Genomic DNA, 72089 nt, shown 5'->3' on the forward strand with positions numbered 1-72089 from the left:
AAACAGCACGGCGTCAAAACAGCACGGCGTCAAAACAGCACAACGACAAAACAGAACGCATGTAAAAAGGCTGTAATAGGTAGCGTTTTATGAAGACAAAACAGAACGTAAAGAAAAAGGGTTGGACATTGCATGGCATTATTTAACAGCTAGTGGAAAAACTATAAAAAAAAAGTACGCTGGCGGCGACGTGATCGCACTCAAGTCAGTGTCCCGAGTGCTGCTGCTGTGTGATTGCTAAAAACAAATAAAGTTAGCAGTAGTTACTACTACTTAACTGCGCTGATTCCTGAAGAGATTGGGTAGTTAGAGGGGGTACTTTCGCGCCGATGTTGGCTGCGTTGTCTGGTCTTTTTTGAAGTATCAGGGAAAGAGGAAAAGTTATTTGGAAAAAGATATCCATAAGTTCAAGGTATGAAATGCCTGGTTTGTGGCGGTCCGTTGAGGTTCCGTAGTACTCCTCGTTTCGTAACTACCACCTAAATGTAAAACGTCCCCTTCTTCCCCCTCAAAAAAAAAAAAAAAAAAAAAAAAAATTGGGAGACGCGTCGATTATACAGATGCATTGATAGAACCGGTAAGATAAGGTGACTTTAATGTGGAGCGTATTCAAGGTGTACCATGGGCACCGATTCTGCTGGGTATATTCGCCGTGAATAAAATCTCCAAACACGCGGCTGGAGCTTGCAGGCGTGAAGTTGTACGTTTTGAGTTAAATTCACAGATTATTGCCGGCGAAGGCCTTGATCGTTTGGTAACCGGTAAAGCAGTAACATGCCTCGGCCTCAATGCTGTGGCCTTACACTCCAGCATGGGCTGAACACACCGTTGCCACACAAGCTTTCTGTTTGTTTTTTTTTGTTTTTTTTACAACCTAACGACAGCACATTGCCGTGCGATTGAATTATTTAACGTAGGCGATATCACCAGCAAACTTGAACGTCAAAATGAGCAAAACTCGTCGAAAAAATTGCGGTGGCTTAGCTTGGCTATGCCACGATATACGCAGCGTGAGCTTATGCGCACAAAATGAGAGGCGCTATCAAGCGGCTCCGGTGCAGCGTCAGACTTGGCTACTGCGCAACGGGCGCGCACAGCTGGGCACGCGGTGGCGCCAGTGCGTCTGCCGCGGCTATGACGTCACTCCTCTCGAATGCGCAGACCGGCGAGCCGGGCGCGGCCACCGTTACTAGATCAACTCAGTCATGGAACTTCCCATAGACGCTGTACATTGAAGGAAGTCCAAAACCGTGACCGATTTTTTTTTTTTTTTTTTGCCGGTAGGTGGCGCTGTTGGCGCATTATTTCACGCGTTTTCGACTGCTACTGCTCCGCGGCTGGTTGCGAGTCCCGACTCCTCTCGAGGTTCAGCATGGTTTTTGGTTAATTTTTGCCCTTTCGCCAGTAAGAATTACAATTTGAGCATGAAAAGCGCTACGACCATTTTGGCATACGCTTTGCATTATTGTAAAATGCTGCTGCCTCAGCTATGCTGACAGCGCGAAGCGTTTCGAACAACCCAAATTCGTCGGCGCCACAATCCGGTGGCTACAATCAGGGCAAGTTTTTACATACTGTAATAGTAGATGTGCCGATGACTACCAACTGCAGCAGAAACAATTTGAAAGTCGTCTGCTACTGTCAGTAAAAGCGCCACGAACGTCCGTAAGCTCAGAAGGCCAAATGCAACGGCCATGTACGATCTCTATGGCAACGGCCACAAGCGCGCCGTCAATGATGATGATAGCAAGTATTAATGCGGATCGCGCGCCCTCTAACAGACGCCACGCAAAGGGACCCCCCTTCGGAGCGGAGTTCCAGAACTGAGTTGGTTCTAATAACGTTGGGCGCGGCGGCTCCGGCGCACCAGCTGTGCGCCGTGTGACGTCACTGCTCCTTGCGGATGCGCAGCACGGAGCACGGATCATTATACGAGCCACGCGAAACTGCTCAACCTCGGCCCCAGTGTAGCTTACGCTACAAACTAGCCAGAATAAGCACCAGCGGGGGCTTCGCTACTGCCCAGGGAACCCTCATGCGCACATCGAGTATACTCCGCACTCCGAACTTGCTTCCAAAAGAACAGATTCGAAGAATTGGCCGTCGACGAGTTGGCTTTCGACGAATTGGCTTAGAACCTCAATTCCTTTACAGTGCATTATTTGAGACGTGCATTTTTTTTTTTTTTTTTTTTTAAATTTCAAACGCTATGTTTAGGGTTCAGCGTTTTGGGGTAAACCGAATAGAACCGGTAAATGTACGCCGAATTCATTTTTCGAAATTCGGTCTTAACTGAAAAGGTTCTGTATTTTCGAGGGCGTTTGGAGTAATGCGTGTGTGTGTGTGTGTGTGGGGGGGGGGGGAGGCAGGGGGGAGGGGGAGAATGTGACTCATAACCAGGGTTTCGTGTTACACGCCGGTAAAAGTTTCGTCTATTCGGATTTATCTGATAAACTCTAAATTTTGAAGTGCCAATCACCTCCCTCCCTCCCCCCCCCCCCCCCCCCCCCCCAGACACACATATATATTTTACAATTAATGGTTTAATCAGTGCGTAGAGTAAATGATCCTGGGAAAATGCCACCACACATATCTTTCAAATTTCGGTCAGGACAACAGGTCATTGTACTATCGGGTGAAGACAAAAGTCACTGTTTATGTTTCCGGTTTGGGTCATACTATTTGTGCCTGAGAGGAAGGAGAGGTTGTGTTTGTGTAACCGTGAAAGCTATGTACCATAGAAATTACATAGAGTGGGTAAGAGGACAGTTGAAACCTCCATTTCATCCTTTTCCAGTCTGTCTCTTGCGGCCGCGCGGTAGGTTGATGGAATAGAATGGAATCAATGCAGGCTTCCCAGCAACTACCTCCAGTAAGACATCGATTTCGAGGTATCGACATGTATCGAAATAACACTTGTGTGACACTTTTGCTCTAGGACAAATTATTATCGCCAGTAGAAATGGCACCAACATGAAATCCAACTGAAGAAAATATTAATTATTACAATATTTTTTTTTTGTCCAGCATACGTTTACATTTAGATATCATTTGTTTATTTTTAATAAGAAACACTGTGAAATTGAGCTCCGAAGTTCGGAGAATTCGGAATCAAACAAAAATAAACTCCGATAAACTACGAATTTTCGGCAAAAAAATAAACTGAGAAAGACACATTCCGAACTTGACGAAAACTAATCACCGAAAACACGGAACTCTCCTCATTACTGACTTTATGACCATTTTCTTTCGAAGTTTTCAGCTTGTCTGTGAGATCGGTTCAACTTTCAACAAACTCTCCGGGGGCGCAGGGGTCTTCTGGACGAAATCTGGGCTTTTCACCTGATAGGGATTTGCACCGAATTTTTTTTTAAGAGAAGAGAGTTTAATCATGAATTCAAAAACGGAAATTAAGAGCGTCCGTAATTGCCGCGTATTTTTTAACACCCCTAACTTCCGCCTACTAGAGGAGGGCATAAATACGAGTTTTATCTTCATTTCTGCCGTCGGCGCTAATTTATCACCTCTCGCAGTAGTGAAAATGGGGGAAAGCGCACCGAGTACAATGCTTGCTAATTTCTCCATTTTGATATTTGCCTCTCCGACGGAAATGGTACTGAAGCTCATGATCGTCTTGTGTACAAATGCGAGCACACGACGATAATGTCAGGTCACGATAAGGCCTCAGTGCGTCTTACAGAACAGGTCGCGTGGGCTGCCAAAGACGGCAACAAATAAGAAGACCAGTACCTGGTACTCACCATATATTTTACACAACCGCTTTTAATTATTGCATTTCGTTAGTGTACTGGTTTTCGTCAATAAACCTAATATAACAGAGAACTTTATGAGTCTTCTAAAATCCACCGCAATAAACCGAAAACGTTTGTTTGAATAAAAACCGAAAAAAGTGGGAGGACTTCAAATAATACAAACTGAGAACGCCGAACTCTACTTATATTGTCAATGTCATGTTTTGACGCTGTGCTATTTTGTCCCTGTGCTGTTTTGACGTCGTGCTGTTTTGACGCCGTGCTGTTTTGGCACGTGCTCTTCTGTCGCTGTGCCGTTTTGACGCTGTGCTGTTTTGTCGCGTGCTATTTTGACGCGTGCTGTTTTGTCGCCGTGCTGTTTTGACGCTGTGCTGTTTTTTCGCGTGCTGTTTTGACCGTGCTGTTTTGTCGCGTGCTGTTTTGTCGTGTGCTGTTCTGTCATGGTGCCCGTTCTGCCTGCTGTAAATTTAGTCGGGGCAGTATAATCGAAGCTGTCGTATGGATTTAACTCTATAGGCGAAATCGGTCAGGCGCTCTAACCAGGCAGACCGGTTAGCGAGTGCCATTGATCGTGACCATATATAGAGAAATTTCAAATATATATTCCAGCATATATCATTAAGGTTGTCAGAGTAGAAGTGAACGTGACATTGATGTAAAATTGAAATCAGTTGAATGCTCTACTGTCGCCAAACTGAATTTGTGGAAACAGGATAGTTTTGATTTGTGTTGGTTATGCTAGTCTCGCAGAATACACTGCTCAATAAAGGGAGAAATCGCTACCAAATCTTTAGCAATGAACGCGTTCGCAAAAAATAAATACAAATAACAGGAACACCCGATGTTCGTTGCACAAAATTTGGAACATGCGTTAATTGTTTACAAGCTGTGCCTGAAATGAGAGCGAAGGTCTTTGCTGAGCGAATATCGCAAAAAATATTGTATTAAAATCAATATTGCAGTTCATCTCCAAACAATATCTGCTCGTATTTTTTCTTTAATGGCTTGCTTTTCTTTGTGTGTGTGTGTGTTCTGAAATTTGTGCTATTTTAATTCGGCTTTTTTGATATTTGTTCTAGCCGCACGCTTTGAGTTTCACCGGTTCGAGTGAAAAAATCCAGGCCGAAATATTGAAGGACTAGAGAAAAATCCACCTCGTCACCCGCCAAAGCTGCTGACGTGGAGCTGGCGATAAAAAAAAAACAAAAAACTAAAAGGTTTATTAATTTGTTTTGTTATATTTTTTTTTACCGCGCAAATCCATTCGAACAAAACTGAAAGCACACATCTATCGCAATGTATCGCAATAGTTTTTTTGTTTTGTTTTAGTTGTGAAGCGGGAACCCGTGTTAGCGGCCCGCGGTGGCCTTGGCGGGTGACGAGCTGAATTTTATCAAGAGGCACGGCAAGTACATGTAAGCACGTGTCAGCATGCTGGGGGTGTTTTATCGGATTGATTGTTTTTTGTTCGTAAATTTACCGTTTCTTGTCTACTTGCTGTTTCATGCAAGAGAAAAAAACGTTTCATTTGCAAGTCAGCGCTGTGTTCGTGGGCTCCATTTTCTAATTTTTTTAATTTTTCCACTGTTTTTTTTTTTACTCACGCTATGCAAAAACAACTAGCCGGCTCCACGCCTTGTTGGAGTTACAAAACGTTACATTTACGTTCGTTTAGAAAGCAGAATGTTACTAGTGCCTACTGCAGCCAGCACAATAAACGACCTGCTTTCTAGAATGCCCAAAAGACCTACTTAGAGGGGGTGACATGTTGGACAATAATTCCCCGGAAGTGTTCCTGTGCTTTAAAAATGCTTGTACACTCTATTGCTCAATGCGAGCGCGCAGCTGGATATAGGATTATGAAGAACCCCCGACCATAATGAGAAGTGATTTCTGTCTGAGCATCGTAAATTTTAGGTTCAGTCGTTTACTTCATTCTATTACCCTTAAATTGCCAGTTTCTAGATTTTTTAAGAAAAAAGAGGAAAAAGAATGAAGGGGTAAAGGGGAGGGGGGGGGCTACAAAAAAGATTTTGGACTTTTCATTGAAAACGTGTTGACTTCTGTTGACTCTGATTACTTTCTTTTGACTTTGACTTTCTGTTGACATGGTCAACAGGAAGTTTGTTAACCTTGTATTGAAACTGTTCTGATCATTTTCTTCAGCCTGAGTCAAAAGAGAAGCTGTTGACTTTCTATTAACTTCATGTTTACTTTTCCTCTGCTGCCTTTCTGTTGACATGGTCAAAAGAAAGTTTGTTAAATTTCTGTTGAAACTTTTCTGATGACTTTCTTCAGCCTGAGTCAAAAGAAAAGCTGTTGACTTTCTATTAACTTTGTTTTTTTTTTTTTCTGCTGACTTTCTGTTGGGTGTCATCAAAGTGATTGCAGACGTTCTGTTTACTTTGTGTTGAACATTTTCAGTTGACTTTTGGTAGCCAATGTCAATAGAAAAGCTACAGACTTTTTGTGGACTTTTTATTGAACATAGTACACCCCGACTAGATCCCAAAAGTCGCTAAGTTTTTAATGGTGAATTCCACTCGTAGATCTGGAGCGCTTTCCAAAATCCGCGAGGGAGGCAAAATTCCGCTCCGTGGGACCCGCTCCGAATCGGCGAGGGGAAGATATACTTGCATTTTTGGAGCGACCTCCCCCACACCACTTCTCCCTCCGCCGTACAAAATGGCCGCTGCTTGAACTTGACCAGCCTACCAACGCCTCAGCCGGCTGATCTTTCCAACGACCAGTGACGACTGTCACTGCTTAGCTGCAGAAGTAACACGCGACACAGGCCGGGCGAAATTATACGTACCGCGGCACCCATGTCACAAATAACGAAGACGTCCGCGTTCGGCACCGTCACATACCTTTCGGCCGCCTCGAAGCGGCGGGGCACGGACAGGGATTGCCAGCGTGGAGTTCAGATTTGTGGTACGACTTCAATAAACACAGATGTAACAAACCATCACTTGCGCGGTCGTTGCCTAACCACTTCTTGCTTTATTTCACGGGAAAACGCCGACGGAATGCAGCGTAAAAAGGTAAACAATCACTGGCTGCAGAATGAATAGGCCTAACCTTGCGTCTGCCTCCGGCTTTTCTGTTGTTCTTTTTCTCGTTCTTCCTCTCACGATCACAGACGTCAGCGCTTACGATTTGCCACGCTCCACATTCCCGACTTTTTATCCCTGATCTACGCGAGGTAGAAGCGTTCGAGCCGTCACAATCCAGAGTAAACAACCGACGCACCCGAACAGATCCGACTCCACGGCCCGCCGATCTCTCCAACCTCGCCGCGCAGGCGCACCGCCGATTTAGACGGAAGTCACGTGGGCTGCTCTGTCAGCTTCCGGAGAGATCCGTGAAACCCCGCAGAGCAAGTTCGGCGGAGTTTGGGGCGCTCCGTGGAGCGGGCGCTGCCAGAGATCTACGAGCGGAAGATGACCAACTTGAGAGCCAGATCTGCGAGCGGAATATGCGCGCTCCAAATGGAGCGCTTTTGGAGCGCTCGAGATCTGCGAGCGGAATTCACCATTAGTAGTCTCTGACAAAGTGAGAACGGGAAGTAACTTCAGCTGGTCCCGCCTCGAGCGCGAGCATACTACCCTTGACAACGCTTCGGCGTTCGTGCACCTCGAGCGCGCGCGTGCAGTCAAAGCACGATGGAAGGCATGGGGCGCGTCCTGGAGGCCAGGCGTTCGAAAGGCACGCCCTGCAGTTCTGACGTTATATAGTGACTTTAATGACCACATTAAACGGTAAACTAGTAAAGAAAATTAAAATAACTATTTGAAAGTGAAGCTGCCTTGACTCGCTTCGTTCTAAGTCGTGCTATGCAGAGAAGCGATAATATTTCTTCTAGGAGCCGTTTTTGTGGATGTTGTTTTAGCACCTGCGCCAAATTATTATTAGGTGTACCGATGCGTTTTAGTAAGAGATCATCGTCCGCAAACTTCGAAACACTGTTTTCCCTTTAACAGACTCCCAAAGAGACGATCAAAGACTTGGAACCTTAATAAGTGCTAAGGTGGCCACCGGCCTTTCCGTCTACCTTCTTGTTCTTGTCCGTGTCCTTGCGCTGTTTTAATTTTTAATAATTTTTTTTCAATATGTAGGCTATATAAGTCTCTGGATCAGCCAATGAGTGTGTTATTCAGGTGTTCACTGATTCATGGTGTTTGTGTTCGTTTCTAATCTATAGTTGTGGATATATTTAGTTGTGCCTTCGAATACCACAGGGAATTTACTAACATTTACTGATTTAGTAACATACTAACAAAATATAAAAAAATGATAACGTTTGTTTTACGTCATTTTGCTGCAGTTAATTTGGAGGAGAGTGGAAAGCCCCAGTTAGGCTTCCGAAACTTTGTTGAATGAATACCTAAGCTGTAAATCATTTTTTCTTTTGGATCTTCATTTCAATTGAAAAGCTACAGAAAAAGCATTTTGGAGTCTACAGAAAGTCTGTTGACTTTCTTATTACAAAGCGGGCCAATATTCAAAAGAAAGTCACCAGAAAAGCTAGAGAGAGTTAGATGAAAAGCTATGGGCATTTTATGTCCTCTGATGACTTTTTTCAACAGCCTTTCAACAGAACAGCATCACAGTTTTTTGTAAGGGGGGTGAGACAAACTTAAGGGAGGCACTTACACAACAAATTAATAATTCAGAGCCTGGTGAGGGCTGATGTAATAAGCGCCCCTATGAAATTACCTGTGATGTATAATGCGATAATTGTATCCGGATAGTTTCCATAGTTGCAACGGTTAAGAAGGTTTAGGACTTGAGGCAAGATGGCAATTATTCATTATTTACGGGGATATGTGTTAAGCAGGTTCGTAATAAGCAGTGTTGCCAACTCAAAAATTAAAAACAAGCTATATGAGTAACAAAGAAAATTGTGAAAAACACGAAATTTTACGCGCAGGGTAAGAATGACTTTTTAACGCAATTTACTGTAAATTAGCCTAAAAAGAACATATTCAGTTACAATAATAGCTTAGAAGAGAGCTTTTTTGTTGAACTCAAAGCGCTTCCATGCACATAACGACATGACCATAGAGTTCCCAAGTGTAACCAGGTGTGTGGTCTACGTGCATCTTCATAGTTTTAATATTTTCTGCAATATTTTGTGGTAGTTTGAGTAACCAAATTACATGCTTTGCAAGAAGTCCTGCTTTCAAATAGAGCTTATCTGAATCTTCTGATGTCGCTTGAACGTTCAGTAACCAGTCTCAAAGTCTAAAATCCCTATGTTTTTTGTGTGTCTTTTTTTCCTCAATAGTTATGCTTAGTTCACTGGCTCATTTTTGTTTCTTTGACTAAACAGTTATTTATAGCTTACTGGGCTCATATCATCTGGCAACTTTGAAAAGATGAAAACGTAGATTGACGCCAAAATGTGTTCAAAACACGCTTCAATGTTCGCCAACTTAAAAATCTCAGTGACGCAGACAGCATCATTCTCACTGACAGCAAATTTGCTGAACACAGTAATGTACACGTGACGCTAAAAGAAAGAAAAGAGAAAGATGTAATCAAGTAAAACTACAAGTACTCTCGCTTAAAAAAAGTATTAAATTAAATTACTCGGTTACTGGAGACTAAAAGTATTTGACCGTTCCCTAAAAAAGTAACCGTTACTTCTCCGGCGACTTCGAATTTTCGAAACGGCAGAGTTTTCTGACGATTAGAAAACAAGCGTCTTTCGCACTGTTCACTTGTAGAATATAATCACCAAATTATAAGCGTACACTTACCTTCTTAATCCACTAATTTTGGTCCACCATTTTCCCGTCAGAGACTTGGTACGAGGATTCTTTGGTAGAAAGCATGTACGAACAAAGGGCGTCATTACACATGGGAGGGAAAAAATAACGGTTACAAGAAATTTCGGTACTTCCAAAAGTAATCGGATTACTCGTGTGATAACTTACTAGCGAAAGTCATCAGATGATTACAAAATTACTCCAAAAGTAACTGATTACAAGTAACAAGTTATTTTTAACGAGCACCCTACAAGTTTAGCTGAGAGTATGCAAAAATAACGACCCCATAACCTTGACTTACCACAGAAAGTAAGCTGTTGACAATTGCTAAATGTAAATTGAAAAAAAAAATTAAAACAGCTAGAAAAACAACAACAAAGACAAGAACAACAGCAACAACAACACGCTAGCATGACATAAAAACTGCCAAAAGTCTCACTCTAACCGCAAAACGGAAATTTATCCCTCTAAACAGATCAGAAAATCGCTAAATATAGCGGGGGGAAAAAAACCGCTAGATTGATTACACTAGTAATAAGAATGCATTGTCGATTATGAGGAATGTCATCAAGCCTGAATCAGTTATTGGATGCTGTAAAACGTGGATGGTAAGTGTTTCTAATCACAGTTATGACGCCGCTTTCTCGTCCGAAGTCTATAAAGCGCGCATATTTAAGGGGGGTTCGCCCGCGAAACAAACGAGTTGCTTTTTGCCGCTCATACTCATACAAGACAAATACTTGTCTTTTAATGGTGATTTATTTTTAAGGTGAGAATCCCGGGCTCGTAGCTTTATTTTTGCCAATTCCTCCTGCTGGTCGAGAGCTCCCGTAACCGGGATGCATTTCAACGAATGGCTCGCGCTTGCAGCCTAGTAGCGGAATTGTTGTACCTTACAAAAAGCTGGGAAACAAAACATAAAGCGAAACAGAGGGCAAATGAACACAACACAGATAAGTAGAAACTATGTGAATACATTAAAAGAGAGGAACAACTTTTCGAGCGAAAATGAATCGGCGAGATGAGAACACAATGGCGCATGCCATTTCTAGCGCTCGAGATATGGAAACCAGGGCTCGCAGCCGGTTTCCTGCGGGCTGCGTCCCATCGAGTCGCGGGCCGCATGCGGGCCGCGGGCCGCGTGTTTGAGAGCCCTGGTCTAGATAATGAGTCAGAAACGATGCGTGTATGACAGAGTGATGCGGTGGTAACTATACTCTGTTTCATACTTAGTGTGCAACGATGTCAAAGCTAGTGGCGCGAGCGCGTAGCTTCCGCTATGGTTTTGTTTGCGCGAGGACGCGTGCAAATGATCGCTCGTGCCAATAGCCCCACGCTCGTGCCAGTAGCTTTGACAGTGTTGCACGCTAAGTATGAAACAGAGTATAGCAATGTCTCGCTGCCGCGCGCCTTAATTTCACTCTCAAGAAGAGTGCGACTCTTCTAGCACAGTGTAGTGTGACCGCGGCCGATGCAGCGGGAACTCCCAAGGTAACTCTATCCCAGCCAATCCAGCACCGCGTGACCTCGAGCTCCGCGATTCGGAGGGCAAAACCGGAAAGTCACATCTCACTGATGAATGGACACTGATGGCTTGTAGAGTTCGCTTAATAACAACTCAGGTATCTGGACAATTCAGTGACCCATTTTTTCACGTGTTTGCAGATTGCCCAAGCTATTGCATCTCTCGGCACGAGTGCGCGTAGACGACATGTACTCAAGTTTATATTTGACTTCAAGTGCGAGCGATGCCGAAGACAAAAGCGCTGTGTTTCTATGACCTGCACTCACATTGCACCACCTGCCATTGTGGTGGGCTTGTTTTTGAGCATGTACCTCTTGCAGTCCATATTTTGTATGGTCGCATTTTGTTTTTCTTGTCAAGAAATAGCAGGATGCGCCCCGGCATGGAGCAATGACGTTACGTACACGCCCTGTAGAGCGCTAACTTAATGGAACTTGTGTGTTCTTACCTTTTGAGCTGCGGGACGCCAAACATTTAAAGGGCTGGATGGAATGACCAAAGCCGCGACTGTCACGAGACTATCATCAAGACTCTACTTGTTTCACGCCACGAATATAAACAACATGGTGTTTCGATACAGAAAGATGATGAAATGAAGAATAGCCGAGCTCTCACGCTGAGATACGTCACGGCGCGTATTTTTTTGCAAACATAAGATAGGAGAGAAAATTACCAGATATCAAGCGGGCGGTAAAAGCTACAAACCTGCGCTCTGAGCTGAAGTCCCTAGATAAAACTCACGCTTGGCGTTTCTTTCAAGTACCGATAACCACTGTCGGTGAATGCGCGGGACACGTACAACGAGCCTCCAGCGAGTGCCACACCGCGATTCGCTTTCAATCGCTTATTTCAGTGCTGCGCCGCCATTTTGCGTTCGAGGTTCTCATGATGTACGGACGTTGTGCATTGGCGTATTTGCTGATTTGATGTCACTTGCGAGAAAAACAGTCACGTCAAGGGGCTTTCCTGAGTGCCTGTGACTATTCGGTTCGACCTTGGGACAAGCGGAACCCGAGGTCACGTGGCACGTTCTTATCGCAGGACAGGTCGTGGCATCGGCCGCGGTCACTCTACGTCACTCTACACTCTGCTACCTAAGTGTCCGTCCGGCCTCTGCGACGGATGCTCTTCATCCGCTGTGGCTCCGCTCCGGGACAAGACCACTTTTGAGCAGATACTCAACGAGGCCCGACTAGGGGGCCATTCATACGACCACACCCAGTGGGTGAATCACGACAACTTTACAAGTCGCTCCTGCAGTTCCTGCACGACACAGAACTTCACGGTTCACTCTACGAGGGAAATGGATGCGGTTCCTTCCACGAGTGGTATGGATCTGGATCTTTCCACGAGTGAGATGGATGACCGTGTACAAGGACGTCGACGTACTCTGACAGGCAGCGTTCAGAAAACGGATGAAAAGAAAATTAGAGGAAGATTCATTGGTGGATTCTTGGGGAATCCGTTAGCATGACCGTTGGGAAACGCCACACGCGTCCCATTTTGGGAAGCGCTAATACTGACCTCGTAACGTGGCCAAAAAGAGGTCGCAAAATATAGAGGAAGCGAAAGAGAAAGCCACAAGAAAAAAATGAAGGGCGTTAGCGTTTTCCAAAGGGGAACGTGTGTGGCGTTTCCAAGGGTACTGCTAACGCATTCCCAAAGAACCAACCAGTGGATCTTCCCCTAATTTTTCGTATGACCAGTGTGACATAGACATACAAGAAAAAAAAAAAACACTGTTCAGACAGTGTCTGAAGACTGCCCTTTGTATAATGCATACGAGCAGTGTGTCGGCGGCTTAACAGAATTTGCAAACAGAGTTTGGTCATCGCACTGGGTGTGCTTTTAGTAACTGGTCAGCCAAAGTCCACGTTTAGCGTGGATGTTTCTTTATTGCGAAGTCAGTCTGCATCGAAGTGTGTCTAACGCTGTAGAGGCCACAATTTCCCAGGCCCAGCAGGATTCCAAACCTTAGAGTTTTAACCTACGTCATGCAGTATAGATAAGACTATTGTGTAATGCCGAACAGGAGAAAACTTCCAAGTAACATGGCCGTACGCGCATTTCTAAAGCCGGGGTCACACTACTCATACATCATACAAAAAAACACTCTGGAAACACGAGGCACTGCAATATTCATGGTTCGAATGCCGCATGCCAAGTTTCCTCCTTGATCTTATTGCCATGCGGCATTCGAAGCACGGATCTCGCAGTGACTCGCGTTCAAATCTGTATGCAGGGCGTCTTTTGTATGATATGCAAGCAGTGTGACCTTTTATTAAAGGGGCAGTGCACCGATTTTAAGGTTGAAAGAATTTACCATTAGCATTTTTTATGTTGCTTATCATTTCACAAGTAAACGAAAGCATTCATCCTTCCTCAAAACTACAGCAATTCCACTGCGGAATTTGAAAAGGAAAAAAAGAATTATTAGCCGATCTGCAGCCGCGTGTGGCGGATACAGGAACTGCTGTGTGTCGTACTCTGGGGGTCTTGCTTGTAAGTTAGCGATTTGTGCAATTTTGTGCTCTATTTAAGGTTATTTTTTTTATCTTGTCGTTGGAGCATAAAGCAATGCGTAAAGAGTCTAGTATCATCCCTAAAATGTATTAAATTGTCATGGCGCCACCTGCCGTAAATCAACAACCCCCCCCCCTCTCCCCCTGCGCAGCCACCCACTCCGTCGTTTCCGTGTTTTTTTTTTTTGGTTTTTTTTTTTTGGTTTTGTGCACCTCAGGCAGCTTTTTGTTTCCGCGTGCGTGGAAGCGCACTTTAACGATGACGAAAAAGAAGAAGAGTCTCGTGAGCCAACGCACGAAGGATGATCAAACTGTTTGGCTTACCATGGCTTCTGGACGGTGCCATTTTCAGAGCTCGTGCGTATGTCGCGTGATTTGCTCGCTTTCCGAAGCGACGAACGTACGCGTTCTGGACTGTGATTTAACACATGTGGACTGTGATTTTTGTAAACAGTGGAAACGTTTATAGGGTGGTTCAAGTAACCAGGCTCGATCTAAAATGACCGTAAAAATCGACGCCTGCACATAGCCATCTAAACTTTTGGTCAAAGGTGTATTTCACATGTCGTTTTTGCTTTCTTGTAAAATTAAAATGCGTAGTTCTCTTTTAGTAAAAAATAGGGCCAAGAAACTTGCCTGGGTCTACGGCGGGCGGCGACCCAGACAACCAAGTCCGGTAGTGGGGTGTGTTTGGCGTTCGTATTGATAGATGGCGTCGGGAGCAGCGCCTGAAGGTGCAGCCGACCAGCGCAAGAAAGCAGACGACACGCACGCGAAATCCGTTGGCACCAAAAGCGCCACCGTTATGCAGACGCGTTTTTTTTTACTTCTAATTTTTGTTTTTATTGTTCGCACTTATTTTTTAACCGAAGGTACATTTCAAAAATATTATATTTATTTTAATAAACCATGGTGGTCGCGAGCCGTCGCGATAAGGAGGTAGCGCCATCTATCAATACGAACGCCAAACACACCCTGCTACTGGACCCCTGTCGTCTTCGTTGCTGCCCGCCGTAGACCCTGGCAAGTTTCTTGTCCTATTTTTTACAGAGAGAGAGCTACGCTTTGTAGTTTTAAAATAAAAACCGACCTGTGAATTACGTCTTTGACGAAAAGTTTAGATGGCTACGTGCAGGCGTCGATTTTTACGGTCCATTTTAGATCGAGCCTGGTGACTTGAACCACCCTATATATTGACAAAGTCTAATAGATCGCCACGAGAAGCGGTCGCCAAAATTGAAAAGGTAGAGCTGGAGTGTACTAGAAGGACAGAGTGGGGCGACCGGAGCGCTATTTAGGTACCTCCGCATGTGGAAAAAACCGGGTAATGCAAGCCACTTCGCTCGTAGCGCCCTCTCGGGCACTACGAGCGAAGCGGTTCGAATTAGCCGGTTTTTATGAAAAACGCGTTGCCTTCCAACGCCAAAATCGACCGGCCCACTCTGGTCGAGGTGATGGAAACAATAGAACGCCGGGCTATATTTGTTATGCAACCTACGAAGGTGGCGCTGCGATCGAAGTGGCTTGGGTCCACCTGATCGCTTTCCACATTTTGAGGAGCAACTGAAAGCATGAGCGGAGCCTGTAGCTCCAACCCACTTGATCCTTCTAGTACACTCTAGTAGAGCGGTAGGCAACGGATGAGAGGGCGGATAAAGATGATGATGATGATGATGATGCGGCTTTTACCTTTATACCGGGCGAGCTCGAAGAGTCTTAGTTTCCTAGCCATAAAACCTCTAAGCTTCTGCTCTAAATTTTCTTCCACCAGTATTCCAGAGGCCCTTTCGTCCTTCGCACGCACTGCATGGTAGAAATGTCATGCCTGTCTTGTGGAGGGTCGCCTGCTCCATTCGAAGAGGGGTTGTCTGAATCAGCCGTCGTATTAAAACCCAGTGCGCATGCTAGCATCGTTTCTGAGTGAAGCCGGTGATCTACCAGTGGGGTTGGCAGCAGGCACTCACAATAGAGCACTAGGTGTTCAACTGTCTCAGGTACTTCTCTGCACGCGCGGCACTTCGTGGAAACCGCCTTGGGGTCAAACCGCTCCCGATATACCAGAATTCGTAGAACGCCCGCTCGCGCCTCAAACAGAAGGTGGCTGCCCAAGCTGGTGTCATACAGTAGGGTTTCAGCCGCGATCAGTTGCTTGTTTTTACTGTATAGACCAGCAGGGTTCACTTTGCTTGAGCGGCTTCAAACTACTGGAAAACCTCCCTCTCACGTACTCTGCTTCTCACTTTAGCCTCCAACCTCTCACCCGTCAGTACCTCTAGGGTTCTGCAAGGGGGCCATACTTTTTTTGAGTTGGTAGAAGCGCTTCTGCCACCTTTTTCGTGTCCCAGTCATGTGAGTGTGTACAAAAAGTTTTTTGGCCCATCGGTTTCCATCCATGTGGCGGAGTAGTGCATCATAGCTTATCTTGCTGGTGGCTTCCCTGGCTTCCAAGCTAAATCACCCCAGGTCTCCCTGGCCGGCTTCTTTAGCCACATTTCCGTGGCAGCCTCGAGCCTGATTCCCACTGCTCGTTGTCGTCGCTCCAGAACTTCTCGTTATTTACCAGGGACGCACACTACAGCATTAGCGAAAGTCAAGCCCGGAACCATTACTGCCTCCCACACTTCCCGTGTAACTAGGAACCTATTGCAGCTCCATGCAGAGACTTCTTTTTCAGAGGACGTTGGCCCATCGCCCCGCTGACTGGCGAAGATGAGCGTAAGCCACGTTATGGGCGACCCGCTGTGCGAGATGCACAAGCACACTTCTCCCGAACGATGGAATGTCCGCTCGTGCTCCTCGCTTTCCCGCGCTACCGCTTCTTTTCTCGACGGGTTTGAAAACCATGTTTCAAGTCCACGCCACTGCAAAAGCTGTGCGCTGGCGTCTAGGTTTCCCGAAAAATGCTCTGTGCTACCATATCCTCGCGCTCCAAATCTGCGACCGGGCACTCTGTGGCTCCGTCGTCAAACTGCCAGGCTTTGTGAGTATAGAGGAGGCTATGGGTTTACCCAACGGTCTGCCGATGTCCCGTTCTGTGCCAAGGGCACACCTTGTGTAAATAGTTGTACATAGATGAAAGAGCTTCAGCAACGTCTCGAGTAATGTCTAGCAGTTTGGTCTTTTCTAGGGGCAGATAGGAGTCTGAACTTTCGTTTTCTCGTGTTTCTCAATGTACGATCGTATCGGCCGCCGCGATCACGGGCGATGCCTAGCGGGTGCTGTATTTTGTTGTGCCCGAACCGGAGCTCCCTTTTCGTAAACCAAAATCTCCTCTATCATCGTCTATCGAACCCCTCAGGGGTACGTGGTGTCAGAGACCAACACGCCATGACGCCATGTTGGTCGAGAACACGGTTGACACGGTGTTCAGAATCACAGGAGTAGTCCTAGAGGACCAAAAGACGGAAGTGATATGATCCCCTTGAGATGTCACTGCGCACGTGACTCGGATGTACTCTGTCGCGATGCACGAGTTGAGAGCACCAGAAATTTCGATCTTTGTCATTTCTTTAAATAAAAACTAGCGCACTGAAGCGGATATGGTTTTCTCTTCTTGGATCTAGAAATGACTAAGACCAACTCCCACGATTATTTGGCTAAACTTGAAAAATCGTTGCACCGCCCCTTTGAAGAAACACGTTTCCAAGTGTGTATTAAGAGATCACAAATTCCGTTTACATTACATTTTAAACGTCTAAAATGTAAAAAAAGACGACTTTTAAATGATTTTGATACCAAATTAGAGAGTTGACGTTTCATCTCCATGCATGGAACATATCAGGCTCGCGGTTTCAACAACGTTACGGGTCCCCATGTTCAGTGTTCGTGTTAGTAGCGGAAGAAAATGTAGAGGCCGAAGTTAACTCTAATTTTCTTTCACGAAGGCCAGCCAAGTAGAATCCACCTTTTTCACGTCATGGTTCCGAAGGTTTTTATCAAGAAAAGTCCATGAATTCACGAGCGATTAAAAGAGGCTTTCGATCGAGAGGTACGTGCCAGCGCTCAAGGTGTGCGTGGCACGCGAGCGTCTCTCACCAGACGTCTCCAACCGGCGACCTCTAAGAAAAGTGGATTGTACTTCGACACGTTTCTTAGTTCAGCGGATCACTTTCAACATCTTAGCGTATTTTAGGATGCCCTACATCTAGAGACATGCAATCCTGCGCGCCAAAACAACAACAACAAAAAATATTGGTTATAGCAGTGGTCGTTTTTTTATATTACATTTACAAACCTCAGGATATTCCTTTCGCGTACATATCATCGAACCGTGTTCTCAATACGGCACCGCTAATACTCGGTAGAAAAATCTCTCTCTACGAAATGCAAGCCAAAAACAACAAGATAGATGGGAAAATACTCACGCGCAATGCGTGCATCCAGAAGCCAGGGCTTCCTACTGTTTCGCGTAAATACTTATCGCCATATATATATATATACCGGTACATTAAGACCTATCTCCGCGCTCATTTCTAGAGGTGCCGATCAGGGATAGCATTTTTTTTAAAATAAACGATCAAAAGTTGAAAAAAGAAGCAATAAAAATAAAACAATCTTACTCTTGATTTCGATTTTTTTCCTCTGTCTTTTTTAAAGGGCGAGATCCAGAAAGTTTCCTTTACCGCTAAAATTATCGCCATGGGTGTCCAAAAATAATTTCGAAAAGAAAACAAGTTTGAGGAGCCGAGCGAGAAAATGAGAAAAGGAGAAAGACAAAGAGAGAAAGAGAGAACGAAATAGGCGCCATCCACAGAATGCCAGGAAAGATGGAGTACTTGTCACCTCGTTACATCTCCTCGTAAGAGTTGTCACAGCAATCTGGCGACCGCGAAGTAAGATGTGATAATAACACGTGTTTGCATCGGCGTGTAAAAAATTGAAGACGACTGTTTCGAGATTATTTTTATTTTTTTGCCAAGCATAGTTCTTTTTATGACGACACTGGCTCTAATGCAATCCTTCTGGTTGTTTCATTGACATTTTGAACAAGCATTTGTGACGTGACTCAAGCACTCGCGGTCACAAAAACGAGAAAACTTGTCCTCATTATATACTACGCAGATTTTTTTTTTATAGATTTAGAATGAAAGAAATAGTGTAATAAAATTTAGGAGCTTAGTTTATTGTGCTAGTTTATTTATGCAACCGTAGAAATTCCAGTTTAAACCGAAAAACACCGATAAACGTCCGTCGGGGGCAAAAAAAAACAAATTCGGTATAAAAACACCTATAAGCATCCGTGTGTTGTCAAGCGGTACAAAATCGGTATGCACTCTATGCACTCTTGAACGCCATTGGTTGTCGCGTATTCTTTTGCTATGGAAAGTATACTCCTATATTGTTTTTCGTGCAACACGTTTGTACTCATCCCCAAAAATGCTTCTTAATGTAAGATAGGATAAGGAGGCACACATTGTGCAATAACCGACAAACACAAAAAAAAATATTTGTACTACACTAATTGATTTGAAAATGATCGAATTGCATTAACCCCCTTATAACCGACCTAGGCTTCCTTCTTAAGTTTTACAATATTAGCACGTCAGAAATTTGGAATGCTATCGAGTTGGATGGCACCAAGGGGGAGGGAGGGGAGGGGGGGGGGGGGTGGCGGGGGGTCTTCATTTTGAGTGCACTGTTCGTGAGTTCCTCGTAAACGGGAGTCGCCTGCTTCAAACCTGTCGTCTGGAGGGTCAGTCCGAACTTTGTAATCGGAAACTCACCGTTGTCGCATGAAGCCAACGCCTTGTCAGTATCGACTCGCTTCACTTGAGCCGGTTCCGTCGATGGCGGATGCGACGGAACGGAATTTTCACCCATGAATGGTCTCGAGTTCTTATCGAGGGGGCCCCTCCCGAGGCCCTCCTCCGGCGATGTCGGGAGAGATGCCCCAGTTTTGAGCAACTCTCGAGCTTAAACGAGCGATGCGTGAAATGGCGTCAGATCTATGTATTAGGCTTCGATATAATCTGCTGCTCAGACTACACAATGCTTCGCTTTTTTCATTTTTTTTTTCATGCGCGTACGTGAACATTTGAGAAGGACGCTAAAGTTCGTCCATCTTAGGCAACCAGAGATAATATATATATAATTCCGTTGTTGGGTCGTGGACGTAGAGTCGTTTTTTTAGTTGGTTCTGATTTTTCGACACATCCTGTTGTTTATAAAAGTAAAGGATAAATACAGTGAATGCCTTTTCCGTCAGCGAGGTTTCCATATCTAAGAAACGAAATGAGAATATTCGACATTGTTTTGGGCGGACCACCCACTGCGAAAACGAGCGATGAATGAAACAAAGTGACGAAGATTTTCCTTGGAATATAACCTGAGAACGCACAAACGCACGCAGCCCCGTGGTTGAATGCCCACTCGCGCTTGCATGCACACGGGAATAAAGCGACGCATTTCTCGAATGCGCCTTCCCTTTTGACGTCTAAAAGACCAAGTCCGAAGTCAAACTTCACCAGCGACCAGTGATTTCGCTACCCCCCCCCCCCCCCCCCCCCCTTGTTTCTCTGAAGGCACCCCCTTAATTCGCAACGACTCCTCTATTCTCAAGCCCCCCCCCTCTAATTTCAATTTCTGGAAAAAACCCTTGCCAGCGACTTCGTCCCATTTCGTGCAGAGCGCAAGTTCGTCTGCTTCTTGCGCAAGGATGCGATGATGCCAGAAAGCCGAGCTCTTATTGGTTGATTGAGAAAAATAGTGGGTAGGCCTCAGGGCATCTAGCATTGAGGTCTACCCACTATACTTTTAATCCAATCAGAACTCGGCGTCGTTCTGACGTGACCACAACCCCTGAGCAAGGAACAGACGACTCGCTCTCCGAATACTTTAACTTTAAGGCAAGTCGAGTAGTCGACCTCTAGCTACTCAGTATGCAGATCAGAAAAACTAGCGGCAATCTTACATTCAATAATTATAACACGCCACGATGGGGAACGCATTATTCGGCACTAATAATACCATGTAGGAGTACGTGACCAGAGCGGAACGTACGATAATCACACCAGTAAAGCGCTCTTCGCCATCTATCCTCCTAGCTTATTGATGGAATAGTGTCTGCAACCAAGAAAAACAAAAAAAAAAACGATGTTATCTTTAGAGAGTACCCACAAACACCCTGGGGTTGAATGGTGTTTTGGCGGGTGGGCAGGCGGATGGCAGATCGCGTTGATCTAGATAAGGATGTTGTTTAGTCAGGCGGTACACCACGACAGCAGAACACAAAGACCAGCGTGCTCATACGTTTCTCATTCCGCGACAACGTGAGGGAGTAGTGCTATGCCCCGGTTCACCTCACGATGGAGAGCATGCCAAGCCAGCTTCTCTGTGAACGTATCACGTTACTCGTAAACGCTCCTTGCACGTCGCTTTTCCGGTCCCAAAGATCACGTGACACTCACACGGCATCAGATTGGCTCCGATGGTTTCGTAGCGTCTTCCGAGGTCCGTCGTAAGGGGAAAGTTGAGCACGGCTTGTTCCGCGTCTAAATCGGGAGGGTCTCGCTCCGATGGGCGTTTTCGAAATTAGGTTCAGATTCGCACGAAATAACATTTGGCGCGCATATACGCCGGCTCCCGCTTTGCCGATACGTTTCTGAGGGGTCTTTGTAATGGTCTGGTTCCGCCGTCGCGACCAGCAGCTGTTTTCGGTCGCCGAGATGACAAAAATCAGCCTTTTGGCACCTTGACTGATTCGTTCCGGGGAGTCGTGTGTTCCCAGACATGTCGTCTTGGGGGCCAGTAGTCTACGTACAAAAGTCTACGAATATGGCTCTTAATAGTTTTCTTTTAAAGATACAGAAATGTGACGATGTGTTTTGGTTAAACATATTTTAACATTTTTTTTAACTTTTTAGGTGTGTATATTTAGTACGCACGAATGTGACAACTATTTTTTCGCTCTGTGTGAATGTTGTTGTTTTTCTCATTAATTGTGGGTACTTGCTGCGAACTACGGGGGGGGGGGGGGGGGGGGGGGGTAGAGGCGTCAGTCAGGCAGAAATGCCTTTTCTTTCTACGTCCCTAAGCTACCGGGATTTGCCCGTAAGAATCCTAGTAAACTTCAATTAAAACAAACTTCAATTTAGTTGACATCTCGACGACCGCTCTTCGTTAGTTTCGTCAGCGAGTTCTTGAAACATTACAGCCGCAGTCAGACAGCTGCCCTACCTCGTACGAAAGACATAGAGTTTCTGCGCAGACACGATGATAAAAGTATCTGCGAACACGCCTCACGCACGTGTTTGAACTAAGCTCGCTTCATAGGTGTCTGGAGTACGTTTTTATACGACCAATATCATAGGAGGACTAAACATGCCTCAGACAGTGTTTGCAGACTTTCTTTCGTATGATGTATCAGCCGTGTGACCGCGGCTAATACCGCGGTCACAAGGTATTAGCCGCGGTGGCATTATACTGACATGACGTGGTGGTGGCACTATGGTGACATGGAACGCGTCTCCGACCGGTGTGTTTACCGCGTCAAAAAATGTGGCCCTTTTGATTTCCGCCTCATGACGTCACAGATGCGTCATGCAGTCACCGACCGCGATCCTAGCGGTGTCCCAGCAGTGGTGATGGATGCGGCAGACGGTTTTTCTGCTGAAGGTCGCTCTCTAATTTGGAAGTCCATGGAAGCTACGGCGGCCAGGGGTTTGTGATGACTCGATGACAGCGACACTCATGTTCGCTCGTGCTTTTCGCCATCATTTCTACGACCAACCGCCAGTATCGCGACATACGACAGCCTATGCCACACTAGCTTTTTGTGACATCATTTGTTGCCACTTCGGAACCACTTTCAATGCATGGACGGAATAGGACGCTAAAGATACCATTGCAATTAGCGGGACGTAAGATCTTTAAATAAAGCTGATGATGGCATGGTACTTGATGGCAACGGCGACGGGATGGCTACCAAAATCTCGACTTCACTTTTATTAAAATGTACGCTGTATTGAAAAAAAGAGTCACAAACGTCACACAGCTGTTCCGCGTACACGTATGGTTCCATTCTGGCTTTCGAACGCATCACTTCCCCATGTGGGATATGGGGAGTGACGTTTCTGGAACTGCGAAGGCAATCTCCAAGAAAGTTTTAAGAAAGGCGAGCGTGGAAGTACGCCATCTGCCGTGATAATGGGGACGTTTACGAGAGATATTGAACAGCCGGGCCCTGCGAACCGTTCTATGGTGAACAAGGCCACGAAAAGACGACAAAAACTGTCATCTTCGCAATTCTTGTGATCAACATGTAGTGTCAATGCTGAATATAGCACGACTGATTTCACCCTCAATTGCGCAATAAAGAAACACACAAAAAAAATTTCGAAGTATGTAAGTGGTCCCTTTTTAACAAAGAGGGCAGCATTCAAATGGTCGTGCTCTGCCAGATCAATGCAATTGTTGAGAGAACGAAGGGCGTTTTTTTTTTTTTAACTGTTTTTAGAAACTATGAAATGGATGATATTTCCATGCGCATCTTCTGAGCAAGTGCGTCTCTGGCCGAATGGTTATCGTGCTTGGCTCACACGCAAAGGGCCACAATTCAATTCCTGAAAGCGAACGCACCTTTATGTTATTTCTGTAAATGTCACTCTCTGGTATGTTCGAGAACCCTGTTGCTTGTTCGAGGTCAGCATGTCCTACGCGCCGAACCTTCTACGCCGATTGTTCCAGAAGCCCACGCGCGTACATAAGGGGCTCCGCGTGGCGAGCCGGAGTCAATCTCGCTCCAGCGCTTGACACCTGCGGTTTCGCCTACTTCGACGCTTGCGACGCTACTGTTTTTCTTTATGATGGAGGTGCGGGGTACCTATACTTCGTTTCAGCTTCGGTCCGAGCGCGGCCGATGTTATGAGCCGAAGGGCCAATCAAACTGCGAAAGAGGCACAACGTCATGGCGTTCTCTCTGCAGTCGATAGGACCAGCCGGTATTCGCCGTCTCTCTGTGCGTGCTCCTCCGCCGGATAGTCTTATCAAGCGCAGAGAGCACGCCATGACGCTGCACTTTTTGCGGTGTTTGATTGGCCCTTCGGCTCATAACATCGGCTGCGCTCGTAGCGAAGCTGAAACGAAGTATAGCACCTCCACCTCCTCGCTTCGGAATTGGCACGACGCGACTGAGCCGCCAGTCTTGGGGCACAGGCTCTTCGTCCCGGAGGATAGCTCTGAAGATGTCCGCCATCTGCATCACCGCTTCCTTTCCCAAGGACTTGTGGACGATAACCGGGATCCCGCCCAGTCCCTTGGTGGTAGACCCCACAGGTGAGCCTGTGCACGAACAACCGTCACCCGGCCGATACCCCGCCTGGTTGGTGTCCGGTTTTTCTGGAAAATGCCAGTTCTGTCGTGGTGTGGGCAACACTTTAGGGGCAAAGATCCTCGCCAGGAACGCGGATAGGTGTTTGCCAAGGTCCTCTGGCGGCTTGCACGTGTTCTTGTCTATTATAGTCACTTCCTAATCGTTTCCGAGAAATTAGATCTAGCGGAAGAGACGGGCCCAGGATGTTTTTGAAGTATATTGAATCACTCAGCTGACTTATATTTTCTTGGATTACCTTTTTGGCATAGCACTTGTTGTTTTGGTATAATATTCACCTTGAAGCAACTTCATTCTCACATCCTGCTCGGAGCGACGCCTCGATGTTCCCCGTTGGTAATCTGTCTGGCCAATATGGCAGCCCTGAAATCCGCGTCCCACCACCGTTTCCGCCGTCTTTGTCTATTTAGCTGCCTGGTTGCATGTTGCTTAATAAGGCACTTGAGTTCATTAACGTAATGTTTGTACCCAGGCGTCGTATACCGCCGCACCATCTATCGTAAGGCAGAAGTACCTGCCGATCAGAAGCCGCCAGGAGGACGCAATCCGGTCGCACTGCCGCGGCAGGTTTCAGTGTTTGTTTTCCCACCTGGGTCATTCCATGCCAAAGGAGACGGCAACTTTCGTCATATTTTAGAAATGCTTGAAAAAAATAATATGAATAAAGACACATTTGAAAATAAGGATGGCTAAGTTTTAGGGCTGAATTATGTTTATTTTTGCTGACGTCATGTTCCAAAGTGCAGGGCATTTGAGAAAACATCTTGTATTTCAAAAAATTGCTGAAAAAAAGCTATTCTTACCACATAATTGTACGTTTGCATGCAATCAAGCATAAATATATTCTATCTTACCTTGAAAGGAAAAAAAAACATTACGCCGCCATTTTGGGTCCAGACAGGCACTCCAAACCGAACCAGATTTTTAAGAATTCTTGATTTTTTTTTAGACAACTTGAAATTAAAATTTGACTGAAAAACTTTTTCTACTTATTTTTATAAACGTTATACTGGACTAGGTTGCATTACAACAGTAAAAAATTATTTGGACAGTTTTTAATTAAATGGTGAATATGACAATTTTTTTCAAAAACTGCCCTATAGAGGGTGAAAAAAAGCCATGTGGGCAACGGTGCTCGCATTTTCTGAAATAGCCGAAAGGTTAACCAACCCCCTCTGTTCAACATATAAAAAAATTAGAAAAGTACTTTTTGATATTTTGGAGAAATTATTTTTTTAAATCTGAGGCAGAACAACATCGCCTCCAGGTGTCCACCTCGTCGGCAACGCACGCCGTCGTCTGGTACGGTCGAGCGAAACACTGCACGGGGAACTTAATTTCGTTAAGTATATTTGTATAGCTAACGCTAAGAATCTTGACATTATGACACGTCTATTTATAGTGACTAGAAAGGGTTTTTTTTTTTTTTTTTGGTCTAAACAATATGTTTGGGTGCGCTTGCAAGTTGAATAGCGACAACTCGAATACTGTTTGGTATACTTTTTTATCAAAGCCGAAACAAAGCACATTTGTAGCTCATCGACATTTCTTTTTTTCTTATGAACATGAATGTAATATATAGTCCAGAAATACTATTTACAGATGTCACTCAGATAAGATATCAATATACCAGAAAGGGCAGGCGAATACTCATATTTAGGGGTTTTCGATAGGAGCACAACACAGAACTTTTTTCATATAGGGGAGACATATATTTTACAAGTGGTAAACCCGCAACATGCTTTTGTTCTGTTATAACCTTCGAATGGCCGTCGGCCTGAATATCCACTCTTGATGTTCTGCTTCTTTAAATGTTTCACTCTCTGTATTTCAGTTGCACTATCTATTTGCACCCCAATACCTTTTTTTTGAAAAGGAGGAAAATCACCGTTATCGCTCGGCATCGTTTACGATCTCCAGCGTTCACTATTTCATTTTTTACAAGCAAACGCAGTATGACCAAAAAGTGAAGACGCGCCGTCTGCTGACCCATTTTGATGAACCGTCCGCGTTCACAAACTCGGTTAGTAGACGACGGCTTTGTCTCCAGTCACCTGAGCACATGTAAAGTGGAATTAAAGCCTTCAAATTAGCGTGCCAAAAGAATAGTATTACGTGGTGGCTAAAATAACACCCACGTCTGTCGTGCAGGAAGAGTTTTCCATGCGAATTTAAGGCATCGCAGCAGACGGTTCACACCTGTGACGTTCCAGACGTGCGCAGTGTTCTAGCCTATGACATGAACTGAAAGATAATGAAACACTGATATTCTAAATTTGATATAGTATTTCTTGACTATATTTTATATTTATCTACATAAGAAACAAAAAAGTCGGTGAGCTGCAAATGTGCTTTGTTTCGGCTTTGATAAAAAGTATCCCAAACAATATTTCGAGTTGTCGCTATTCAAGTTGCAAGCGCACCCGGACATATAGTTTAGAGGAAAAAAATATGCACTCTGTAGTCACTATAAATAGACGTGTCATAATGTCAAGATTCTTAGCGTTAGCTATACAAATATACTTAACGAAATTAAGTTCCCCGTGCAGTGTTTCACTCGACCGTACCAGACGACGGCGTGCGTTCCCGACGAGGTGGACGCCTGGAGGTGATGCCGTTCTGCCTCATATTTAAAAAAATAATTTCTCCAAAATAACAAAAAGTACTTTTCTAATTTTTTAATATGTTGAACAGATGGGGTCGGTTAAACTTTTGGCTATTTCAGAAAATGCGAGCACCATTGCCCACATGGCTTTTTTTCACCCTCTATAGGGCAGTTTTTGAAGAAAGTGTCATATTCCCCATTTAATTAAAAACTGTCCGAATAGTTTTTTACTGTTGCAATGCAACCTAGTGGAGTATAAGGTTTATGAAAATAAGTAGAAAAAGTTTCTTAGTCAAATTTTAATTTTAAGTTGACTCAAAAAAATCAAGAAATCTTAAAAATTTGCTTCGGTTTGGAGTGCCTGTCTGGAGCCAAAATGGCGGCGTAAGGTGTTTTCCTTTCAAGATAAGATAGAATATATTTATGCTTGATTGCGTGCAAACGTAAAATTATGTGGTAAGAATAGCTTTTTTTCAGCAATGTTTTGAAATACAGGTTTTCTCAAATTCCCTGCACTTTGGAGCATGACGTCAGCAAAAATAAACATAATTCAGCCCTCAAACTTAGCCATCCTTACTTTCAAATGTGTCTTTATTCATATTATTTTTTTCAAGCATATATAAAATATGACGAAAATTGCCGTCTCCTTTGGCATGGAATGACCCACCTGCCTATCCTACATCCTGTGCCGGCTTACTAGAACCACGGCCGTTCGATTAGAACTCCCCTTGGGAGCGGCCTGCCGTATGCTTCACTCCGCCCGATAGAGCGATAGTTCCACTTTACCCCGCAGCGCCAGCCGTGGAGCTCGTTATCGGCGAGAGAGGAACGGTATCTGTGCCATAGCAATGGCGGCCTTCTAGTGATTGATAAAGGAAGACGTTGAAGATGCTCCTAAGCGGATCTTGCGAGGTCTGTACATTCGGGGGGTCAGTACGACGCGAGGTGGGAATGGAACACAAGAGCTACGTAAACGTTTATTTCTAATAACTCAGATTCAGTCAATCTGTGGGCGGCACACAATCGGCTTTAAAGCACTTTGGTGTAGATAATTTTCTCGAGGCATCTGAGTGGGTTGGAGCTTTGTTCTGAATGCAGGTTGTTGGTCACTATCGAACTCAAAGTGATCGAGAAAGAATTCACGCTGAACGATTCCTCGCGTGCCGTCGACTTGTGAAAATGACGATGCCGATACAAGTTCATTTCAGCCATTGATATGGCAAAACCTAAACTGCTTTACAAACCACCAGATGGCATAAAATTTTGGAAAGGGTCTATTGAAACCAGTGCCACATTGCATGAGAGGTGTGACAAATTTGTGTGGAATCAAAGCACATGATTCTTTCTGCGAGGAGCTCACTCAGCTGCAGGCTGCACATTAGAGCAGCATTCAGCTCGCAGTATGAGCGAATAGTCGTTTAATTGTTCCCGTAAGTGGTGCCCCGTCTCTATTACCAGTTATAGTTGGATATAGCTAGGCCGTATGTTTTAACCAACGCTGGAGCACGCTGGAGCAGTGTCTTTTATTTATCTGTGAAGGACAATAAGAAACGAATTCCTCGTGCATAGCTTCAACAAAATAAACTTCATTGTTCACAAAGAGATCAAGGGAGTCATATAGCTCACAAGCGGAGTACCTTTCGGGAAAGAGGCTTCCGCGAAAGCCTCAATATATTCTCTAGTGGGCGGTTCAGGTCACCAGCCCAGTTTGCCAAAAAGGTCTGAGGAGCTTCCTGAGAAAAAGCTCGCAGAGCTCTTCGCTGTGGCACGGGTCTCTGCAGTTTGTGCACCACATCAGCGGGCAGTCCATACGGTGTGGAAGCACAGCGCTTGAGGGGACCTTGCGGATTTGTCCACAACGACGAATCTCTGCCGCCTGTACCCTCTCGACAAAGGTTCAGACGAGCTTGCACAGCCACACAGCTTCAGGTCGTGCATAGCTGAGTCCTCCTTGGTTAAGGCTGAACACGAACTGATATGCTCTGTCACGTGATGCATTTCCCTTAAGTTGCAGCTTGCATTCAGGACACGTCACCTGCAAAGTTGAGCGGGTTCTACAGATTAGCCTTCCTTGCTTCCACTCAGACATTTCTATTGCTTTGCTAGGCTGAATGTTTCAGCTAGTTAGTTTGAAATCACGACAATTTCTACAAATAAAAATTGTCACCTTTTGTTCGCAAACGAAGGCCAAGTAGCCAGCCGTGTAAGTTAGCAGTGCGAATCATGTAATACCCCTGTTACACGGGCACACTTAACTGCAGTTACGCTAAACCACAATTAGCGCACAATACTTGCCGACAACATTCTGCGGCGATGCAGTCAGAGCTATGGGCGAACGTGCGCTTGAGCATCTTGAGCACCCATCAAAGAAGTGCACGCGCTCTCTTCACTTCTTTTGAAATAGCTGTCCGATGGTATAGTGCGGCATCTGTGCTGCCACGTAACCGCAGTTAAAGCTGAGTTAACCGCGGTTAAGTGTGCCCGTGTAACAGGGGTATAAGTTAGCGGTGCGAACTCATGTTCAGAAGGGACTTCATTGTACTTCATCAAGTGCTGAATTTTCCAAAGCACGCCAAGAGCTGTCTCAGGAACTGCAGTATTTCCTGTCTCACGAGTGGAGCTGGCACATTTCAGTGCCGTGTGGCACTCAGAACTAGAGGGCGCATTTCCACTTCTGGCAAATTTCAAAAAGCCAACCTGCACAAAACTTGATCGGTCTGCACTGACAGTGTTTTCGAGAAGCTTAACGCCGGAAATAAGGTCAGTTAGGTTGCAATATAACGAACGAACCTTGAACAACTTTTCTGCCGTGAAAACTGCTGTTCTGGCATAAACTCGGTCGTTACCACCATTGAATTGGCGGAAGCAGCTGAACAGAGACTCAACCAGGTCGCTGTTGAGAGGTCGCGTCAGAACGTACTTGAATCTGAAAAAAAAAAAAGAAGTGAGCAAAAGAATACATTCTAGAAGCAAGTTTTTGCCTCACAAGAACACTATTTTGCTTAAAAAGTTTGTGCTCACTTGAGGTCAGTCAGGAGATACTCAATGACGGCGACCGTTGATCTGGTTGTGATTATGGTTGCATTATATATGTCTCTTTCGTAAGGGACTTGACCCAAGACTTCGCGCTTTCGAGTTTAATATCCTCAAGGTAGCTGATGAAATCAACTTCAAGCCATGACAGCCGATCGTCTTCTGTTCTGACGAAAGGCATTTGTCTGGATTTCCAGCCAGAGATATCATGAAGGTCGTATCACATTCCAACGGTTTTCATAAATGTGATGGTTGAGCTACAATCCTCGAATGCTGGAGCCCTCTTGTGGGACTGAGGAGTTTTCTGCAGGTACTCGAGGGTGCTGATTACTACAGGTGAAAATATTAACGTTGCGCGGTACACTTTCATCTTCTCTAGATTGTTTGGTTCCATATGAGCTCGGCTCAGAAGTCGCACTGGTTTGACCAACAGATTCTTCCGAATGTTGTAGAGGGCTTTTTTTTAAAAAAAGCCACTTTTGATCGTCTGTGCTCCATCAAACATCTCTCTTTCTAGCAGATTCGTCCTGAGGTTTTTGATGAGGTGATTGGGGTCAAAAGAAAGGTACAACGGTTCATCTTCACGTACCGGGTGCGGCACAACATGCTGGAGCGTGTTGTTGTCAGACATCTGTCGAAACATCGCGGTGTTGCTCTGGTGGTTTTCAATGACGATGCGAAATATCCGAAATCCTGCCTCTTCAACCACCTCCATGACACTGAGCGTAAAGATCCGGAGCTGGTCGTGCTTCAGATTTCTCGTAAAGAAGTAGCAGACTGGAATCACGTAAGCTGTAGAAAGCCCACGTAGCACGAAGCAAAGGAGCCTAGCTGTTGGCTACTTTAGTGGCTCTTGATCGAGCTTCGCATATGATGTCAACAAGCCCACAAATCTTGTCAACTTGTCGATCATAAATTACTTTCTACTGGATCGACATTTCGTCAATGATGAGGCTGCAGTAGGGCTCCTTCTCTGAGCGCAGACCTTTTCTTTCCACTTGCAGCCGTTCTTTGATGAGACTGGTGACCCCGGCCTCTCCCGTGGACGACCCGACAAACTACTGCAACGTACTTCGGCAGGGCAGTTTAAAGAGTTTCCTTGCGCGTACGTGGTCATATCCTTTACATGATGTCGCTTTCCATAGTACGCATTCTCTCAGCGTTGGTTCTTGCCATGCTGGCCTGGCCTTGTAAAAATTAATTATTTGTTCCAGGGCAAATTTTGCAGTCTTGTCACCTTCCAATGCGGCTTTTGAAACATTCATCAAGGCCTGCACAGCTCTGTCCTCTTCATACTGCTTTAATCTCTCTTGAAATTCGTCGCACGTTTGTCGCAACTTTTCCATTCGCTCGTTCAGCCGTTCGGCTTGCATTTGAAGGCAGTGCGCGTTTTTCCTGGCATCTTCCATGAAGCCTGTCAAATTGAATGACGTATGACATTCTTCCACTTTAAACTCTTTTTGGAGGCAAGGTTCAATAGCCCCGCACTCATCAACAGCAGGTCTTATTTCTGCAAGGGACTGCATTTTGCGTTGTTGACTTTTACCGTCCGCATTCGACGTTAGATGGAACACGAACAAGCGTTCTGCGCTTTTTGAATCTGCTGGTTGCATGTAGGACGGATACAATGGGAAATGAGTCGGCACCGCTATCGGTCGCAGCAACTTCCGCTTCATCCCTACTTTGTAGTCCACCGTAAAATGAAGGGAGCACACGACGCTCCTGGAGCTTGGTTGCCGCTGGCTGGCCCTTCTCGCTGCCTTGTCGTGAAATGTTCTTCAACCAGGCATCCCGGAAGTTCCCTCCAGAAGGCAGCTCGTGATAGCAGAGTTCCGGATTTCTCGCAGCATTTGACTTACAAAGTGGAACGCAACAGTTTTTAGGCATCCCGGACTTCAAAAACTGTGGAGACACAGACAAAAGGCGGTTGTCTACGTCCCTTCTTCTTTCTCATCCATCAGTGGCTAACGCCGCAAAACTATACTCTGCTTCATGCTAAGTGTGAAACGCTGTCAAAGCTACTGAGGCGAGCATGGGGCTTGATCTCGTTGATCATTTGCACGCGTTCTCGCGCAAACAAGACCCTAGATGAAGCCACGCGCACGCGCCAGTAACTTTGACAGCTTTGCACATTTAGTATGAAACAGAGTATATAGACGCTTTGCAGCAGCTCTGCATGGGCGCCGCCATAACCGACCTTCGCTTTTTGTTTCCTCTTATTTCGTTTACTTCATTTTATCATTACCGTAGCAGACGATGTTACTGCCCTTTTAGATTTTATTGTGTCCTTCTCCCCAGCATTAGCCTTTGTGGAGGCTGGTCAATGCCCATTTCAGTGGCTCGGCATCTGGGAAAGACGAGAGAAGGTCAGCAATGGCAGCTGTTATTTGGCGCGTGAGTAAAGCGTATATATAAAACGCGCGAGAAAACGATCGAAAACACAAACTAGCACAGCACAGGGTGGCACTGCGATATTTTCTCCTCACAAAGCGGTGCAAAGGTGGGGGGCAAGCGAGTTTTGCGGCCTTCTGCAACCGCAGGGCCTCGGTATCGGCCAAGTCAATGACGGGCAGATATTTTATCTGGGTAGCGGAGCAGGAGCGCGTTAGGCGCTCTTGCTCCGCGACTTTCTGCTCACGATACCACTCGCCAATGTGTAGCGGGAAAAGTTCTCCTTTGACGCGCGCTCTTTTGTTTTCGGAAAAGAATCGCCAGGCCGCACCACTGTCTCATCTGATATAGAGTTCCTGTATAGGCTCCCTACGGGAGCCAGAGTTGCGCGTTTATGCATGGCATGTGGATACAGCTCCTCACGTGACTGAATTCGGCGAATAGCAGCGCCGCGCGTTCGAGGCGCGCGGCGCGCTCAAAAGCCGGGGAACGTACGCCGGGGCGCATGCAACGTCTACTTTGCTGCACGACACTTGATACGGCTCCTCACGTGATCGGACCTCGGCGAATAGCGGCGAGGGCGGCACGCGGCACGTGGAATCAAACGCGCAGCTCTGGCTCACGTAGGGAGCATATATACAGGAACTCTAATCTGAGACTGAGCGAAAGAAAGCACTGCAGAGGCTTGGACGCGCGAGTGTCTTGAGACGCGGCTTTAGTCCCGCTCAGCTCGTGCGCCGGCTTTGGTAGTGCTTTCTTTCCCCTGGTCTCAGCTGAGACGCTGCTTCTAGCGAGTAAGCCCTGGTCTCAGCTGAGACTGGAGGAATAAACGAAATTCCAAAGCCAGCGCACGAGCTGAGCGGGACTCAAACAAACCGCGTCTCAAGACACTTGGGCGCCCCAGCGTTTGCAGTGCTTTCTTTCACCCAGTCTCAGCTGCGACGCTGTTCTAGCAAACCGGCCCAGGTCTAACAATCACAGAATGAACAACGATAGCCTCAGATTCAAAATTTAGCCATGAAAAGATGGGAGGGATAAGCGAGTTATCAGGCAGTTTCAGAGAAGCTGGTCTTTTTTAGAATGATCAACTTTTCAATGCAAGCGATCAGTCCATCAGCTCAAAGGCATGCAACGAGAGCTGTTCGGTTGTTACTGTGCCGCCACTGCCAAGCTCTTGTGGCTGTCTTTGGTTTACAGGTAGTGGTACGTATGCGGAGCGCAACTTTGCATGCTTCTTGCACAGGGGGTTGCGATGATGTCAGAACGTCGAGCTCTTATTGGCTGATTGAAAAAAATAGTGGGAAAACCTCATGGCGTCTAGCATTGAGGTCACCCACTATCCTTTCAATCAAAGGCAACCAGAGCTTGGGGTAGTTCTGACGTCACCGCAGCCCCTACGCAAGAGGCAGACAACTTGCTCTCCGCATTAGTCATAACGGCGATGTCGAAGTGTTGGCGGTTGATGGCCGAATAGCTGGAATAGGAGCTCGCTTTGCAGGCTTGCAGGTGATGACTTATATGCACATTCTTTTGAAGCAGAAACGTAAGGCGTCGCGTCAAGGGAACCTAGCGTCTCGTTGTGTGAGCATACATTCAGTCCTGATGTCGCGCACCGTTCAGCCATTAGCTTTGAAAATTACAAGGATGACATTGAACCGTGCTTGTTACGCGCCAAGATACACGAGGGTTAGATACTGGCTCCTGCACACATACCGAAATGCGCGTGCCGCAAACGGCGTACGGTTATTCTAGAGCCACTCGATATGGCAGCGTAGCTGCCAGAGTAGCGCCACGCTTTTCCCTGTGCCGCCTCTCACCGTGATTGGTCACACGCGGTACCATAGCAACGAGCTGAGCTGGCTTGGTTTCCTTAGCAACCGAGTGACTACCTGTCACGTGACCTCGCAAGAGCCGTGATGTCACCGGTAAGCAGTCTTGTACACGTTACTAAAAAAAAGTAATTGATTACAATTACTATTACTCTTGGCTAAAAAGTATTCGATTAGATTACTTGATTACTCGACGGCAAAAGTAATTGGACATTACTTAAAGAAGTAATCGTTACTTTACCGATTACTTTATGGTGGGAACAGTTACATCTTTAGCGCTCAACAATGAACTACTTCCACCCTATATTTCACATTTGCACAAGTATTGAAGAAGAAAAACTGGCTCCCTCTTCGTGCTCGTTGCACCTTCACAATGCGGACACAAGCATAGAATTCGTTTGAAGACGTTTAATGATTTGGGCGTTCGCCAGTGTGAGTGTGTGTGTGTGTGTGTGTGTGGGAGGGGGGGGGGGGAGCGGAGGGGGTTCTAGATCTTGTTAAGCTTGAGCAAGGGTTGTCGCTCAAAGTTTGCGTCGCTCGTTTTATTATTCACATGTGGATGAGCTCGCATGTTATACAAAAGAGCAGCAGCTCCAGGATTTGAAACGGATCATATGTAGTATCCATTAGCGGAAGAGATCACCCCGACCTAGGGCGAAGCGGGACATGAAGGCACCCTACCCCGACCACTTCTCAACTCGAAACATTGCTTGTCACAAAGACCACGTAGGGGAAATGGGGAAATATTTCAATTGCCTTTGTTATATTTTGCATCCGCTTTAGGCATTCTTCGGTTCTGGTTCTCCTACGGGCTGCGAGTAGGTACCCTAAGCAGGATTTTTTTTTTTTTATTTCTGTGTGTGTGTGCGTGTGGGGGCTAGTTTGAACGAAGGACTCACAAAGCTACATTCTGCTTCCTCAAACTCCGCCCTGAATGGCCTTTGTCACGCACTGCGGCTTTCCTGGGGCTTTCCACTCCCATTCTCAGATCGAAAAAAAAAAACGGACATTTTACAGAGACTGTACATAGAAAGAGATTGACCTTGTTTCCTACAGCTCCGCAAAAATCTTTCTTTTTTCCGTTCGAAAAAAAAAAGCAAATTTTATTTTTCTCATTTCATAAAAAAAAGGCGTGTGCCCGGGGGGGGGGGGGGGGGGGGGGAGCGTCCCGTGGACAAATTGTAACGGTTACAAGTAATTTTATTACTTCAAAAAGTAATCAGATTACTCTTGTGATTACTGCCTACTAAAAGTAATCGACTGATTACAAAATTACTTGAAAAAGTAATCGATTACAAGTAATTTGATTACTTGTAATGCGTACGGTACAAGTCTGCCGGTAAGATGGCAGCGCCCAGAGCTGGTGGATACTAGCTTGTTCGGTGCGCGGTAGTCGTAATGTGCCGCTGCTTGACGATGATTTCGGACTTCTTCGTGCTCTCTGACGCAGGTATAACGTGAAGATCTAAAAGAATGAGACTTTATACGTTTTCTGTGCAAGATCGCTCTGGATATTACCACCTGTGCGACAGCATCAGTCATATCGCCGTAGCGGTGCTCGTATTCCTGGATGTGTTCGAGGATCGATAAGACATTTTGCATGCAATTTTCGCATACTCCTAGCCTTGTTTGAACGTTGGAATGTCTGAGAATCAATGCGAATTGTATGCGTCGCATGTTGGAACTTGGGGAAGTTGCTTCAGCCCCAGGTAACCGCGTGATCACAAACTTTTAGCGAGGAAGCTCCTGCGATCTTTACGTTTTGTACTATTCAACGACCTTACGATATAGCTTTTAACATAACATTTTCGCATTTTCGAGCTTCCTTTGAACGTTGGAATTTCTGAGAATCGAAACGAAAGGTATACATCGCGTGTAGGGCCTAGGGGAAGTTGTTTCAGCCCTGGGTCACCGAATAATCACAGCAACTTTAAGCGAGGAAGTGCCTGCGACCTTTAACCTTTTGTACTAATCGACGATTTTACGAATTGACAGTTCTGAAGACTTTGATAAACGTCCTTTCGTTGCAATAGCTTACATTTGATCGCAGTGTTCTTTTTTTCAAGTGACAAGCTGGCGTTTGCTCAAATGACGTATATGAAATGACCTGCTCTATAAGCATGCATCAACACACACTATTAAATTTATATGCTCAGAGGTGTGTTCGTCTTTGTAATTAACAAGTTACAGACAATTATTTTTACGAGTGTAATATTTATTTTCTGTAGCTGGGCCCGTTTTGTACTCATTAATGTCCGTGTGCTATGATGCTATCATCATGTGTGTATGGTTCTAAATATCCTCTTTGCAATGCCAACAAAAGCCAAAATGACGACAGCCGATCCCAGCTCACGAATTTGAACCGAAACCTGCGTCACTCGGGCGTATTCGCTCGTCAAAAATCAATTCGTCGATGAATATTTCAATTCGCGTTCGTGGCCAATGAGTGCACATGAGTGCACTTGCGAATGACAAGTTCTATGGTGTGCTTAAAAAGCACGGTGGAAGCTTGGGGTTATCGCACCGGTGCCCTAGCATGTCACGACCGCATGATTCCACTGTTCTCTTTTGAGTTGAGGGTTAAGGCTAAGAAAGAAGAAGTTAAAGAATCATTTCATGGCCCTTTAACACGGGTATGCGTGCTACACCAGATAAAAATATTGACATTTTGCATGCCGGTAAACTTCCGGACGACCACTTGGCCTGTCGGCAAGAACACCTCCTATCCGGCGTCCGTCTCTTTTGATGGCGTTAACAATCCTCTGTAGACCACCGTGCTGTCCTTCTTGGTTTAACCCCGTCGACTGTTCATCGCCCCAACGAGGGTGATACCGTCGTAGACGTCGCTCCCCGCCAGTTGGTGAGATAATCTCATCTTGAATGAATGATTGGGTCTTGAAGAAGTATGGTGCTAAGCACACATTCTCTTACTATGGGGCAGTCGTGCAGCAGTCATGTCCCAAGGCAATTAATTATCCTGTCGTGGCCGGCGTAATCGGATTTTGTTCCATAGGAGTGAAGTCCGAAGTACAAGGACGGTACGTTCGTCCCACGAAGCCGCGTCATCCCGGCGGCGCGGAAAACCACTCGCCTTGTCCGTGCACGGTGCAAATCGTCTCCTTTCATAGAAGAAACAGGCACCGCTCCCCCAGAGGCCCGTGCCGTACCGCCATTCAAAGCGTCTTTTAGGTCTTTTACCACTTTTCAAGTAACGAATGGAGATATCAACTAGATAAAGGTTGCCGCCCGGCGTCGCTAGCAGTACGGTTACCATAGAAACCTCCCAGGCCCAAAATGGAGATAACTATAGGCGCTTCTGACGTCGTGTATCTAGATAATTTTGCGTCGTGTCGCTACTCTGGCAGCTACGCTGCCATATAGAGTGGCTCTAGGTTATTCCTACTTGATCAAGAACCGAAAAGTCTAGACAAAAGAGGACATGACAAGCGGTAACCAGATTACTATACCCTGTTTAACATTACGCCCAGCCACGGCGGATATTACGAGCCATCCCAGCCGATCCAGCTCTATGAAAGCAGCACCTGACTACGCTTTCCGCGTGTCACAGCGCTTCCTCTAGAAGGTCACGGGAAACTCACACGGCCTTGTATTAGCTCCGATGGCTCGTAGAATCTGATGCGACCACACGTAAGGTGAAACGGAGTATAGACTAAAGTGACACTCTTAGAAGAAAACAAAAGCACATCCGAAGTTTTTAACGGTAAATCGCCAGCTTCCTTCAATGAAGAAAAAGACTCGCGCGCTTAGCTATGAAAGTGCATAATAAAACAGAAATACACCATGTTGAAAATTGTAAATAGGACAGTTTCGACTGACTCATCCGAGTAAAAAAAGAAAAGAAAGTTCAGGGAAGGATTTCGAATCGGCGAAGAGGCCGTTAAGGCGAACGCCATCACTGTTCCAGGGGCCGGGTCGGCGCAGTGTATACAAACCGCGAGGCCGGCATTCCTTCCGGCCACGACGCGTTCCTCCGCGTCTGTGTGTGTGCTCAACGAGCTGCCGACGTCGTGCACGCTCCGGAGCTGTTTGCTCAAATCCAGCTATGATGTCTGTCTTCTGGCGGCCGGGCAACCAGCTGCGCATTCCTCTTCCTCGGCAAACACCGGGGCGCTCGAGAGAGCCGGCGCGACCAGGGACGCTCGGCAAGGACCCGGCTTCATTAGGAGACCGGCCGGGAAGCCGCTCTTCTGCACGCGCTGCTTGCCGTCCCTCTTGCCACTGCTGCTCCTGTGTGTGTGCTGCTGCTGCGAAAGTCCAATGGCGCCCGCCGTGAACCCGTGACGAAATTGGCCATCGACGGTGTATATACGGGAAATCATAAAGGACGGAGGCGCTGCGTTGCGTTGCTTTGCCCATCGTGAACAGGTGGTTTTAACGCAGAATAAGTTTATGGCCTGAATCTCGTGCAAAACGCGTTGCGCTCGAATGTTACGAAAAGCCGTTACATGCAGACCAAATTAAGATAAAGCGCACATAACCTACAAAAGGCAGTGCGTTAAAATTAAAAAAAAGGTATTAAGGCATACTTAGTGACAGTTAATCACAGCAATATTTGGCAAGGAGCGCAGCAGGATCTGTATCTCGACGCCTTTGCGCGGTGTCACTGTGATGAGGCGGAGGAGAGGGCAAACAGCTGGGCTAAGTATGACTCAAAGGATCCTGCGCTAGTAACCGACTATTGGCGTTCGAAGCTTGCTTCCGAATGACAAAGCGTAGCTCCCCACGTGATTCATCCGGCGGCATCACGGGTCCTGAATACGTATGAACTTGTCCTGGTGATTCCTACGAACTCGAAGACTATGTACATACATAGGGTGTGCAGCACCCAAACCATCTAAATCATTTTGTTACCGAGCACAAGAGTCATAAGGGAAACATAATGCGTGGACGAGGCATTCTTTGATCCCCGGGTGTATCAAGATAATCGAGAAAACGTATAATTTTTACCCCTTGGTGAAGATTATCGTATTTAAAGACGGTTTCTCGCGTTCGGTTTGTGCAGTATCTGAACCTCAAACCGGTAAAAAAAATTATTAATACCCATTCACAAATATTACGTTTATGATGTGCTATATATGTCGGCTAAATTATGTGGCCCGTGAGAAAACATAAGATACAAGTATACAAGAACGGGCAAAACCGTGTGTTTGCAAAGTTGACAAAGCCCCAGAGCTCAGACACACGGCGAAATCGATAAGGAGGGTGCTAATGATTGTTGAGCGAACTTGCTGAAACCAATATATGCAAAAAAAAAAAAAAAAAAAAAACGCTGAACATTTTGGAATTTTGCTTTTCTCACAGTACTCATTCCGCAGTCCCACCTCTGTTCCCTTTCAGAACATTTTTTTCTTCTTTTCTTTACCTGGTTCCTGCGCAGCATGCCTTTTCTGATGAAAAATGGTTTGAATGTGAACTCGGCAAACACGCGCTTCGTTTGATCAGGTGTCTATTCAGCCGGTGGTCTTCAATTTCATCGTTAACATGAACACAAGCAGCGCTTGGCGTCATCACACGTGAGGCAGACATAACTTTGACATCTATTAAAAATAGTCGACTTCCGTCTGTATTAAAAAAAATCGGTTTCTTTCTCATTTTCTTTTCAATCTAGAAGCCGCATTTGGGTCACTTTTTGCTGACTTGTCATACAGTAGTTAGACGGGCACCCTTAAAAGAACACTGAAATAAAAAAGAAAATTAAAAAGCTTTTTAAAGGGACATAGACACGTATCTTTTTTAATTCTTTTTATACAAAATACAAAAAAAAATTAAAAAAAGAAACTGCGAAATATTTACGTCGTTAGACGCAATTTAGGTGGAGGTCATGGCCCGCTCTAAACCCTACCCACAGATCAGTGGCCCCGCTTGTTACTAGTGGCACGGCCGGACTGGAAGCGCGCGCTTCTTTCTCTTCTTACGGCCTTTGCAATTGGGGCAATCGCCACCTCCGCCGCAATTCGCGGGGGGCGCTGTCACCTCACCCCTGGGCTACCCTTTGTCGTTTGCACAAAGCGCGTCTGACAGTGTATCTCAACGCTGTCGCAACTGGCGGCCGAGATTTTTATAGTTTTTGACGCCTGATCCTTACGTTTAGACCCTCAGTCACTCTCTTATGCGCTGCTGATGAGCCCAAAACGGTGAATATTTGACGCACATCTCCAAGATATTCGGGAGTAAAAAGTAGTAAGTAGAGACAGCGAATGCAATTGCGGTAAAACTATACTCGTCTTTACCTCCAGGACTTCTGTTGCAACTCAAGAACAGGAGGAGACGGACCCCTTCTACGTGGAGGAACTTTAAATGATAAATAATTCGTTAACTCTCGTGAAATGTAAGCAGGCCCAATCTATATATTGCCGTGGTCTGCATCATCCTTTCATAGGCCGCACATGAAGTCGGTCAGCTGCTCTAGACGAGGATGTAGTAGTCTGTACAATTTTCGCACAGTGCATATTACAGCCTGAAGTGCTTCCTCGAGGGCTTGTGCACATATCTAGCTGATTTTTTGTTTCTGTCCGTGATCGTCTTTGCATGGTTAATCAGAAGGATTTTAAGGAACAATTGCCAAAACAACAACCTACGAAGCTCGAACACCAGCGCAAAGCAGCTCGAAGAACTCTTCGAGGGGGGTGAAGTGGGGGGAGGTGGTTGCGCCCCTGGCGGCAAGCAAGTGAACTACATAAGGAGAAAAAATGCCATTGACTCCCGGGCGATTGCAAAGGCCGTAAGAAGAGAAAGAGAGCGCGGGCTTCCAGTCCGGCCGTGCTAGTGGGTTGGCTTGGCTGCTCGGCTGAACACGCTAACAAGCCTAGCGCCCCTCTTTCGCGACATCCTGGCTGTGTTCCAAATCACACCCAAATGGATCCGAGTTACTCTGGCGGGTCGTGTCACGAGACAACACAGATTGAAAAAGGCTGGACGCGGGTAGGTTTTGGAACGCCAAGGTACAAAACCCTTACCCTGGAGTAAGATCGAGTAAATTTTGAAACACGGCCCTGGTGCGTTTACAGGGTGATTCAAGGCGACGCCAGGCTTTTTAAATCGACCGCGAAATTCGGTTTCTTAACTTATTGCGCTACGACTTTCTGCAGCGTTGCCCACAGATGGTACATTTTTTTTTTTTGTAAAATTTGCAAAGAGCGAACTTACCTGAGGAAAAAGTAAAGAAAGAAAAAGGCTTAGCTCCTATGGAAACACAACGAAGCCACCGGTCTTCAAACAACACGGCGCCGTTTCGCGCGGGAGACAAGAGATGGCGCAAGTGGTCGCAACGCCAACTGCCGCCAACGAATGAGCATACGACGCCGAGTGACGACGTCTTTAGCAGACAATAAACTGCAGTTCCTTGTTGATACGGCGCCTGCCTTTGTTTCTGCGACTGTTGCCGCCTGCGGAACGCGCGCCGCTTTTGAGTCGAAAAGATCGTCTGCTGAAAACGTCGGCTCACGGTGCCGTATGCTCGTTCGTCGGCGGCGTTCGTTGCGCCAACCATCAAAAAGGACATCGGTGAAGATACTCCAACACCCGATCTCCACCTTCTCAAGCTGTGGGCCAAGCGACTGCAAAAGATACGAAAGTACCGTAAAGGGCCGAAAAGCACCGAAGCCAGACGCAACATCGCCAGGGCTACGGTGGAAGCGAAGGTTTACGCACAAAAACTCGACGATTACCGCTGGCTCGACTACAGCGCATTGCTCTCCGAGAAAACGTCGATATAGAAACTGTGGGCCACGAATCGCGCGCTTCTTGGAAAGAAGAAATGCAAAGGGGCAACACTCACACTTGCACTTAAGCTCAACAAGACTGAGAAACAACTCGCCGGAATGGCAGGGGACCTCTTTTAGATGCGGAGCATCTCTTGCCCGGGCTATGTCCCGCGGCGTCGTAGTCCGCACTCACACTACGCATGCGCAACTCTCCTCGCTGCGCGTGCGTTCTCTCTCTCTCTCCAACAGCTGCGCGAAGTGCACGCAGCTACCAGCTGCGTCCCTCTCTCCAACAGCTGCGCGTGCGTTCTCTCTCTCTTCAACAGCTGCGCGAAGTGCACGTAGCTACTAGCTGCGTGCACTTCGCGTGCGTTCGCTTCTACTCACACCGCGCGCGCAGGCGCAACTCTCCTCCTCTAGTTTCTTCTCCTTCAAGTTTGAATATAAGCAGCGGTAGCGCGCTGCGCGCGTTCAAGGGGAGGAAGTGGCCGAGTGGGCTGACGCGTCTCAGCTCGGAGCGTGGAGCGAAAGCTTGCGCTGGGAACCTCCAGGGTCCGAATCCCCGCCACCCCCGCCCGTTTCGATCTGGATGAGTTTCGTACCGGCACGCGTTCGTGTGAGGACTACTGCGTGATGCACGTTAAGAATTCCAGGTTAGCGGTTGTACTGCACTGGCTAAATTTCTCATCTACAGTTAAGAGACCGATTACCCGTTGAGGCGCATCTCCATCAAGGCTGTATAAACATAAAGAGCAAACCAATTTCTGCGCGCGTTCAGTTCATCGCTGTTGATTCCACTTCACTTCGTTCTTCCGATGAAGTGTGATGGAACGATGCTCCGCATCACCCCATGGTTCCCCTCGGCAAGATGGTGTAATTTTTTTCCCAGCCCGACTTGAGGATTTGTCCTTAGCCATACCACCACGAAGTCCTGGCTCCGGATTACGGCATGGACCGGCCCTTCACGCGGGGCGAGCTCGAAAGCTCTCTTCGACGCGGAAAAACCCACACAGCCCCCGGACCCGACAGGATCACCATGACAATGCTGAGAAATCTCTCAGATCTTACTAAATTCGAGCTTCTAGAGTGGATTAATGAGATCTGGGAGTCTGGCAAGCTCCCCAAAGCTGGAAACACTCCCTCGTCATCCCAATCCCCAAGCCGGGGAAGGACAAAGGTACCCTCACAAACTGCAGACCGATCTCCCTTACGTCTTGCACCTGCAAGATAATGGAGCGCATGGTACTTTCAAGAATAGAATGGCTTCTCGAATCCAACAACTCTTTCCACCCGGCCCAGACGAGGTTTCGACCCGGCGTCGGCACCCAAGAAAGCCTGGCTCTGATATCGGCGGTTATTATCCGCAACATCAACCCTGACCGCTCCAACATCAGAACCATCATCACAGTTGATGTCAAAAAGGCTTTCGATTCTGTTCCACACTCAACAATCATACAAGAATCTAAGCGCCTTGGCATCACTGGGAGATCCTTAAACTTCAACAAGACTTTCCTCGGAAGGAAAACCTTTTCGGTCCGCTGCGGAGCCAACTGCAGTGAACCCAAGGCCAACCTCGTAGGTGTCCCGCAAGGCTCTGTCATCTCACCGATGCTTTTCAACATCGTGAAGGCGGCGCTACCCCACGAACTCGAAAAAAATAACAAGCTAGGGTTTACGATGTACACCGACAACGTATCGATCTGGACCAAGAGCGAAGACATCGAGAGGCAACAAACCACACTCCAAGCCGGCCTAGACATGATTGAAGCCCACCTTCACAAGGTAGGCATCCAAGCCTCCCCAGACAAGACAAACTATGTCACCATAGCACCCAAACGACCACGAGTAATGAAGATTGGCGATCAGCTCCATCTCGTGCTAGCAGGAAAGCGAATCCAGCCCTCTACGTCTGTCAAGATCCTGGGAATTACCGTAGAGGAAACAGGCAAAGGGGGACATATGGCTTCAAGACACGCTGAAGTACTGCAACTCTGCCCTCAATGCCATCAGAAGAATCTGTAGCGCCAAGGGCGGTGCAACGGACGAGATCGCCAGAAGGATGGTAAAGGCCATGGTAGTCTCCCGAGTCGGCTACGGCGCCCGACACTACTAGCTCACCAAGGCACAGTGGCGAAAACTTGAGTCCCTGAACAACCAAGTTATGAGGATCATCACGGGCCTCCCTCGGTTCACCGCACTCGGGAAACTAAAGGAGCACGCACAGATCAACTCACTTCATGACACCGTCGTCGCTCGCACGGTTGCACACGGCGAACGTCTTAAGCACTTTAAGCAAGGACGGGAAATCCTGAAAATTCTATGGCGCGCAACAGAAGGCCTCCCCGACCTTCCCGAGCAACTCCCTCCTTGGGAGGATCACATGAACATTGCTGAAAACAAGCCGACTGCTCGAAAAGGCGACTCCCAACAGCAAGCACGAATCGCAAAAGCGCACTCCAGAATGGTTAAGACATGGACCAACCCCACACACATCATGGCCGCATATACCGACACCGCCGCAGAAGACTCCCCGGTTCCGCTGAAGACAGCGGCAGTCTACTTTCCAGCTCTCGGCTCCTCGGCCGCGAACGCACTTCCAATGCACACCTCCATCAAAGGGGGTGAACTTGCGGCGATTCACCTCGCCCTCGAAACAGTCCTCAAGTCACAACACCTGCTACCTCGCGAACTTCGAGTGTTCTCGGACCCAAGAGAAACAATTTAAAGAATGCCAGAAAGTAACAAGCCCGAGCCGCATAGTTCGGGAAATCAAGAAGCTCGCCTCCCGACTCCTGCAGGAAGGAACGACTACCAAAATCTCCAGGGTCCCTGCGCATGCAGGCATCGAGGGCAATGAAGAGGCTCATCAGCTAGCTCGCGCGTCCCTTTCCTTTCTCCGCGAAGCTGCTCACGTCCCTCCACATATACACGACCATGGCTATGCCCCCGCCTGTGATCAGGACGTGGCTGGCCAAACAGATCAAGGATACGACCCGGATGAACAACGGCCCCAGATTAAAGAGCACCACCGGACCACACTGTGGGAGAAACTTCCTCCGAACGCAGATCCCCTTCCCCAGGGTTTCGGCAGACGAGCCAGCGTTCTCCTCACGAAAATACGCACGGACACCACCTGCACGCCCGTCTACATCGCATCATGGAGCAAAGGAACCAGGTCTGGAACCTGTTCAAGGTGCATCATGGGCAAGAAGGCCGACACTCACCACATCCTATGGGAGTGCCCCAAATCAAAGGAAGCCAGGACAAAACACCGACCCCCAGACATTAGCTTCCTGGAGGGATGGACCCACCCGCTTGGACCCCAGGACAAGCAAAGGATAATCCTGAACGGCCTCCTAGATTTTATCTATGAGGCCAAGTTGGACACCTTCATCTAATCCCTCCTCTTTTAATTCGTGCCAGCGTCCAGACCGCGTAGTTACCGACGCCCTCCCTCTCCTTTTCCCCTAGATTATGGCCAATAAACGCATTATGAACTGAACTGAACTGGAAACACAGCGAAGCCACCGGTCTTCAAACAACACGGCGCCGTTTCGCGCGGGAGACAAGAGATGGCGCAAGGGGTCGCAACGCCAACTGCCGCCAACGAACGAGCATACGACGCCGAGTGACGACGTCTTTATCAGACAATAAAACTGCAGTTCCTTGTTGATACGGCGCCTGCTTTTGTTTCTGCGACTGTCGCCACCCGCGGAACGCGCGCCGCTTTTGAGTCGAAAAGATCGTCTGCTGAAAACGCCGGCTCTCGGTGCCGTAGGCTCGTTCGTCGGCGGCGTTCGTTGCGCCATCTCTTGTCTCCCGTGCGAAACGGCGCCGTGTTGTTTGAAGACCGGTGGCGTGGCTGCGTCTCCATAGGAGCTAAGCCTTTTTCCTTCTTTACTTTTTCCCCAGGTAAGTTCGCGCTTTGCAAATTTTACAAAAGAAAAAAAAAATGCCCCATCTGTGGGCAACGCTGCACAAAGTCGTAGCGCGATAGTTTAAGAAACCGAATTTTCCGGTCGATCTAAAGAACCTGGCGTCTCCTTGTATCACCCTGTAGGTAGGTATCTTCTCGGTATTAAACCATGGTTGCAATCCCAAACATCGTACAATTCACCAAGCAGCGGTACCGCTTTTACGGGAACCAACATCTCTATTTAGCACCAACACGCGCAAAGGAACAAATCAAGCCAGATCAGGGCACATAGTTAAAATGGAACGCTATAGGCTTAGGCCAGTCCCGCTTCAAACCCAAACACCCAACCGGACAGCGTTTCCAAAGGCCAGCCCCGCTGTGCTAACCCAAGCGCCCGCACAGCACTTCCTAATTCGCGTACTTGCGACAGTTGTTTGCTGCAAACTAGGTCGGTTGAGAAGACCTTCCTCTAGAAACCTCGGTGAACATGGAACGACTCGCACTCATAGAAATAAACAAACTCAACGAGCGTAGCTCGTTGAGCTCGTTATCGTTATCGTTTGAAGCCGAAGCGGAAAGGCGATCTCGGGATACTTTTGAAAACAATAGGGAGTTTTAGAATAACGTACGCAATTTTAGCGCACGCTAGCGCTAAATTTAGCGCTTGTATTAGCGCACGCAACGTGAGAGAGTTTTAGAATAGCGTTTCTCCGTCGCGACGCAAAAGCCCAAGCATCTCGCACTTGCGACGCCACCAAGATACAGTCACAATTTTATTTCACACACGAAATGTTGTAACTTAAGAAAAAACAAGTTTTGTGGTCCAGAGTATTATTTTCGATTTGTTTAAACGTGAGAATGCGACGTGAGCGGATGACCGGTCGTGTCCGCTTGCGTCGCCTCGGCAAGAGAGGTCTCGTGTACTGACCTTCGCACATCGTACCCTCGCCGAGAAATGTTCACGCGTCACAAGCATCAAGCTGTCGGTGATCGTTGTCAAACCGAGTACAATGTCGTCCCGTATTGAAAATCGCAGTCGCGAGGATGCCGCCGAGGTCGCACTCACGACGCCGCCAAAGCAGCCGCCAACATACTCCTGGAAGCCGCCATTTTTTTTTTTCAACTCTGCTTGTCTTGGCTTTAGCCAACTTCTCATCACGAATCCTCCTTGGAGAAGCGCAAAGCCTCTTTGCGTACGCATGCTATTTCCGAGAAATAGCGCGCGCTAAAATTGCGCGCGCAAAGCGCAAAACCTGGTTTGCGTTCGGAGCATGCGCAGTGTTGACGACGCTATTCTTTGCGTGCGCAAAGCTTTAGCGTGCGCTATTCTAAAACTCCCTAATAATAACTCTATCTCTATCTAGATTATTTGTTTCGCAAGCATAATAAAATAGTATTGTCATATACTGTTACGGCACGGAGATACAAATTTACAACCATAACCTTTCGCACGTCAATCATTTCTCCAGCGAATGAGAGATGTAAGCCACTTGCACGCAAAGAGCGGGGCCTTACCGGGCGGCTTTCTCCACATTCTGCTTCTAAATTGCGTCTAGCAACATAAATATGGCTTCGAAAAATTATTTTTCGTGGTAATTTTGTTAATTTATCGAACATGTCTTTTTAGAAAAAAATGATTTTTTTCGTTACAGTGTTTTATTAAGTGTGCCGGTGCAACGGGGGTGTAAGAGCAACCAATTCGTGCTTCGAGCCGCGGTTAGTGCTTCGAGCAAACGGGCCCAGGGCCCGTTTGCTCGAAGCGCTAACCGCGGCTAAAGTTAGCCGCAGTACCTAGAAGAGGGATTTTGAAATCACGTGACTGGCTCGGTAGGGATGCGGGGAAACATGGCGGTGCCCCAGTGAGTGAGTGCCGCTCGCTTTGGAACTAATATGTCGTTGTGGTTGCAATATCGGGCGCGTTAGTCAGCAACGAATGGTGCAGGAGGCTTTCGCTTTGCCTTACCTCACTTAAACCGCAAAGCATGGGCAATGACATCGCCGCATTTTTTAGATAGTGTTTCGATTCTGGGCACTCCTAAGCCTAAATGAACGCGATAATTGTCGGCATAGCAACGTCTTTGGAAAGCGGATTGTTGATAGCACACAAAAGCAGACGGCGTCCCAACAGACCCTTTTTGTAAATTATCCAGGCACCGAGGTGCATGCTACGACTGTGGTTGCACGCGTCGCACGTGCTGGCGTCTGCAGTAGTAACCGTTCTAAGGCAAAAAGTATAAAACAAATTTTGCCTTGCACGCTCGTTCGTCAAAGCCTTTTTATGATTATTTACTTGGAATCTTTTGTAAGAGGAAGGCCAGCGCGCGTGAACCGTAGAATTACACTTCCAGCGTTCTCCTCGCGATGCTTGGATAATTTCGAAAAAAAGTCTGTCGGGACGCTGTCTGCTTTTGTGTGCTATCAACAATCCGCTTTCCAAAGACGTTGCCATGCCGACAATTGTTGCGTTCATTTAGGGTTAGGAATGCCCAGAATCGAAACACTATCTAAAAAATGCGGCGATGTCATTGCCTATGCTTTGCGGTTTAAGTGAGGTAAGACAAAGCGAAAGCCTCCTGCATTATTCGTTGCTGACTAACGCGCCCAATATTGCAGCTACATAATAATAATTGGGGTTGTGGGGATATTTAGACAGCGTGTAGTTGGTCAGCCATTAAAGTTGCGACGAGTCACACGCTGTAGATGAGAAATTTAGCCAGTGCGGTACAGCCGCTAGCCTGGGGTCTTTAACGTGCACCACGCAGTAGTGATACACGACCGCACGCCGGTACGATGCTCATCCAGATCGAAACGGGCAGGGGTGGGGCTCGAACCCAGGATCCCTGGGTTCTGCAGCGCGAGCTTTGCAGCTACAACGACATATTAGTTCCAAAGCGAGCGGCGCTCACTCATTGGGGCACCGCCATGTTTCCCCGCATCCCTACCGAGCGAGTCAAGTGATCTCAAAATCCCTCTCCTAGGTACTGCGGCTAAGTTTAGCCGCGGTTAGGGCTCATTCACACTGGAAGCGGATCCGCGTTCGCAAAGCGGTTGCGAACGCGGTTGTATAAGGATTCAGTACAATTGCACGCGCACACGATGACATCAAATGCGCGTGCAATTGCACTGGATCTTTATACAACCGCTTTCGCAACCGCTTCGCGAACGCGGATCCGCTTCCAGTGTGAATGGGGGGTAAGTGCTTCGAGCAAACGGAGAGACAAAGCACAGAACAAGGACGAAGAAGAAAACACGCGACACAAACAGGCGCTAGTGCCTGCCTGTGTCGCGTGGGCTTTTGTTCTTCGTCCTTGTTGCTTTGAGCTTTTAACATTTTAAATCATCAGGAACCGACTATCTCAAACCAAAGTTTTAACTGAAAAATTTAGACTCGATTTTCTCATCACGCGGAAAATTGCGTGTAATTTTCTTTAAAAAAAAAAAAGAAGAAAGAAAAAGAAAAAAAGAAGGGGGAGCAGCAAACATAACTTCAGCTTATTTATCGTTTCTCTTTGTTTGGGTTAAAGTCAGTGAGTCCCGGGAAACTAGCGCCATTGTCTCCATCGCCTTCTAGCCGGACACATACAGATACTAACATACAGACGACCAAAACACCGCAAAGCGATTGGCTGATCGGTCACGTTGCCGTGGCGATGGCATCCTTTGTACTTTCGAATCTTTGTAGCTTCGAAAGGGTCGTTCTAAACCAGTAGCGCCAAGATCGCGACTGAGCGTCCTGGTACTGAAAGAGTTCTTCGCCAATATAAGCTCCAACGTCGCTGTGTGCAACTAACTTATCAATCGCGCTTATCTCCACGGATTTCTTACAATTATATTGTTCTCCTCATATATTACAAGACAGGAAAATTATTTTTTTAGTGACACCGACACCGACGTCTCATGCGGTGGCGGTTGCCAAGATGTGCGCTTGTTTCGTCGGTAAATGGATAGTAACACCTCGGTTGACATGGCTTTACGAAGTAACCTGTCCCCGGAAATTTGAATCGGCTCACCAAGAATGTAGAGGTCAGTGAGAAACTGCTGATTCCATAAACCAAGACAGCGACCACCTCAGCGCTATTTCTCAAATATTGAGTGATTTTAGTTCGCGTGCACACTACGCAACAATGTTACCGTGAACACGACATCAGCGCTTTTTGTTTTCAAATCTCTCTTCGAAAGAGTGCTGACAACTTTATTAAACGTGTTTTTTTTTTTTCAGGTTAGTGTTTTAGATTAACATTTTACACAACACCAGCAGTTTCGATGTGAGCGATTTATTTCAAGCAGATAAAAAGCGAAAACCCGACGATCACTTGTCTGTGCTAACAGTGTCGCGTATATCCGGATGGGAGGCTGAAGGGCGGAAACAGCGATAATGCCTCTGCGCCCTTATAAATTTCTTGGCGCGGGTTAGCCGCAGATTCACTGATCACACACACAAAAAAAATAATGAACGAATTGAATTAAATTTAGAATAAAGATTTGAGAATTTGCGACAAAAAATAAAATTGTTTCTGTTTGTTCTATAGCTTAAGGCGGTCGACCTATATAAAACTGAGCCTCCCAGTTACGGCTTGCATTACGACCAGAGTGTTCCCAAAACATACGAGGATGTAGCCGCAAAAATATTCACTGGGTTGCGCAACCAATGACACGGACGTTGTTAAAAATAAAACGCATCAGATTTCGCTCTCTCTCGTACGCCTTGTACACCAGCAACAACGCCCCGTGTTCTTTCTCCCCCCGTTGATAACGACTTAAGTAACGGCGCATTCTCTTTCGGAGCGATGACTCCGGCGTCAAATTACTATCATCACCCGAGCATGCGTTTTCTTCTTCTGCAGGCGCGCAAGTTGGCGCCTCGGCCCCGTTGATGAGGCGTTAAGCGCAATCAACGCGTAACAGTTAGACTCCGTTTTCACCTTATACGATGGACCGCAAGGGACGCCACGAGCTATCAATGCCAATCCAACGCCACGTGAGTGTCACATGATCTTCCGGGGTGCAGCAGTGACCTGCGGAGCGTGCAGTCACGCGGAACTTTGGCAGCTCTTGATAGGCTAGGGCAACTCGCAGCGTCTGCTGCGGTCTACCATAAGGCGGAACGGAGCATAGCCCGAAGAGTACGACGACAGCGGTCCCTGGAGAACCGCCAGGGCGACCCCCGCTGCACGACTGCCATAAATCTCGACGCAGTTATGGATGATCGGCCTTCCTATATAAACCGCGCTGGCGTTGATTTCGCCCGCGGTTCCTTCTAACCGACTCGCGCACGCTCCAACACTCCGAACGCGACCCACATACTTTTCCTTCTTTTTTATTCTAATGACTGTTTATTCTCTTTCACGTCGCATCGTGGATTCAACCCCGCTAGTATGTGTGTTCAAGACCTTGCTCCCGATCCACTGCGCTTCTTTATAGAGCGGCGTTATATCGCGTGACTGCTAGTTTTTCCGGACGTCAGGAGGCAATGGCGTGCGGGAAGAAAGCTGCCATTAAAGGCTGCAGCCCTGACGTCTTAATGCTGGAATCGGGCAGTGCGCTTCGTAAGCGGCACAGTATATGCATGCCGCCGTGTCGAGTTGTTTGCTCTTTCGCAGCGTGTCATAACCTGCGGCGGAGTGGTACCGAGCTCAGTGATTAGAACGCGCGAGGCCGACAGATCGGACGTGCGGAGGAAAACGGAGAGATACCGGATTACAGCGAGTTACCAGCTTACGAAGAAAGCGGCGGTTTTGTCCAGTCAAATGAATCAAGAAGATTTCATTCGACCCAGAGGTTGAAAAGGTTAGTATATTAGCGAAGTCTTTCTTTATTGTGTCCAGTTTGCGTTTGGCTCGCACCTGGCAGTATAGTTAGTTTTCTTTCTTAATTCCTAACGTTGGTTTTAGTGTTTTAAGCACGTGCAACTTATATGTGAAATAAAATTGACTTCTCCCCGAAATGGAGCTCAACTCGCGCCCTCTATACTTTGTTTCACCTTAAGTTCAGGCGCAACCGACGCTACGAGCTGATGGAACGAATCAGACAGCGACAAAAGCGCACCATTATGGTGTTCGTTATAGTTCTGCATGTGTTCTATCATCGCTGAACCAATCATAAACAGAAGAGGTCTAGTGACTTTTGCGCTTTCGGTGCTGCCTCATTTGTCCCACTACCTCGCGCACACGTCTGAATTTAAGCTGAAAGGAAACATAAATGACTGGTAGCAACAGACAAAAAAAAAAAAAAAATCCCCTAATCTGCGAGGCGGAGGAAGAAGGAAACAAGAAAACAGGGTCCGCAGGACATCGGCTCCTGCTTTAATTCCAACTTATTCAGTGCTAAATAATCAATATTGTTCTAAAACTGGTACCCATGTGCGGGCGAAGGTGTGGGTTATCGGCGGACACCCAAATTTTCCTAAGTGGTGCGAGACATTTCCAAGGTACGTGGACTTTGTTCTCGGGGCGGCGGGAATCCCCGCTAAGCCTAACATAGGCCGAGCACAAGTACGGCCGTTGGCGGCGACCCGCCGGCCGCTAGGCCTAACCCGTCGGTGATCATGTTCGAAATGATGTACGAGACAACGACGGCCACGTCAACAGGAGAGGCTGTAGCTTCATCGCTACGAGTCGGCAACGTCGACGGGCGCACGTTCATCGGGGTTCCCGGGGAGCGTATCGAACCGGAAGAGGTCGAGGGATGGAAGGTCTCTGGCAAGCGAATCAAGGAGATCACGAACGGCACAGAAGGCCGTGAGTTCGCTGCAACCAACCGGTCGTCCAGGCCCAGAACTAGGGCCAAATACGCCAAGAAAGTCGCATCGGCAATCACGAAAGGGGCACGGATGCCAGTAAGCATGCCGAAGGAGGATATCAAGATAGTGGTCAGGCCATGTGGCGGCCTCAATATAGCAAAGATGGGAGGCCCGGCTGCCATGGCGGCGGTCACAAGGGCGGCGAAGGTCACAAGGGAGGAGGCTGGCGAGGATACCGTCGGCATGAATACGCAGCAGAACATTATAGTGATTAGCACCCCAGACGAGCGGCGAGCTACGAGATACGCTAAAATGACGTCCATTAGCGAGGGAGGCAAGACGTATGATGTCAGCGCCTATAGAACGGCACCTGACGGAACAGTCAAGGGAGTCATTCGAGGCATAAACATAGAAGAGACGGCGGAGGATATCACGGAAAACATAGTGAATACGAACAACCCCACGGCAGTGGAGGCGCATAGAATCGGAGAGACGACCGCGGTCGTAGTACTCTTCGCGGGGCAGAAGGTACCGCATTACATCAAGTACGGCATAGTTTTGATCAAGTGTGGATTATATCGCAAGCATTTCGATGTTTGCAAGACGTGCGGTAAACTGGGACATAGACGAGACGTGTGCCCGAATCCCGGAAACAAGTCCTGCTTCGGCTGCGGCATGGCGAACCCGGAGGAAGGGCACGAGCTGAAATGTCAACCGCAATGCAAGCTATGCGGGGGCCCACATCCAACAGGGGAGAGGGGCTGTAAAAACAAATACAAGATGCCATACATAGTTAAGCGACGCCAATGGGAGCGCAAAACGGAGGCCGCGGAGCAGCAAGTGGTAGCCGCAGACTTTCCATCGTTTAGGTCGCGCTCCATCGAGAATCCGCGCAGCGTATCAAGACGACGAGCCGACAGTCGGAGAAGGGAAGTCAGTAAGGAAGGCAGAAGCAACAGTCACCGCCGCGACGTAGCGCGGCCGAGGGAGGGAACTTCCTGGGCAGACACTGTCAAGACAACTAGGTCCGAGAGCAAGCAACCCAGTGTGAATAGTTATTACGAGAAAAAGAGGCAGGAGGACCTGGCAGCGATGAAATCCCTCAAGGACAAAAACGACAAGCTCAAGCGCAGAATCTCGGAGCAGGATGATATAATCAAGGAAATCAATGCGAAGCTGGCAATCTTGATTGGGGAGCGACAGCAACAGGCACCACAACCAGTACCAGAAAAGACGACGGAGACCATAGTCGAGGACGAATCAGAGACCGAAGTGGACACCAGAGCCGATAGGCCAACGGAACCAGTCCCCAAGAGGAGGGCCATAGAAAGCATCAGGGATCGAAAGATCATGGATAAGCTCAAGAGACACGATGAAAGATTGGACAGAATGGAGGAAATCTGCAAGGACACTAGCGAGCGCCTCACATCGCTCGAGAAGAACATGCAGAGTATGTTGGCGCAACTACAGGTACAGTTACAAGCACAAATACAAGCGCAGATACAGAGCATGGAAGTCGGCATCATTACCAAACTCCAACAATCATGGACGGGACAGGGCGTGCAGCAACAACCACTCCGCCAGTAAAAGGCCTCCTAGTCTGGCACTGGAACTGTAACGGTTTCGCACACAAGAAAGCGGTACTACAACAGCACTTGCAGAGAGTAGATAGGAAACCAGATGTGATCATGGTACAGGAATCTAATGCCACGGAGACACCCAAGCTCGCGGGATACCGATCGCACAACAGGCCTCCGCATACCTGCGAAACGCCCAAGGGGAAGGGTAGGGGAGTCTGTATCTTCGTACGAAGGGGTATCACATTCGTAGAGCACGAAATACTAGAAAAGAGCGCCGTAGAACACTGCACGGCTTAGGTTATCACGGGAAGGAAGAGAAAAGAGAGTACCTTCTTAGTTAATGTGTACAGCAAGCCAGCTCACACGCAACAGAAATTCGAAGCACTGTTTCATAAAGCATGTAGGGTAGCGGGAGGAAACATGCTGATGGTATGCGGCGACTTTAACGCTGCGAACCAAGTGTGGGGGTACCGCAAGACAACGGCCAAGGGAAGAGACTTATTGCAGGACGCGCTGGACGCAGGGTTGAGTCTCGTCACAGATCCCGAACAACCCACTCGAACGGGAACATCGGTTTCCCGGGACATCACCCCGGACCTCACCTTCGTCAAAGAAACGGGGAGGAAGAGAGAGGTCACTTGGAACAACACGGGCTATGACCTAGGAAGTGATCACTACATACTAGAAGTCCTCATCCCGCTGGAGGGGAAAGGTGGTAACACCGAGAGGAGAAAGCACCGCGTCACGGATTGGGACGCCTTCAGGACGGCACTCACTAGCTGGCAATCAGAAATCACGGATATCGATCAATGGACGGATAACGTTAATAGGACGATGGAGGGAGCCCCGAAGGAGATAGAAACGGACGAGAGTATAGACAGAGTGGACAGCAGATTAGCTCACCTACTGGAAGCTAAGCAGTCAATCCAAGCAAGATGGAAGGGTCAGCGCACAAACTGAAAACTACGGAAGAAGATCGCGGAACTCAATCAGTGTATAGAAGGCCATTGCAGGTTACTCTGCGAGCAGCAGTGGACCGAGGTATGCAACGAGGCGGACGGTCAAATGAACAAGAGCAGGACCTGGAGCATGCTCAGGCATCTCCTCGACGAGACCAAGACTAAGGGGTATCAGCACGACAACCTTGCGAGGATCCTACACAAGGCCATTAGCAAGGAAGGGGAAGTCGAGATCAAGAGGCGTCTGAACGAGAAGTATCTACCGTCCACTCCTACAACGGAACACCTGGAGTACCAGGGTACCGACAACGCGACCTTGGACAAGGACATTGCAACGTGGGAAGTCAGAGCAGCCATGCAAAAACTCAACAGCAGATTGGCAGCCGGTCCTGACCGAGTTACTAACAAGGCGATCAAGAACCTCAGCGAGGCGGCTATCGAGAATATCACGAAGTACTACAACAAGTGTTGGCGAGAAGGGAAACTACCAAAGCAGTGGAAGACGGCCAAAACGATCCTCATCCCCAAGCCGGGCAAGCAACCCAGTGTAGAGAACCTCAGGCCGATCTCACTTACGTCGTGCGTCGGCAAACTTCTCGAGCACGTACTGCTGGACAGATGGCAACGATATCTGGAGGAGTCGGGCCTCTACCCGGACTCCATCATCGGGCTCCGGAATAAGCTGGGGACACAAGACGCAATGATTCTCCTAAAGAATAAAATCATAGACAGCATCGGTGACAACAGGGCCATCCTGGGGCTGGACCTACAGAGCGCCTTCGATAAGGTGAGCCACTCTGCCATCCTTGCCCAGGTCTCAAAACTTAACATGGGTAGGCGATCCTACGATTATATCAGGGACTTTCTAACTGGACGAACCACTAGAATCTGTGCGGGGGACTTACAACTAGACGAAAAGATTTAGACAGCGTCGGAACTCCACAGGGGTCGGTGATCTCCCCACTGCTCTTCAATCTTGTCATGATAGGGGTGGCTAACCGATTACAGGAAGTCAGGGACGTCAGACACACCATTTATGCTGACGATATCACATTATGGGTCAAAGGAGGCAGCGATGGTCACATAGAAAACCAATTGCAGGAAGCGGTCGAGGCCATAGAGGAACACCTAGAAGGGTCCGGGCTCGTTTGCTCCCCGACAAAATCAGAACTGCTAGTGTTACCACCTAAAAGGGCAGGCAGGAGAAGAAAGGACGCGCCGATCACGGTGGAGAGACCTAAGATCACGGTCAAGACGGCGGGCGGGCGGATAATCCCGGAGGTAGACAAGACCAGGGTGCTGGGTTTGCTACTCGAGCGGAACAGAGTAAATGGAGAAACAATCACTAAGCTCAACACCAAGGTCATGTCTGCTACGAAGCTCTTACGGAGGATATCCAATAGGAAAGATGGAATGAAGGAAGAAAGTTTAATCACGTTAGTGCAATCCTTTGCGATCAGCCACATTGCGTACGTGGCTGCCTTCCACAAATGGACTACAGGGGAACGAAACAAAATAGACGCCCTCATCCGCAAGGTATACAAGATTGCACTGGGACTCCCAGGCAGACTTGGACGTAGTTCAACTACTCTACTCAAACTACTGTGGTTTAACTACTTTTTCGAGTAACTTGGTAACTTTCAATTACAACTTGATTTGGGTAATTAGTAGTTTAATTTAACTACTTTTTTCAGCTAACTTCTACTCAAATTGCTAACTACTTTCGAAATTATATAGTGCTAATTTTGCCCATCACGAAAGTTTGAGCGCAGAAATGAATAAGACGCCGGCAGATGAAGTGGCATTCCCTAACAACGGGCCCCCTTGTTCGGGAAGGCGTCCTTGGGTCAAGGTGGCGACGAGCAGCCAAAACATAACACCGGCACGCAAGAATGCAGAAAGAGATGCTTAACAAGCCTTGGTCGGGTATTGACCTAATCCGGTAATGCACGCAGGCGCCGCGTTTCCAGCTGCAACCGTGAAAGAGTTCTGAATCAAGCGGTAGGTTCCACGGGAGGCGCCACTGGAATGACCTCGCAGCTGGGCGCCTGTTCCCATGGTCGCCTTGTCGTCAGCGCATACGCCTTTGTAAAGCCGGACTCCCCCGCGCACAAACCCTGGCACGGATAATCCGTTCATGGGAGCACGTTCCCGCTTCCAGTTTGCTTGTTCAAGTAATCCTTCGTGTCCTTCCGACCATCCATGCCTGGGAGACCTCCTCTTTGTAAAAAACGATTTACTTGTCAGGCGTGTCAGGCGCGTCAGAATATTGTAGTCGCCGGCGAGGATTGCGTGTCACCCTTGGGAGATCCGTTTGTTGGACCCGGCGTCAGCGGCGAAGTATACTTCGGTTCATCTTCTGTTAAACCAAAACATTTCTTTTTTCTGTAGCGTAGCACTAGCACTACAACGGGACGCGCAGTCGTCCGGATGATCTCATCGTCGTTGCGCAAGAGTTGAACCCTTGGCGGTCTGGCGCACTCGCTCAGCGTACTCTCAGAACGACGTCGGAATAAAGAGTGGCCAGTCACAACAATCTCAACTTGACGAAGAAAAAAGAAAAAAGGAGGAAAGTTTGTTATAAAAGACCCTCTACCCGAGGCAAACCTCACATATTTCGTCAGTGACACCTAAGATGCCGACACTTGCTTACCCGACCCTGCACAGCCTGTTTCTCAAATTCAACGCTGCCGTTCTATTCAGTGCCACGGTGGAACCTCTATTTACCTCGGCTGGGGACGTCTTTAAAAGGAAAAGGGCAAAACTTTCCAGAACTTTGAAAGTCAATTGCTTCTGCGAGCGAATAAACTATTTTGGCGAAAACGCAAGTTATAAATAGACTGCATTTATTTTAGGCTCGCAGGGTTTTTCATTGATCAAAACTGCTGTTCATCTTGCTACCACAAAAATATAAAAAAAGTAACTTCGAAAGTAACTTCAAAGTAACTCGCTACTTTTTAGAGTAGTTAGTAGTTTACTCAATTACTATTACAAATGCGTAATTTCTACTCTACTCCAATTACTTCTAGCATCGATACTCAGTAACTTAACTTAACTACCTTTTTTGAGTAATTTGTACATGTCTGCTCCCAGGCAACGTGAGCACACAGAAACTCATGGAGCTGGGGGTAAACAACACACTGGAGGAGATTGCAGAAGCTCAACGGTCGGCGCACCTGGAGCGCCTCTCCGGCACGAAGACGGGGAGGAAGATCCTACAGGACCTTGGCATAAATCCTAATGGCAGCGGCTCGGCGGCTTCCGAACCCGTTCCGAGCAGCTTAATGACCGGAATCAGAGTATGTCCAATACCGCGGAACATGAACCCCACGCACAACGCGGAAAGAAGAACAGCGAGGGCGGGTGCTCTCGTGGAAAGGCACGCGGAAGACGAGGGAGCCGTCTACGTAGATGCGGCTGAATACCAAAACGGCGTCGAGGCGTACACAGCAGTAGTGGTGAGCGCCTCGACGGGAGCAATCAAAACGGCGGCCAGCACCCGCACCAGGGACACGCATCAAGCAGAGGAGGTGGCCATTGCCTTGGCCATCGCCGACCCCGGCTGCAAGACGGTGCTAAGTGACTCAAGGACGGCGGTGTTCAGGTACGCTAAGGGCAGAGTATGCAGTGCGGCAGCCCGCATTTTGCGGGCAGCCGAAGAAGCAGGGCGACAAGGGGCGGTGGTGATCAAGTGGTTCCCGGCCCACATGGGCAGTGATGTGTCGGGGCGGGGCAACACCAACCACAACGAGACGGCCAACGCCGTGGCGCGAGGACTCACCAACCGCGCGTTGGCAAACGTGGCCCCCTCGGAGGGCGGTGCGTGGTTAGTTCCAAGGACCGGATGACTACGTACAACGAGATTGCGAAGTGGTATAGGTTAAGTAGAAGAACTATGCCTCCCCCTCACTCTGGACTCAAGCGGGGGGAGGCTGTGATCTTTAGGCAACTACAAACAAGGTCCTTACTAACACCAGTGTTAGCTAAGTACATATACCCGGGACTTTACGCGGACGATACGTGTAGACTGTGCATGAAGGCTAGGGCCACCGCGGTGCACGTACTCTGGGACTGTGAGAAGAACCCGAGAGAGGCAACCGAGAAGACAACGATTCCCCCTCAGTTCGAGGCTGCGGCGAGGAGCTGTGACTTAGAGACTCAACGTAGGGCCGTCCAGCAGATCTCGGCTGCCCTGGAGAGGCAACGGGCGGACGATAGTAGGGGGGGTAAGGGAACGCCCGGAAAACCGGGCGGCTCTCCCTCCCGATCCCGGTTAGCTAAGGGGAATGCTCGGGGCCGGGGAGTAGAAGGCGCGAGATAGACGTGGGGGCCGCGTCGCGTTGTGGTCACCACCCCCTGCGCGGGGCGAGGTACCACCGACTGCTGGCATTCAAATAAAGTTTTTCCTCCTCCTCCTCCTCCTCCTCATCTGGGATTTGTTTTTGCAACCTCTCAAGGACTAGCGGAGCGCTCTGGCAGCTGAGCTGGCCAGGAGCTAGCCGGCAATAGAGAAAACGTATATAACCCCCGAATTAATAGATGTGACTTCAACTGAAGCCGAACTTCGACTTGCTCAAGTCCGCCTCAACACCAAGTTCGACTTGAAAACGCCCAAGCTGGCTTTACGTTTCATAGACGCTCCCGCGAACTGCCCCGTTCAAGTCATGAAGCTCTCAGTGCTCCCCGCATGGGAGCGAGATTAGGCTGCAATTTGTTTTTTTAAAAATTGTATCACACTTTTAAAAGAAGTTGCTTCTTCCAAAGAAAGAAGCTGTTTCAAAGAAGTTGTATCAAAAAGAAGTTGCTTCTTTAAATTGTCTTCATTGCATGTCTTTACGAAACGCAAATCGTGAAATATACTGATGCTCAGGTTTCGAAACTAATATGTACGCGTTTTCTAAACAAATGCGCTTTTCCGTCTGGCAACGTTGGCTCATTTGAGCGTTGGAGAGAGAAAAAGAAAAAAACTTTATTTTTTTTATAAGCCAAGATCCGGCGCTCAGTTGTATTTGGTTATCTACTAGTCCTCGCCTAAGACGTTTTTCACGTGCTGAATGAGTGCCAGCAGGAGAATATGGGCATCGGTAGGTGGACTAAGCCAGTCCGTCCATGAGTGTGGTTGGAGATTGTGGGTACGGAGGAAAGAGAGGATAGGAGGGTAGTCACGATCAAATTGTTTGAAGTCTGCGGAGAATGCATGGCGCTGTCCTCCCGCGAGAGGGATTGGGGTGGAGCGATAATTGTGGCGGTGTTAGCACGTAGTTCTCTTAGGAGGGATGTACGCTTCTTGTGCAAGAGTTTTCGGTGTTCCTTGAGATCATAGTCGGACGGACAGAGGTATGGAGGACCCGGAGAACTCGTAACATGGGTGTGCTCATGAGCTCGGTTGTGTTCCTCGACGGCTTGATGACGGGAATCCATTGCAGGGTAACATGGAGGGAGGGATACGCGTCAAGGTGACGTTGCAAAAGGCTGTGGATATGTCCGGGTAGCGCACCGTCACAAAAACTGCGGCATGTTTCCTGGCTATCTGTTCGAATGTAAATGTGGTCAGTAGGATGGTGAGGTGGAGTGACGGCTTGAAGAACCGCTAGGGTCTCCGCGGCGGATGGGGTGGGGACATTGCTGTGTTTAGAATATGCACATAGCCAGGCCCTACTACAACGATGGAGCCACGTGCCTGTTTGAAGCTTTTGGAGGACTAGTTGGTTATGTGAGCAGAGGCGTATTCTGGCTTTCTTAGTATGAGTTTTGGTGAGATACTTGTCGGGGGTCGAGCTGGGTGTCGGTAGGCGATAGTGAATACGCGACGGAAGAAGGATGTGAAGCCTAAAGTAAAAGAAGGACCCGATGTAGAATGTGAGGAGTGTGGGCGTTGCTGCTCCATTATTGAGTGGAGTTCGAAAGTGTAGCTGAAGCCGAGGGTAGAAGTTTTACATGCCGGGGTTGCGAGAAGGTCGAAAATGGTTTTAAGAGAATATGCAGGGAATGGGAGTTGAAACGGGAGATCCGGGTAGAGCGGGAGAAGCGGGGTCAGCTCGAGACAGGGAATGGGAGAGTAAGGTAGAAAGCTTGGCGGAAGAACTTAGGCAAGAACGGGAGCAGCTACCCAATCTTGAGCGACAGGTAGAGGAGCCTAGACTGGGGGACGGATGGAAGGCGGAGTTGGAGGAGCATAAGAAGTATGAGGATAGGGTGCAGCAACTGACAGGAATAGTTAATAAGGAAAAGGAGGAGGTGGCAAAGAAGACGGTAGTAGGGGCGGCAGACCCAGTGGGACAGTTAACCGGGGCAAGGGGGTTGTCAATATAAGAAAAGAGGTTATACGGCTGTATTGTGCTGCAGTACAGCAGGGTTCGAGGAAAGTATCAGAGTTTGAGGCAGAGAAAGCACGGATAACCGGAGGGAGTGAAGACAGGCAGTCAGGGGTTAAGACGTGGTAGGAGACTCGAACATAACAAGGGTTAAGGAGGGCCTGCTGGACAGGGTGAAAGGGGATGGGAGGGTAAACGGCGTGGCGCAGTCAGGAAAGTGCATCGTAGACGCTATGGCCAAAGTGAAAAAGGAGGTGTGGGAAAACAGGGATGGAGAGAGATTATAGTGGTAGTACATGCAGGACTAAATGATGTGTTAAAGGGAAGAAGCCAGAACTTCGGCAGGCAGATAGAGTTGGGGTTACGTAAGCTGAGGGAAGTCACTGGGACTGTACATGTGCAAATATGCACTATCCTAGCAGTTTCGGGTGCAGATAGAAAGCGGGTGGTGGAAGCTAACCGGGTGATAAGTGGGAGGAGCCGACGATTTGAGTACGGAGTAATGGAAGTAAGTAGGGTGGTTACAAGGCTCGCTCCGACCCTTTTACAAGGGGCGCCCGCTATAATGGAACCACTGGTAGCACGGTAGGCGATAGGATTGGACATCACATCGTACATTTTTTGGGGGGTCCCGGAGCCCTGAGGGCGCCGGTGCAAATGAGGACCAAAATGTAGATCCAGAGGGGAGGATTTGGGAGGCTGAGAGGAAGCCTCGCAGGAATAGAAAAAAGTAACAACATAACATAGGGTTCATAAACCCGCAGGGGGGCAGGAACAGAATAAAGTGGGAGGAGATCGAGGAGCAATTAGAAAGCGAAAACTTCGGAGTGTATGGATTAGCAGAAACACATCTGAGGTATATGAAAGAACCACCATATATACTGGGATATTATTGGATGGGATGCAACCGGGCCAATGAGGAACGCAAGGAAGGGGGATTTTGGGTGTTAGTGAAAGGTCAGGAACGGGAAAGGAAACGAGAGGGCTGGAGAAACACATGTGGATCAAAGGTAATATTGGGGGTTTTGACACAGTCCTGGGTTTTGTGCGTCTAAAAACAGGAAGCGATACAGGAAAGAAAAACTCAGAACACTTAACATGTATAGCAGGAGACGTTAAATAAATCGGCACTAACCGGGAAATAATTATCTTGGGGGTCATAAATTCACATTTTGAAGATACTGATGGACATACGAATACAACAGGGAGGATGTTAGAACAGTTCTGCGAAGCTCTTGACCTGGTAATGGTTAACACTCAGGTAACATATGTGATGGAAAAATAACATGGGAAACAAAGAGCTCGCACTCGACTGTCGTTCAATGTCGCGGAAGCTATACACCAGATTAGGAGGTATGAAAATAGATGAGGAAGGCACGAAAAGTCTAGAGAACGTCCATAAGAGAATCACGATCAGATTTGGCTCAGTAAAACCACAACTGCAATATCAGAAACAAGTGGGTAAAAGTAGCTTAAATGATAAACGATGACAGGAGGTATTTAAGCGAATCGAGAAAATTTAATCCAAGCAACTGGAAAGAGAATGGAGATATGAAGGCTTAGTGTTTTCAAAAAAAGAGTTAGAGAAATATCGAATCAAACAAGGAGGAAGAAAACTAAAACGCAATTTCAAAAGCTGGTGGGGTTGAGAGGTTAAGGCAGTTATATTCAGACGCCAAGTGGCATCTAGAGAACACAGATGGGCAAAGAAAAAGGGGGCCACACTAGCCGAAGTAGCGCCAAAATGGGAGGACTTTCAGGAAAGAAAGCAGGAGGCATCAGCATTAATACAGGTCAAACTTGGGAGGGCAGGGGTCCAGTGGATGATAGAGACAAATCAGAAGGATAAGAATGCGGCAAAAAGGTTCTAGGAACACATCAGTGCACAGGGAAAACATACCGAGGGGTACCAGCAGACACTAATCACACAAGAAGGGAAACAGGTAGAGGGGGAAGAGGCAACAGAATACATTAGACATACAATCGAGGCAGCATTTTTGGAGTTACAACCTGATCAGGCTGTAGGGAATGGTAGCGTCTACACAGCACAAGAGGAGGATAATAGTGTAGAAGAGGAAATGACCACAGGGGAATGAGAAAAAGCAGAAGGAAAGGTTTCGGCTGAAGCTGCGACAGGTCCAGACGGCATACCAATGAGAATGAAAGGAGTTGTAGGCAAAACAAGCAAATTGAGACTAAGACAGGTGATTTACCAGATACTTCTGGGAAGAGAGGTACCCATTGACTGGAAATTGAGCAGGATGAGATTGTTATATAAGGGCAAGGAAACAAAGACAGTGTCAAATCATACCGACCAATCAAAATAACTTCAGTAATATACAGACTAGCTATGCAAACTGTAAAAAGAACAATCGAAGAATGGGCAGAGAGAAAGCAGACTCTGGGAAGCTTCAAAACGGTCTCAGGAGGGATAGACGACTAGATGATAACTTATTCGTAATCACTCAGTGCATAGAGATAGCAATGACAAGAAGGCCATGGTGGGTGGCATTTCTGGTCATCAAAGGGGCAAATGACAATAGGAATCCGGGAAAACTCGGGGACCAACTGAAGGGTTATGGGCTAGGGAGAACCCTGCTTAAGTTTCTAGAACGGGTAAATACGGATTAAAAAGGTGCTTTAACATAGGAAGCAGAAGCTACAAGACAAGCAGCAATAAAAGGAGGAATTAAACAGGGTTGCCCACTGTCTCACCTCCTCTTTATGATATACCTGAGTGAGATGGAAAAAAAAAGACTAGGGCAGTGCAACCTAGGTTTTGATCTGACTTACATGGAGGAAGAACACAAAGTGAATCAAGTATTGCCATGGTTAATGTATGCAGACGACATTGCACTCGTATCAGAAAGTCGTGAGACAATACAGGAACTGATTAGAATTTGCCGTAAAAAAGGGGACAGTTTAGGCCTCAACTGCAGTAGGGACAAGCAGGGTAAGATAGTTTTTAATGACGAGAAGAGGAAACCCCAGGAGATGCAGGACACAATGACAGAACTCATAGAAAAGAACACATATCTGGGAGTATGTTTTAGTGAGGGAAAAAAGTATCTAAAAGAACGTGAAGATATTGTAATAAAGGGGAAACGAGATTCAGCTATTATAAAACACAAGGCACCCTGGAACTATAACAGATATGAAGTCGTTAGGGGTGTATGGAAAGAGAGGCATGGTGCCAGGACTGTCATTTGGGAATGCGGTCTTGTGTATGAGGTCAGAAATCCAGGCAAATTTATAGATACAGCAAAGGAGTGTAAGTAGATTGGCATTGGGGGCGTATGGGAATGCACCAAATAATGGAGTACAGGGGGATAGGGGTTGGGCATCTTTCGAGAGTAGAGAAGCGATCAGTGAAGTACAATTTGAACAACGTCTAGCTGAAATTGAGGATACAGGGGGGCGGGGAAAGTGTACAGGTATCTATATATGAAATGTCTAAACACAAAGTGTACAAACTGAACCCGCAAGCTGAGATCAAAATACATTCAACGAGATGGGCCCGATCAGAGTATATGAGTAGAAAGGGGAGCAAAGGAAACAGAAAAAGTTGTGGGAAGAGAGAATGCAAGGGAAATCAGCTTTAACGCTGTACAGGGCACGAAAACAAGAAATAAAGAAGGAACAATTGTATGATAATTTATTGGGCAGCTCATTGGGGGGGGGGGGGGGGCTGTTTGAAGGTAGAACGGGAGTGCTAAGAACGAAAACATATGGGGCTAAATTCGAGGAAATAGACAGTCTATGCGACATATGCAACCATGAAGGGGAAACTATAGCACATGTAATTTTAAGGTGCACGGGGCTTCGTCCTACCCTCTTGGGGGGGGGGGGGGGGGGTGCTACGGATTTGGAGGGGGCCTTGGGATTTGCAGACATGGTTGGACAAAATGACAGGGAAAGAATTGCGTAAACTAAGAGGAGATTGGAAGATTGGCAAAAATAAGCAATGAAACACTTTAGAAGGGGGGGGGGGTTGTGTTTGGACAAAATGTATGCGAATTAAAAAAAAAAAAGGGATGACGAAACGTCAGGCTAGGTGGCGCAAGCTGCCGCCCGTTACAAAGGGTATGGCCATTGCCATCCACCTATCCATGGATCATAGCGCTTGTCTCTTTTCGTTTCGCTCGTTGGCGTCCCTCGATTCTGGCCACATTTGGCGTCATGTGAGCTTCGACGTCTCCTATAAAAACTGGGAGCAGCTTGAACTAGGACTCACCGAAGACGAGAAACAAATGCTAAACTGGATCCAACAAGCATGAAATGGTATGCAAGTGTTTGCCCAAGTTCTGTGCCGCGTCCATAAGCCTCAACGGGAAAGTTTAAAATCCTGATAGGATCTTGCCACGAGACTCTAATAACAAAAAAAAAAAGCGCTTGGAACTGAAGATGCGTAAGAAAAATGAATACATACTGCAGCGGTACTCAAAGCAGGTAAGTGTTCTGTAACATTCCCTTATTTGCAAGCCATGCGGCGTTGGCTCGGTGCTCTCTCGGATATGTAAACTGTAAACTATGCGACCTTGCCTAAGCGCTCTATCGGCTGTTTTAAACGATATTCTGTTTTGTGAGGCCCAGAATTAACATGTCGTTTATGAGGCAGTGGAACTGCCACTGATGTCTGGCGTGCAGAGGTAGGGTTTTTAATCTTCTGTAATCAAGAAAGCCCTTAGGAATTTTTATTTTTCTGATTTGTGTTTGATAATTCTAGCTGTTGTCAAAAATCTTGAAGCTGTCACTCTTTCATTTCTGACATTCATGAATTGAAGTCAAATAATTCTAGACGTTTCTTCAGAAGTCTCCTCGCTAAAGACGCACTCCAGGAGCAGGAGAATATTAAATTTGTGGCTACATATTGTATATTTAAAATCCTTACATAAACTTTTTTTTTTAAGAAGGAAGTTGCTTTTCCAACCAGTGAGTGCGGTCTATGCTGGACATGATTTCCAGGCAAGTATATGAGTATGGTTATGTTGTAGCAGAGAATCACATGTTCCTCCTGTCCACAGAGAGTCAGTAGTCTGTTGCTGCAGCCAATGGTGGGCTGGTAGGAAGTGGAACCATCTGTTGAGCAGAAGGAAGACAAAGCGACGAGGATATGAGTAAAGCATTCAAGCTGTTGAGCTCAGCTGCATATTATGGTGTCATAAAAGGGCACTTTACGGCCTAGGCGACTTCCTGTTAAATGTCTATCGAGCACTACAGGTCGGTGCCCGACGTCTTCTCATGAAATAGTGACTATGATGCCTAGGAGCACCATATCAATGTCAGCAATGCTGCAGACGAGTGGACTAACAGCAGAAAGCATCTCTTCCTGCTGGCGTTAATGCAGAAATTTGCTTGGCCATTCAGCGTCTGGATCTGAAAGGCCGCTCATCAGTCTTCCGCCTCTGCGACATGTCAAAAAGCCAGTTTCCCCACTCAATGGGAACTTGTGGCTCCCCAATTTTGCACGGGACACACCGTTCCAAAGAACGCTATGAGATGTTTCAGTACGACCGAACGTACATCCTTTTCATAAAAACGTATGCTTGACTGTTTCAAGACAATTGTGATGCCCTGATCGTTTATCGAGTACAGCGACGACCATCGGTTTGTCGCTGCACTCTTCAGTGCCGTATTCATACGGCTGCTCGAACGTCCTTGGCTACGGCAGGAAATGCTCGCACCACTGTAATCATTTAATAGGAAGTTATTTATGACCCCACCTGTTTTTGTTACCGCCATGGCCCTCCTCTCGGTTTCTCGTCAGATTGTCTTTCTTCTGCGCCACACATCCATGAAGCTTGTGACACATTAGTCTAAGCTTGAAAATAAATAACCACGTTGGAAAGCTATTTAGCGACTATGAAACTTTGCATAAACTTCAAGACTTGACGACTGAAATCTACTTCAATGTGGACCACTTGGAGATAATTTGTTGTAAGCACAAGCTTGTACTCCTTCCATTTTCCTCAACCGCCGAATGTATGTGCAGCATTTGCTGCAGGCTATACGAGGTTGGTCAGAATAATTTTTCATATTTTTTCATCTCATCTATTCGTAAACAACACTTGGAGTATTTCAAATCATCTAGACGTGCAGTGCCACCTCCAGAAAATTCTCTTGTGTGCGTCCCTCAGAGCCGCATGTTGGTCTGTGTATCCAAATAAGCAGCTCTGGTCTTTATGCTTGTTTGACAACAGCTTGGGCCATTAAATTTTTGCAGGTTTAATGCCATCACTGTTTCATGATTACATGACAAACAAGGAGTCTAATGCATAAGTTGCAGCCATTAAAATTAATTTAATTCGGAAGTGCGACAGCGCAATATTGAGGCTCACACATTTCCGAGGGAGCAGTGAGTAATGAAACTGACACAAAGAAAGCATTACTTTCCACTATACTTTTAGCACAGGGCTAAAGTAAGTTCTAAACACAATAAAACAACACAAAATAAAACATACATTCTCACTAGAGAAAGAAACACACAGGACACAACATTCACAAAACATGATATTTAGAAATGTAAGAATCAAAAGAAAGTAACTTGAAAAAGAATGGAAAAAAGCATAATACCATAATGAATTAAAAGATCACGAAAACACAAAAAAGACAAGGATGGAGGAAGGTGCACATAGAACATGGACAAGCTCTGCACTTCCTTCGTATTCATCTTATTTCCACTTTTTTTATTTAGGTCATTATGAACCAATAGCCCAAGAAAAGCATAAATCACATCCTTTTTTTTCTTCTTAAATCTAGCCTCAAACATCAATCAGACAAAGTACTTCAGTTAGAGATTATATAAATCGTTGCGATTAATGAACTGAATTTTTTCTTACCAGAACGTCAGTCTCAAAGCTTTTCTTTTGTACTTGCTTAACCCAATACCGCTCTGCGGTGTCCAAGTCCGCTGCACTTAGCCCTCCTCGGTACTTGTCATTTTTTAGGTCCGCGTTGTTAGCGAACCTAATGACCCAGGCAGTTATCCGGAGAACCTTTTGGCATTTGTTATAAGCTCCGGCATCGAACAATGTTGGCACCGCCAGTCTTGGGTAGGTTACTTTTAAAAAGTAATTCGTTACAGTTACAGTTACATCCAGAAAAAAGTAGCGAAGTTACCGTTACAGTTACCGCAACAGAAGAGTAACTCGTTACAGTTACAGTTACTTTTAAAAAGTAACGACGTTACTTTTCAGTTACTTTTCTATAACACAAAAAATAGAAAAAACTAGAAAACGCCCCTCACCAAGTTTTATTCCATAAAATTAAACAGTACGCTTTTTACTTCATATTGTAACTTAGCAAAGTTGCTTCTCGAAATTAGTGTTCGAAAATTTCCACGCCAGAGTAGTGTCGCAAATCAAAATACGAAACATGCGCAGTGTGGAGTACTGGCGCTAATCAAAATGCGAAACATGCGCAGTGCCCTCCGCGTGTATTATTTTTTCACAGTTGATTCACCCGATTAAAAAGCGTTTTCACAGAATAAAGAAAAACCACAAAATAGATAGTGCTTCAAGACACTAAGATGTAAGTGTTCAGTCACGAAGTACAAGCGCGTGCGTAAAGATAACGAGATTTTTTTCGTGATATCTACACGTGGCTATATTCGGGTCGTGGCTCGTGAGAAAGAACGTATTCACAAGTTTGTGCAAGGCCATCTTGACACTCGAAATGACGGAATAGACGATTTGAAAAGTGCAAGTAAAATCTAAATTGGTACTCGATCAGTGATATATTATTCATAAAACACTGGAAAGTAACGACAAAAGTAACGTCGTTACTTTCATCGTTACCATAGAAAAAAGTAATAGAACTACAGTTACAAGTTACATTTTAAAAAAGTAACTCGTTACAGTTACAAGTTACCAAAAAAGTAACGAAATTACAGTAACGCGTTACTAGTAACGCGTTACTACCCAAGACTGGGCACCGCTCGATCGTTCTCCAACAACACCTGTGTCTCTTTTTCGACTTCCGGTTGTGACGTGATTTGCAACGGAGCTGCGTTTCCAGGCCATTTTGAAGGCTCTTGGCACAACCATTTGGGTCCTTCCCACCAGATGACACTGTCTCGAAGTTCATGAATAGTCAATCCTCTGGTCGAGAGGTCAGCCGGATTGTCTTGACCGGGGCAGTGCCTCCAATGGCCGGGTGACGTCACTGCTAGTATTTCCGTTACCCTGTTTTTCACAAACGGGTTCCATTTCTCCGGCCCTGCTCTCCCCCAACTGAGGCCAATTGTCGAATCCGTCCACATGATGTAGTCCAGGTCCACGTCATAATAGGAGTCTTTTATGTATTGTAAAAGCTTGGATCCCATATTAGCTCCCATGAGCTCAAGCCTTGGCAGTCTTAAAGGTTTTATTGGTGCGACCCTGGTCTTCGTGACAACCAACATGGTGGCTACATTCCCTTGGTAATCCTCAGTTCTCAAGTACGCGCACGAGCCGTAGGCTTTCATGCTTGCATCTACAAAGACGTGTAATTGCATTTTTCTCGCTCCTGCCAGAACACCACGCCTTATGTATCTCGGTACTTTCAAAGAGTGCAGCTGCACAAGATCCGTCGTCCATGCGTGCCATTCGTTGACCAACTCTGGGGGTAGTACTTCATCCCAGCTCATCCCAATTAGCCACAGTTTTTGGAAGAGCAACTTGGCCATTAGGACGAATGGTGCAATCAGTCCCAGAGGATCAAATACTCTTGAAGCTGCCTTGAGGATGAACCGCTTGTTGTCCAGATTTGCAGTGAGGAATTCCAAAAGAGACTCTGCCTTGTACATAAAACAATCGTTTTGCTGGTCCCACATCTTTCCAAGTACTTTGATGATTTGCGAAGGTCTGAGACTCTTTTTTTCTGATATAATTTCAGGTTCATCATTGTTGAATTGCAGTTGTAATTCTTCGTTGTTAGCTGTTCATTTCCTCAAGGTCATTCCAGCGCTTTTCATAACGTCAATAGACATTTTGTAAAGTCTCATAGCCTCCTCAACACTCTCAGCTCCAAGAAGTAGGTCATCGACATAGAATGCCGCTCTTAGTTTGTCTGCTAACACTGGCTGTTGCTCGCAGACCAGCTTCAGGTGGTGATGGATAGTGGCCGTGAGCATGAATGGACTTGATGTAGATCCGAAAGGTACTCTGGTCATCCTCCATTCTTGTATGTTTTTCTCCTTCAAAGGGAAACTTGGCTCTTCCGCAAACCAAAGAAATCTGAAGGCATCACGATCCTCTTCACGAATACCAATTTGTAAAAACACCTTCTCAATGTCGGCAGTCATGGTGATCGGGTAATATCTGAACCGGAGCAGGACTTGTAGAAGCTCGGAGTTTAAATTGGGCCCTGTTTCCGGGCGCTCATTCAAAGACTTGTACCCTTTGGCGTGAGAAGATGCATCTAAAACTATCCTTAACTTTGTTGTCGTTGAATCTTCTCGTATGACTTCTTTGTGTGGCATGTAGTAGATAACCTTCGCTCTGTCACTTTCTTTTCTCTGGTACCACTTCCGCATGTCCATTAAGCAGGTACTGCTTAATTACCTCATCATACCGCTGCAACAATCCATGTTTTGTTGATAGTCTCCTCAACAGGCTTTCCAGACGTGAAATTGCAATTTTGCGATTGTTTGGCAGCAGATCAGTAGCGCCTTCTTTCCATAGTAAAGCCACTTCGTATCGTTCGTTCTTCCTGACGATCGTCTGTTCAAAACGACTGATGGTTTCTGCATTTGTATCGCCCAATTCGCGTTCGGCAGTACCCATTCTGTCTAGCTCCCAGAAGGCCTTCAGCGTCTCTTCTACCTTGGCGTCAGTTGTCTGCGCTCCAAGGACACACATCATTAGACAGGAATCTTCTAGGAGCTTTCCGACTTGTGTTGACGGACCTTGCAGCGTCCAGCCCAGTTTCGTATTGATCGCCACCAAATCATCTACGTCTTTGCACCTCATTACCTCTCCTGTGCAGAACTTCCACAAGTGGTCAGAACCGACCAGCAGACTTATCCCAGGAACTAATTCTATACCTGGAAAGATTATATCGTCCGCCAAGTTCTTCTTGCCCTGCCGAAGCTGTCGCACAGATGCGGTGTCGATTGATGGTGTAGAGACGTCCTGACAGATGACTGGGATGGTAATAGCTTCAACCGTTATTTCTATGTTGTTAAATTGGCTTCTGAGCTTTACCTCCACCACGGAGTTGTGCTCTATAACCTTTGTATTACGACTGGCGAACGTGTTCAGGGTGATCCTTGTTGTCCGAAGGACCCTCAATCCAAGACGTTGTGCTAGCTTTTTAATGAATGAGCGTTGGATACCTCCGTCAAAGATTCCTTTGACATAGCTGGAACCTTCGTCAGTGACCGCCCACGCCTTGAACGTTTGTAGATATATTCCATCACTATTCTTTCTTTCGGAGCGTGTGGCCGCGTGGGATGCGGAAACACAAATTGTCTTGTCTCCTGCAGATGAACCTTCCCTTTTCTGTTTGACGAACGCTGGATTGCACATTGTGGTTACGTGCCTACCTCCGCATATCGCACATCTCAGTTTTCTTTGGCGATTTTTCGCCCGGTGGCCCTTGAGTGTGCATCGAAAACGCCTAAAGTTCAATGACAGCAGGTTCGTTTTTTCAGCTAGCTGTTTGTCGCAATCACAAGATGGTGTGTCGTGCTTCTTGGAATGACAAAAGTAGCAGTCACCCGCCTTTACATTGGTGGTGCTGTACAGAGCAGATGCAGATGGGAGCAACTTCATCTTTGTCTCATTCTTGATTCTTGGGTACTCGAGCCCGCTTCTTTCTCGGCTTTCAACTTCCACGCGCAAGAAGCGGAGCATTCCATTCAGCTCTGAAACTGAATCAGACGGAATAGTTGGTGAGCTTGAAGTTGAAGCTGTATGACCGTTCTCTTGGTCTAGAGCTGAAGAGTTACCGAAAGTCATATTGTTGAGTTGTCTGTGATATTCAACTGTAATCTCGTAGGGTAAAGCCCTGACAAGGATATCACACAGCATGGCTGAGAAACTTGATGTAGGTACCTTCAGAGAGGTGAGGCATCGAATGTTGAGCTGGGTAGTGTC

At 47.0% G+C, this 72089-nt stretch overlaps 3 protein-coding genes and 1 pseudogene across 3 annotated transcripts in view; 1 reads left to right on the plus strand and 3 right to left on the minus strand.

Annotated features, from left to right (window-relative positions):
• Window positions 1-28148: 28148 nt before the first annotated feature.
• Window positions 28149-31446, minus strand: LOC115308634 (annotated as a pseudogene).
• Window positions 31447-51972: 20526 nt separating this feature from the next.
• LOC115308624 lies at window positions 51973-53745 on the plus strand. Its single transcript, XM_040220727.2, has one exon. The coding sequence runs from the start codon at window positions 51973-51975 to the stop codon at window positions 53743-53745; it is 1773 nt and encodes a 590-aa protein (XP_040076661.2).
• Window positions 53746-68926: 15181 nt separating this feature from the next.
• Window positions 68927-69823, minus strand: LOC120848715. Its single transcript, XM_040220728.2, has one exon. It carries the CDS (start codon window positions 69821-69823, stop codon window positions 68927-68929), a length of 897 nt encoding a protein of 298 aa, XP_040076662.2.
• Window positions 69824-70493: 670 nt separating this feature from the next.
• The window catches only part of LOC120848716, a 2283-nt gene continuing 687 nt past the window's right edge, over window positions 70494-72089 (minus strand). Inside the window, exon 1 of the mRNA XM_040220729.2 lies at window positions 70494-72089. This exon is cut by the window's right edge and continues 687 nt beyond it. Within this exon, the coding sequence (XP_040076663.2) occupies window positions 70494-72089 (1596 nt within the window).

This window comes from Ixodes scapularis, unplaced genomic scaffold (genome assembly GCF_016920785.2).
Source record: "Ixodes scapularis isolate PalLabHiFi unplaced genomic scaffold, ASM1692078v2 PGA_scaffold0__279_contigs__length_252992795, whole genome shotgun sequence".
In the NCBI taxonomy this organism is placed as follows: Eukaryota; Metazoa; Arthropoda; class Arachnida; order Ixodida; family Ixodidae; genus Ixodes; species Ixodes scapularis.

Bases quoted from the DNA above. Each gene is read 5' to 3' on its own strand.
- LOC115308624 (XM_040220727.2), top strand. From the start codon at position 51,973: ATGATGTACGAGACAACGACGGCCACGTCAACAGGAGAGGCTGTAGCT.
- LOC120848715 (XM_040220728.2), bottom strand. From the start codon at position 69,823: ATGTGGGACCAGCAAAACGATTGTTTTATGTACAAGGCAGAGTCTCTT.